At 37.3% G+C, this 69,233-nt stretch overlaps 1 protein-coding gene across 3 annotated transcripts; it reads left to right on the forward strand.

Annotated features, from left to right (window-relative positions):
- Positions 1-27,288: 27,288 nt before the first annotated feature.
- On the forward strand, positions 27,289-60,698 carry LOC140321505 (uncharacterized). Of its 3 annotated transcripts, none has more exons than XM_072398231.1 (14): positions 27,289-27,336; positions 32,000-32,058; positions 32,991-33,117; positions 34,661-34,833; positions 36,237-36,412; positions 37,092-38,649; positions 39,693-39,879; positions 48,086-48,156; positions 49,482-49,608; positions 49,698-49,873; positions 54,632-54,801; positions 55,441-55,609; positions 58,604-58,725; positions 59,375-60,698. In XM_072398231.1, exons 8-14 carry the CDS (start codon positions 48,108-48,110, stop codon positions 60,059-60,061), a joined length of 1,500 nt encoding a protein of 499 aa, XP_072254332.1. In that variant the 5' UTR covers positions 27,289-27,336; positions 32,000-32,058; positions 32,991-33,117; positions 34,661-34,833; positions 36,237-36,412; positions 37,092-38,649; positions 39,693-39,879; positions 48,086-48,107; the 3' UTR covers positions 60,062-60,698. The 3 variants fall into 3 exon arrangements, with proteins under 3 accessions (XP_072254332.1, XP_072254340.1, XP_072254337.1); XM_072398239.1 differs by having other exon boundaries at positions 49,701-49,873; XM_072398236.1 differs by lacking the exons at positions 27,289-27,336; positions 32,000-32,058; positions 32,991-33,117; ... (2 more) ...; positions 37,092-38,649; positions 39,693-39,879 and adding an exon at positions 46,119-46,796.
- The last annotated feature ends 8,535 nt before the right edge of the window (positions 60,699-69,233 follow it).

Consider the following 69,233-nt stretch of genomic DNA (forward strand, 5'->3'; position numbering starts at 1 on the left):
TAGTGTATCTTATCCAGTCTTGGAGAACTTTAATAAATCCAGCCCAATGTGTGCACAGTAATAAGATGAAGGTTCATGATGGTCTGCACTGCATGATGCAGAATGTCATTCAACCCAAAAGGCTAAGAACATCTTATGGCTTTTTTGTGTTTTATACCCTTGTGTGGGACAATAATAAAATACCCAGGAGTTGCAGCATTTATTCCAATGCCCTTAGCAAATTGTTCTTACCCAAAAATATGTATACATGTTTTGGCTGTGTGTTTAGACTAAAAAGGAATAAAATACACGTAGAAACTCAACAGGCAGCATTGCACTCCATGGGCCTGATTTATTAAAGCTCTCTAGGACTGGAGAGGATACACTTTCATCATTGAAGCTGGAATGAAAAATCATTTCCTATTTGCTAGCAAATGTTTTGAATTCTGGACCTGATCCATTCCAGGTTTGCTGGATCAACCAACTTCACTTCCTTTCCAGTCTTAGAAAGCTTTAATAAATCAGGCCCCATGACTCAAAAAAGTAGTTTTTCCAGCAGATAAATATTGCATGAGTCTATTAGGCAAATCTTCCAAAGAGCTAATATGCCGCTGGTAATGCACAAATTTTAATAAGAGTTCCTCTATTAGGGTTGCTTTGGATAAACAGTTCTTATTCTTTGCAATTGCTTGCAGGTTATGCTATGTGGCTAGTTGACATGCAAATAGTGCTTAGTGGTGTTATTCTGTCAATATACTCTGTGACTCTGGGAGGATTCGTGCATTGAATAATAAGACCGTCTATATAATGCAGCCAGTAATACCCAGGAATCTGGGATGAACAGACGCATACATTTGAAGTATGGTACATTACCTCTGCGCTGTGTGACTGAACCACTTCACAGTGCTTAACACGTACCTCGGGCCTCTCACACTGAAGTGCTTCTATTATAAACACCTTTGAGAACATCTAATTGATACGCCGGCTTCATTTAATTGAACTAAAATGGAGTGCCGTGGAGACTTGTCAGAAAATGGCTAATGTTCAGAGCCGCTGTATTCTGTCAGTCAATTCGGTTCCTGTAATCTGGTGTAGAATATCAAAACTTTAGGGACCCAGATAAATGATTGAGGTGTTATTCTGGCCAATAGGGATGAACAGACGGATTTAGGCAAAATAGACCTTACCACGGAAATTACCGATTTTGCTGTTTAGGAGAAGTTTGCGCAATAAAAGTTCAATGTTTCTGTTTATATATAGGGGTTTGGAGTGTATTTTGGGTAGTTTAATTCAGTGGTTGTTTTATTTTAATTTAACTGTGCAATTCATCAGCTTTACCATTCTGAAATACGATTGATTTGTGACAACTAATAGGAGAAACTTTTTTGATATTGAAACCCCTCTATGGTAAATCCTTCCTGAAATTGTTGAAAAATTATAAGCTAATATGGCAGCTTTTTTGGTTTCAGAAAAGTTGGGTAATCCTGCAAATAACACACTTCTTGTATTTGAGTAATCACACTCATTGATTGATTTACTAATGGAATATAGATTGTTCACTTAGAAAGTGAATTATCCCCTTTCAAGAGATATTTTACTTAGTTTAGTAAATGTGGGGAAAGTTTACTTTGCAAAGAATACCTGATCACACTGGAATTTGAAAAAAATGGATTTTCTTGCTTGCACGTGGTTTGATTTTTGTAATCAGTGGAGCTTTACCCTGTTCTCTAAGCCAACCATTCTCAACCAGGGTTCCATTGAATCTTAGGGTTTCTCCAGAGCAGCGGTCACGAGGACATTTTGGTGGTCCGCGGCTCTAGCCGGTGCGCACAGGCCAGAGCCACAGACCATGTCTCCCGTATGGATCACAGGCTGAGGGGGGTGGGCGGGTTGTGTCTCTGGAGGCTCAGACCTGTGGTGGGCGAGTGGGTGGGTTCTGGCATTATGACCTCACTATGGGGGAAGTTTCTTCCACTTTGAGTGACACACGGTTCCCCACGCATGCGCACACTGGAGCCCGTAAGTTTAGTGGTCCGTAGGTTCAAAAGGGTTGGTGACCACTGCTCCAGAAGTTGTCAGGGGTGCCTGGAGCAGTGGCAAACTGCTAAACTGAGCATTCATGTCATTGTGACAGACAGATCCACCTGCTTAGCACTCACTTTCAGCACCTTGGCCGTTTGAACCACTGTGATAACAGAAAGATAGAGGTGCCAATTCCTGAAGGATATGGGTGTCATGCTAAACTGACAGGTACCATGTTACTTTTTTTTCCCCACAGGAAGTTGTGTAGGTAGCCTAAAGTGGACCACCCACTTATGAATGATCGACTTATGTGGCTTTCCACCACTTCCTGTATACAAAAAGCTGCATGCTGCAAGATAAAAAAGAATTACATAAAACCCGAGTTTAAGAAGATTTCTCTTTCTGGAAGTTACAGAAAGCTTTTGTATTCATTCGGAAATGATCAAATGCATTTTTAATACTATCAGTGAACTTATGGACAATATTTAATTTTTTGTCTTCCTTTAAGTTTTGTATATGCTTTCAAAGAAGCGAAGCCAAGAATGTAAATCGCAACATTTACATCCAATTACCAGGAACTGTACAGGCTGCATTTAGAATAACAAAGGGTTGATCTACTAGGGTCCTTTGACATTAGCATTTGTATACTATATAGTGTATCTTATACTAAGACTTTTTGTTAAGGTTTGGATAGAGTAGGGAAAGGTTAAAACTCCTGCACCTATTTACCACCTATTGACCAAAAACTAGATCTGTTACTAATGCAACTAAGAACAACACTTGGGTGTTACATATATATATCATTTTTATTATTATTATTATTTTATAGCCTTATTATATACTACCAGAAAACAGAAAACTAGCCATTAAATGTAGTTACTTCTTTTTAGTCTTCTACAACTTTTAAATATTCCACCTCAATTAGATGTAAAACAATCAAAACAAGCAAAATATTGTAAAAACTGTATTCTGTTTTGCAATCCTTTCCTAATTATACTTTAAAAGTGCAGATCCAGCCAAGGGCTCGGTGTTTGCCTTTTTTTTAAATAACACATACATAGTCCTGTGCCTTGTACAAAGTCACCTGCGCACTAATCGTGTTTGCCTAAAGCAAAGTCAGCCATTCCTTTTGGATCACTTCAAAGATTGAAGACCTGATAAATAGATAGCTTGCAACCTTGAAAAATTGGTTGTTTAGTCTAGTTTACTAGGAGTGAAGAAACATAAAAGGCTTTGGCTATTTTGTGTGACATGAATGTGTATTAAACAGAGGTTGAGCACGATTTCAAACCTTTTGGGAGATAATGCAATGGATGTATGCATTGTACCTATGTATCTGTTCCTCTTCTTTTCTCCTCTCTTCACTTTCTCTTCTCTTTCTTTTCTCTTCTATTTCTCTCTTTCCTTCACTATCTCTCCTCTTCTCTTTTCTTTCCATTCTCTTCAATTTCTCTTCTCCTTTCTTCTCTTCTTTTCTTTTCTTTTAATTTCCTCTTCTTTTTTTCTTTCTCTTCTCCTCTCTTTATCTCCCTTCCTATTTCTCTTCTCTTGCTTTTCCTTTTTTCTCCTATCTTCTTCTTCCCTTTCTATTTCTCTTTCTCTTCTCATCTCTTCTCTTTCTTTTTCTTTTTCTTTCTCTTTCTCTTCTCTTCTCTTCTATTCTTTTCTCTTTCTCTTTCTCTTCTCTTCTATTCTTTTCTCTTTCTCTTTCTCTTTCTCTTTCTCTTCTCTTCTATTCTTTTCTCTTTTTCTTTCTCTTCTCTTCTCTTCTCTTCTATTCTTTTCTCTTTCTCTTTCTCTTCTCTTCTATTCTTTTCTCTTTCTCTTTCTCTTTCTCTTCTCATCTCTTCTCTTTCTATTCTTTTCTCTTTCTCTTTCTTTTCTCTTCTCTTTCACTCTATCTTTCTCTTTCTCTTTCTCTTTCTCTTCTCTTCTCTTCTCTTCTCTTCTCTTCTCTTCTCTTCTCTTTCTCTTTCTCTTTCTCTTTCTTTTCTCTTCTCTCTTTCTCTTTCTCTTCTCTTTCTCGTTCTTTTCTCTACTCCTTTCTTCACTTCATACAATTTAGAAAAGGCTTGATAACAAAATACATTTAGCTGATCTACTAGCTAAATAACATGCTATTTATGATCTAGTGCACTGCTAATCAATAATGTTTTACATTTATCCAAAAAGCAATTAAGTTTTGTGCCGAAAAGATGCATTTTGTTATAAAACTAAGAATACACACTTGTTGCATTAGGAAGTTTAAAGGGCATCTGCCACATTTAAGTCTTTTTTATAGACTTAACATGCTGTGATCAGTAAGGGTTCCTTGCAACATTGCTATTTCTATTTAAATCACTAACTTTGCATAAAATTTTACATTTCCTTATGTTTTTCCTCATTCTGGGACAATGGTATAAGCTGATTACCCTATTTAAGCATAAGTACCATATTGCCCCTTTCAGACCAGAGGGGGTCCTAAAAAAACCCTCCATGGCTTACCAGGGAACACGGCATACTGACTAAAGGTTCAGCATTTTCAAACTGAAATAAATACAAGTATTCGTCATTTTTTACTTGTGAAAAAGAGATGGTTAGCAATGATTAGACGTTATTTTCTCAACAGATAAATACAACAGCGGTGCATTCTAGAAGCAGGTGTTTGTACATTATAATTGTGCTAATAAATTATTTTGCAGCTGTGATTCTAATCCTTTGTTATTTAGCAGAATCCGACTAGAGAAAATATAAATCTTAAGCACCTGCTGAAATGATCCACATTGTTGGGAATACAGTTAGGGAAAGTAGAAAATTAAGAATTTTATCAGAGGAATTATATAGTTATAATAATGAAAAAATATTGTAATCATTTGCTTTAACTATTTTTTTTTAATTAAGAGGAAGAACTAGTTGCGAAAAAAGCTAGAAATAAATCTTTGCACTTTCTTTTCTCTTTTATTGTGAACCATTTGCATGCAGAATATTTAGATTTATATGTTGGTATTGTGAATATTTATTTAGTGTTCACATATAAAATTGTATACAAAAAAATCGCAATATTCATGGAAAATGTGATCAAGATTAACATTTTTTCTTATAAAAAAAACAATCTTGATCATTTTTTCAATTTCTTTCAACATTTTAAAATTAAAATATATTTATCATAAAAAATAATAATAATAATCACAAAGTATCAATCACGGAATTGCTGCTGAAAAAATAAAAACAGTATAGTAAAATAGTAAAACACATAGCAGTGTAATGTATAAAACATTAAATACAATTTAGTATGCTATTATTTAAATATTAATATTCATAAAATAAACATTTTTAAATGTAATATTCAAATTTATTTAGTAAATATAATATAAATTAAGCAATAAAAAGGACACCAAATGAATGGTATTTAAACTTTTTATTTTGGCTTCCTCTAATCCATGCATTGTACTCGTATAGTTAAAATGCCATCTGGTGGTTGTTTTATTATTTCCCAGTCCCACGGTTTTTTAGTATTTCCCACTTTTCTCTGCCTAACTTTATTTTTCATTTACTCTTTTTTTTTCTGCTTAATGACTAAACTAATACACAGTTTTATGATAAGATAAAGTTTTTTTTTTAATATGTGCTGGTAAGCTCTCTGCATTATTTAGGAACTTAAATCAGAAAACAATATGACACTTACCTTTATAGGTGGAAAGCCGTCGATCCCTCTGTGATCCTAGTCCAGTCGTCCCATGCCGTATCATCTTCCTTCTTAGTTCTGGATCGGACTTGACACCAGGGGCTGAAATCTTTTTCTTCTGGGTTCTTCTTTTTTTCGAATTCACCCAATATTGAACTGTGCAGAAACAAGATCAAGTGACATTTTGGAAAATGTGCCAAAAAAGTGCTGATCACATTGTGATGATAGGTCCACTTTACCCATTTATTATTAACTGATAACTGTTACTGACATTGCTCTCTGCCATTGTTATAATTTGGCCGCACTTCTGTAAATCTGCTTAACCTCCTGGGTGGTTCATTTCTGTCCGGATTTGACATGAAAATTTATTTTACATTGTAGGCAAAATCTGGTAAAACAGTGTGCATAAATAAATCAAAAATACTGAAACCTGTAATATAAATGTACAGTACCATATATAATATATATATATATATATATATATATATATATACATATATATGCATATATATATATATATATATATATATATATTGACTACTTTGTATTGAAAACAATACAGTTATTTTGTATTGAATCCAATACAAAATCATTTGAAGTTCCCGCCACGCTCCTGCACGCACCGATGCATGCACCAATGTCACTGGGAACTCCGGGGGGGAACGTCATAACATCAGCGCACTCGCAGGGGACAGATCAGAAAAAGAGGACACGGCCAGAGGATGTCAGGACACTGGAGGATGCCGATGGGACCAGGTAAATTTTTATTTTTTTAGCTTCTCTGAGTGTGGCTCGGGGTTACTGCTATCAGCTGTTTTTTTTACCCCGAGCCACACATAAGGTTACTGATCAGAAGGTTAATATATAAAACATTCATAAAGCAATGTACAATGAAAAATACAAACTAAAATAATAAATATTTCATGTATTACTAAGGAAAAGTCCAAGCTATGTATTCAGTGTGTGTTTGAAAACCAGGAGCATGTTTTAAACATCTTTTTTGAACAAAACAAGATAGCAGGTAATAGAAATTTTTGAATCAATAAAAACTATTTAAAATATCTCTTTATGAACATAAAAGATAGCAGGCTTTCAACACAATGTTGAGATCTCCAAGTCCCTTGTCTACTTGACCAATAAAGGTCTAGAAGCCCAGTGTGTACATTGTAAAACACAAACCACCCCAAACAACTTTGAAGAACTGAATCTGGACTGACACGTTTCGAGAGAGCACCCCCTCTTCCTCAGGGTCCCCTCCCTATCTGATGAAGAGAGAATACCTCCTTAAAATGTGTTAGCCTGAGTGCCAGGCTATTAGTTTGCGAAGGTTTCTACTTTCCAGACTATTTTTAATACACTGCAGACCTGGGGCTAGAGATTTCGTTAGGAGCTTTCTACCTTTTATTTATGTGAGTAGATTTATATTTTTTAGTAAAAACTAATTTTCAAATAAATACTTAAGTGCTGGGACAGTTTGCTTCTTTTTTCTTACTTATTTGTTTTGCAGTTTTATAACTTACTTTATTGGAAGATGCACAAAAATTCATAGTTGTATACAGCACAAGACGCCTACCAGTTTACTAATGTTGTTAATAACATTTTGAATTTAAATAATAAAAAAAATTATGTATTTATAATTTCTAACAAAGAAAATTTGTACAAGCTTTCTAAAAAATAATTAATATTTTAGTTAATAATAAATGTTAATAAATGCTTTCACTTGAAAACTTGGTATGATATTCAATATTTTACAATATACTGTATACCATAAACCATAAACAATGTATACCATAAACATGGTATGATATTCTAATATATATATATTTTTTTTCTTTTCTTTTTTCTTTGCTTATTTTTTTCTTCTTCTTTTTTACATCCCAGTATTGCACCATTGGGCATTGTGCTTCCCAAAAGAGAAAGAAAACCGATTTCTGTAACTAAAGTGAACAGTTGTTAATTGGATTACAATGCCTCAAAGTTGCCATGAACAAGTGAATGAAATGTCCCCCATAAGTAAAATAGCCATGACGAATCACTGAATGCGGCCAGCATTTATCAGGCAGCAGTCCATGAAATGCGCGGCACACAAGGCAGTTCCTAATAGGTGTTAAGAGATCTATTAAACCATATGGGCTTAGTTACATGTGGTCAGTCATTCTATTCCCTGCAAGCATGACTAATCCTATGTATGTGATTGTCTTTAAAAGCTTTATTCTATCACAATGCACATACATCCACCTAGATCACAGCTACAGCTCACCAACTGCCCACCAGGAGAAAAGGTGCTTTTCTTCCTGAAAACATATGGACTAGTGCATACAATAGTCAACACAAGATCGAATCCGCACAAAGGAGATCAGGGGATCAGGAAGTGTTGCTTTTTACTTCTTTTGTGAGAACACATTTTTGTCACTTACATTTTGGATTTCCTTTTTTTCCATTTAGCCTGTTTTGTTTCACATTGATAATTCCATAATGTTAATAGGAAAACTCCCTTGTGCAAAAATTGTTTCAAAAATTGTCATGAAATAGTGGTCTGAATTCACAAGTGTGTATTTATGCCGTATTTTTATAACTGTGCATTAATTAAAACCTAAACAATTTACAATTATGTCATGAAAGGTTTAAATTTATTGCATGCATGTTATATTATTATTGTTATAGGATTGTTATATTGATGTTAATACCATCGTTATGGTGTATTATTGATATTATATATATTGCACTGTTATTATATATATATATATATATATATATATATATATATATATATATATATATATATATAAATATAATAACAGTAATAACAACAATAATAACAACAATATTATCCTTTGTGACATTAATTTTGAAGGTCTATGAGAGGTCTTTTGAAGGAAGCAGAAAATGGATCCATTCATTAAATGACCCATTCAAGGCTTGCACTGATTAAATAACTATTGTATACAAGATAACACATCTGTACCTATAAAAGATGTATGTATATAAATTTAAATATTGTGCAATAAAAAATTAACCATCATGTAAAAAATCCATAGCACAGAGAGAGTTGTAAAGAATCCTTTTTTAAAAATAAAACAACATGATATCAGTAACCTAAAAACTAAAGAGATACTAAAGTACTTTTTTGCCTTTACAAGGGGCATAGCAGGGCCTGCTTTTGTTCATAATTATGCATTAGTAAAAGGAAAACTAAGCAGCATTGTTTTTCTGTTTTTAGTTCTGTGCTTTTTTTTACAGTTTACAAAGAAATTTCATTATATTTTTTTATATTGCTGCCATTGCGATATCTAATATTCTTATTTGTAAATGTAGTTTGCTTGTAAAGTTATGCATTTCTTTATATTACACTTTCAACGTGTTATTATTGTTGCATGTTACTTTTATTATGTTGTGTATTGCAAACATATAAACAATAAAAAAGAGAACATAAAAGAATATGCTTTATATATCTTTATCCATTTTGTACTGTTTTTAGTGACCGGGCAGCATTTTATCCAAGACCAGCACCCAGCTATATATGCCGGGCCTTCTTTGTACAAAGAATAGATGCTTCCTGGCCCTGTGATGGCCTAGTTTCTAAACTCTGTTCTTATCTTTATTCATTTTTTAAGAAGGGTAAGGGATGTGTATTGAGATTTATGCAGGGAAAAGGATACTAGTTTGAAAAGATTTATATTATTTTTTTAATTTTGTTTTCTTTTTTCTTAAGTAGACAGAAGAAAACATGAGAAAGGGAACCTAAAACTCCATCTGCAGGATGGAAAGAAGACTACAAAGAATGTACATAATAATTAGGTGAAATAAATACATAATATTAATCGGATTACATTTTTTACAATTTAGCATATCCCCCCAAAATAAATTTATACAAACCTACTATATAGTCCTTTTTAAGACACAAACACAAACAAAACTTCCTACTTTTAAATCAGAAGTAGAGTTTTACAATACAAAAAGTTTGGAGTTTAGGAAATACAATTATTGGCTAACGTTCATCGATAAAGATTAGGTTTCTTCATCAGAGATTATAACTGATAAACGTTTGCTTTTTTTTTTAACTAAAGCAGAGATACCAGGTTTTCAGGAAGTGAGAAGTTGAAGGAGTCTGATTTATTGCAATTGATTTTGAGTCCTCTGGAAAAAATTGTACTGTAATAGATGTATAAAAGGGAATGGTCAGCAAACAAGCCACATTTATGTTCTGTGGAACCACATTGTATACCTTTAACATCCTTGCCGGTTCAATTATGTCTGGATTTATAATCTAAAAGCAGTACATTTTTTGTCATTAAAATTATTTTACAGTATATTAGTATGAGTATAATAACGTTTGAAACACAAAATCATGTCAAAATAATAAATTAAATAAATAAAAAAAAAATAAATGTAATAATAAATTTAATAATAAACTTTGACATGACTTTGTGTTTCAAACTTTATTATACTCATATATGATACTGTAAAATACATTTTCATAAAAGTCAATGCACTGCTTTTAGACATATAAATTCAGTGTATTGCATTCAATACATTTATTTTGTTATTTTATGCAGTGACGGCTGTACACGCGGACGTCACCGGGAACTCCCAGGGAACATCAGTGCACTCGCCGGAGGAACGATTGAAGGAAAAGTATGCGGCCTGAGGATGGCGGCAACCTGGAGGAGTCAATGGGACCAGATAAGCCTTTATTTTTCTTTTTCTTTTTTTAACTACCCCGAGTGTGACTCAGGGTTACCGCTTTCAGCCTATTTTTTTTACCCCAGTAACACTCGAGGTTACGGCTGGGGCGGTTAATGTACTGGTTAATTTGTATGGCAATAGACAAGGGTTAAATAGCTAATGCGAATATTAAAACAGATAAGGGGCAACCAGGGTGGTAAGAAGCCTCTAAGGGAAGTTCTAGCTGTGGGTATGGAGTATAGGGAGACCATCAGCCGCATAAAGGCTGCACCAAAACCTTTTTGCTATAATAAAGATGATCAGAATCGGACTGACTCAAAATATGGACATAATATAGATAGAAAAAGCCCAGTTCAAAAATTACTAATAAGATTTAAATCTTAAATTTTTGAAAGAACAAATAGAGAGAGTGAAGAGACCTTCCAAGATGAATTAGGATCAGCCAACAAATGTATTAAGTTCTGTAAAACCATTGTATTATATTCCACCAAACTGCACCTTCTTGCAGGGTAAAGTCCAATGGTGGCTGGATGAATGGAGCTGGTCACTGAACCCAATGAAACAAAGGAAACTTAAAATACCATGCTTTAGGTTTTAATACATTATTGTTACAAATGTGACATGTTGACACAAATGCAGTAGGTAGAATAAAAAAAAGTGTTTGCCAATATTACAATAAGACCTGGTATGGCAGAATAGTCTCTCAGAGGTTAGCACTCTGGCCTTTGCAGATAGCGCTGGGTCCCAGGTTGGAATCTCGGCCAGGACACTATCTGCATGGAGTTTGCAGGTTCTCCCCGTGATTGCGTAGGTTTTCCATGCAGTTAGGTTAATTGGGTTAATTGGCTCTCCCCCAAAATTTATATTGGAATGTCCTAAATACATATGACTGAGTTAGCGACATTAGATTGTGAGCCCCTTTGAGGGACATGACTATGGACTTTGTACACCACTGCGTAATATGTTGGCGCTATATAAATGTAATAATAATGATAATAATAAAGACCTAGCAGGTAGCTTTAAACCCTAGACACTTCTTTTCTGCCACATGCCCCTTATCCTACTGGTTGTATAGTGGCATTTGTGAAGTGTCAGCACTTGATTCTTTCTATTACCTGGTTTTAATTAGCCTTGTGGGATCTCTTTGTGGGGTGATGATTTCAGCCCGTTTCTATGAATACAGCCCACCCCTGCTAATCATTTTTGGAGCATGCTCGGGCTGAATGAGCTCAGTGAGCTGGGAGTCGGTTCCCCCTTTAATCCTTGGTCTGGCAGCACAAACTAGGAACAATGACGAGCTTCTCTAGACTCCTTAAGCTTGATTCCATTTGACACCTCCAGCTTGCTTTTGTCTGCATTTGGAGACCAGGGCTCGTCAGCGCAATCAGCACAAGAATTTACCGCACAAGTGTCATTGAGATGAAGCTACCAGGATGCTAAGACATACAGCTTCAAGTCACAGACTCGGTGGCCAGTGACAGGTTTCTGAGGTCCCCTTTTGTGACACCTCCCCTGAAGAAACTCACTTCATTGTAAAGTGCTTGTTGCATCAAAGCCATTTCAAGTCTATGCTAATGTATCTTTACTGCCCTGGCTGATTGGCTTTGCATTACAAAGATGGTTGGATTAAACAGAAAGCAAAGGCTCCAACTGGCCTTGTTCTGGGCCTAAATCTCTCTGTCCCCCACTTCTGTAACAACTGTTCCTCTGTTATGTCTCATCATTAGATCCACATTTGTAAATCACCTATACTACTGTTAAAAGTGGGCTTTACATGTAACCTTTATATCACTGTATAACTTACTTTAAAACACAGGTATAAAGAAAAAATGTTGTTTGCATGAAATGAAGAAAGGGAGTAATTATATATATATATATATATATATATATATATATATATATATTTTTATATATATATATTTTCATTGAGGTTAAACAGTGGTAAACATAAATACATACAATTCTTCAGACAATAAGAAAGCAAAATACTGAAACATTTCTAATAACATTTGAGATACTCTACATTTACAACACAATCCCAGAGATGTGTCAAGATACTCCAGTACAATATACGTCATTTATACATTTTCAGTAATGAAAAAACTAGGCATAAACTCTCTTCATATATCAATAAGGGAGTCATTTGTTGGTACACTTTCAAGAAACCAAGTAGGGTGGCGAAAACAATTGTGTATATTATATTTAGTGTGTCAATAAAACTCTCCCATGTTTCAAAGAAATATTGAGTATTGGATTATGTGTGCAAGGCAGCTTCTATTCATTTCATTTTAATCTTTTTTGTAGTCTAGTCAGTAAGAGACGCATTGTTGGAGGAGTAGAATCAAACCAACAATGTAGAATGAGTAAAAGCATTTGCTGCTTCATTCCCCTGGCAAACCGGACACCTTGCATCTCCACCAAACCAAAAACTACTTTTTAAGTGTATGTACACCAGAGCACTGGCCCTCTTTACCTTGCTCCCCATTAGTCTGTTAAATATGCCATTGAAAGTGTTTTATAAAGGTTTGATACATACTATGCCCAAAGAGTGTTATTGGCAAGATCACCAGATAATATACAAAGAAAAAGAAGATTTCCACCTATACATATGTTATATATCACGTAGGCCACATCTCTTAATAAACCCAGAAAAAAAGAATATACGGTGAAGAATACCAATTTTTGTAGCGGGTATTTTTAGGCCAATATCAACAACATATATTATAAAAATAACATTTTTTATTAATATTTACATTACAAGGCTCATTTACAGTACATAAAGCCACATAAAAAACCATTATTAACCACAATAATCTCTCCTTTCAGAGAGTCCCTGTGAGGGATACATTTTGGGTAAATTCTCTACGCGTTTCGCAGATATATCAGCTTCCTTAGGAGAAAGGAGAGAGAATCTGATGCTTGTGTTCCTATCAACACTCTCTGTTAGGATCAGTAGTGGGGAACAGATCGGTAGTCATGGCAGTGAAGCTGGTATATGTTTTGCTCTGGTATCAATTTTAAATTACATCTAGTTGTTATTACAATTTTGATGTCCTTAAGTTTTAATGTATTTCTATTAGTCAGTTTTGGATGGAACTTGAAGCAAACAATAATACCGTACAGAAATCTCACAGCTGAGCCACACGTTTACACACCAGCTTCCTAACAGAGAGTGTTGCTAAGAACACAAGCATCAGATTCTCTCTCCTGAGGAAGCTGATATATCCGCAAAACGCGTAGAGAACTTACTCAGAATGTATCCCTCACAGAGACACTCTGAAAGGAGAGATTATTGTGGTTAATAATGGTTTTTATGTGGTTTTATGTACTGGAAATGAGTCTTGTAATGTAAATATTAATAAAAAAGTTTGTTATTTTTATAATATATTTTGTTGATATGGGCCCGCTACAAAAATTGGTGTTCTTCACCATATATTCTTTTTTTCAAGATCACCAGGTAAAAAAAAATGCAGAAAAATAGAAAATTATTGCAGACATTGGGCCTGATTTATCAACACTTTTCAACATTGGAAAAGATAAACTGTCAATAAAGAACCTGGGTGAGTCAGCAAACATGGAATGGATTTCTTAAAAAATCATTTGTTATTAGACGGCAAATGTTTTCAATCCTGGACCAGATCCATTTGAGGTTTGCAGGATCATCCATGATCTTAATTGATATATTTTATTCCTTTAGCTCTCACAGCTATATTTCCCAATGGTACAGTAAGGGTTAAAATAGAAATAAATAGAAACATATTTATTAAAAAGTTTTGAGCTTTTTTTTAATTTGCAAGCTTGATCTAAATGACATTATATGCAGATCACAAGTTTACACATGAATGATAATTAAGCAATTACCATATAACAAATGACTTATGTAACATATAAAAGAAGTGAAAGACAAAGTGAAAAAGGATTTGCAGTGTATGCCCAGTGTAGTTTGTTGGTGTTCTAGGGTGGACAATAGCTGCCCAAAGTCCACAATTGGAACAGCGCATCTCCAGTCAAACAATTTACCCTTCCCATACATGAACTTGTATTTCACAATAGTTCAGATAAAAATGTTTTAATTTCCCTGCTCTCTGCTCTGCCATTAGCAGAACTTGTGATCCATTCATTGGGTCCCTTTCCAAACTCCCATTTGTGGCAATCAGAGTGTAAGGGTACCTTATTTTTGTTTCTTGTAAGACCCCCAACTTCTAAGCCAGCAGCCATACCATGGGATAATTCTTGTAGGCAGCTTAGAATTTTGTCATTGCTTATGAGGGTGGCTGCAAGGGTGGTGGTAAGATAGCTAAAACACTACTTAGATTGTGAGCAGTGCATCTGCACGGATTTAATACCAGCACTATAATATTGCATTTACAATGCTGGTACATGAATAGTAATATTTTAATGATTTCTTTGATTTACAATAATACATTACTGGTTAGGCTACATTGGCATGCAGACCACTGCATATGAAACCCCCTGGTGACAGTGAGAATGTGATCATGGCACATCATGGTTGTACCGCAACCCGTTTTTTTCTGATCTACGTGCATCTGTTTGTATTTTACTGGGCCTTCAACTTCTCCCAGCTACAGATATGCATCAACATACCACTATCTATTTAAGACATTTCACTGGGGTTAAATCCTGCTGTTATTAGATATAAGTTTGCAGTTCTAGAATAACTGATATGCCGGAGCATTCGTCTGGTTACCCAAATTTAAAAAATAATAGGGTAGGTGCCATGCTCTTGGGTTTCTTAGTCTGTATCTATACTGAAAATGACCGCCTGATCTGGTTATCAGTATGCATGCAAAAGCAATGTAAATTGAAAATTTTAGCACATACTTTGTGTTACCCGGCACAAGCAGGAGGTGATTCTATTCTCTTTTAGAGTCAGTGGGCCTGATTTATTAAAGCTCTCCAAGGCTGGAGAGAATACACTATTGTGTGTAAATTCCACCACCCACTAGATTGTAAGCTCTTCGGGGCAGGGTCCTCTCCTCCTCCTGTATCACTGTCTGTATTAGTCTGTCATTTGCAACCCCTATTTAATGTACAGCGCTGCGTAATATGTTGGCACTATAAAAATCCTGTTTATTATTATTAATAATAATAATAATAATACACTTTCATCACTGAAGCTGAGAGATCCTGGAAGCAAACCTGGAATGGATTTCTTCAAAGTCATTTGCTTTTTGGTAGTAAATATTTTGAATCCTGAACCAGATTCATTCCAGGTTGGCTGGATCACCCAGCTTTACTGATGAAAGTGTATCCTCTCCAATCATGGGGAGCTTTATTAAATCAGGCCCAATAGAATTAAATCATATTAATAGTTTTATTTTGTTACATTTATATTGAATCAGCATTACAAAAGTACAAAAACACAAAATAAAAATGATATAAATATTATACAAAAAAACACAGAAAAGTTGTGAACAAAACTTAAATAACATAAACTTTAAAACAAATGAGGTAGCAGAATCGTTTGCTTACTATTACAACTGTTCCACAAAAACAAATAGATATAGTGAAATTAATGAAAACAGTAACTTTGCAATCTAGCTAAATAAGAAGTTTTTAGTTATCCACAGGTAATGGGAATTTAAATGAGTTGCAATTTTCTGCTGACTCCTCTCTTCTGCCAGCATCATCCCTGTCAGCACACAGGACATAAGGGGTTTAATATTAAGACAGAAACAGACAGACAGTAAAAATACATATCATGCTCAACGAAATATGCAATGCATTAACTACATACAACTTAAACAATTACCTTTTACTCTATAAACTATACAGTATATAAAATATATATTGTTTGGAACTGACTTATAATCCAGCAAAGGTTGTACAAAATACACATATGGGTTTGTAGTCTGCAGAAAGCTTTCTGGAGTATTGATATTTTCTAAATATTTATTGTATAATCTTTATATACTGTAATAATGACATATGACTATGGTAGGGACATTAGATTGTGAGCTGCTTTGAGGGACAGTTAGTGACATGACTATGGACTTTGTACAGCGCTGCATAATATGTTGGCGCTATATCAATATTGTTTACATATATATTTGTTTATATATGTATATGCTGTTTGTCTTTGCTTGTATTTTACTTCTGATTTGTGTAGAGGGAGAGGAGCTGCAAAGTACAAGTAAGCAATGTCCTATTCTTTCCTTATGCACTTCTGCCATCTAGTGAAAGAAATGTTAAATAGCTTTAAGCTGAATGAATATCTTCCAATGGAATCAGGACTTACCTGAATCATTTAAATATTGGGGAGTAGGAGGAAGACAGCACCTGGAAGTCTCTGGAAGCACTCTGTATTCTGCTTACACATTATTTACATTTTACTGTTAGTAGGGGAATTCAAGTTATAAGGAAGAAAAGGGTTCCAAAATCTATTAACCCCCCTAGCGGTCTAATTCCATACAAATTTCCATGCAAAAAGTGGTACAATTTTTTGCATGGAAATTTATTTTTCATTGTAGGCCTATATTTCTTAGGCATAACTCACTGATATTTATTAAATTTAATAACAAACTTTAAATAACAAAACACAAAAATCTGTTAAAAAAAAATTTAAAAAATATTTAAACATGTAATATAACTGTATAGTACCATATATAATATAGATATATTATATAAGAATATATATATATTATATCAATATCTCCTTGTATTGGAGTCAATACAGCTATTTTGTATTGAATCCAAAACAAAATTTTTTGAATTCCCCGCCGATCCTCCCACCCGCACTGACGCATGCACCGACGTCACCGGGAAACCCCAGAGATCGTCACTGCATTGTGTGGCTGGGGATCGGAGGAGCAGGACGTGTCCCCAGGACCTGCGAGGACCAGCAGGATGACGGGGGACACTGACAGAGCAAGGTAAGTGGGTTTTTTTGGTTACAAGCGACCCCGAGTGTGATTTGAGAATACCGATTTTTGCCTGGAAAATTCACCCCGAGTCACCCAGATTACCGCTAGGGGGGTTAAAAGCCTACAGATAGCTTACAACTATCCCCCATTTTTCCAAATCATCATGTCCTACTCTTTTTAATTGTCCCTATTTTTAGTCTAGCGTATATAAATATAAATATATATATATATAAATGTCTATAAAAATGTATTTCATATCAAAAGTGTTTTATTGCACCAAACATTTTATCCAACCCTGTCAGTGTTTCTGGACCTTATTGGCACAAAGGAACCCTTAAAAAAAAGTTCCAGTTTTCATGGATCCCCTACTATAATTTCTATATCCAATACATTAATATGGTGGTCAGTGGGAAGAATGTCACCCTTACAGATAGCCAAAAACGCAATTGGTGTCAGGGTTAAACTGAACAGAGAGGTCCAGATTGCTCCATTCTACTGAAAAGAGAAATGTGAAGCATGAGAAGTATAATCTGCTGCGGAAGCCTTACCAAGAGTCTGTTGCTTTGCACAGATTACGATAGTTCAGTTTATGTTTATGTTGGATATACTTATTTGGTGTGACTTCTTTGCCAAGAGTTAATCTACTGTCCAGATGGTTTCTGTAGATCATTGATAGTTTCTATTTCCCAGATGATGTACCCACAATGATCGCAGGATGGCATTCTTATCACACATTTGTATTAGCTTTCAAGGCTTGTTTGCTTGATTTACAATTTCTAGCATCAACATTCGGAATTCCTTTCTATTACTTAAAGAAGACCTAAGCTTACATTATCACTTTACATAAAAGGGTAAACAATCTGTAATATGTAAAGGAAAAACTTTAAATATTTTTAATTTTTTTAAGTTCAACATTATTTAAAAAAAAAAAAAGGTTGCAGCACCTTCTCTTTCAGTCTTGATCGCCAAGACCGAGGCTTTCCGGGATACTTACGTCACACATCCTGGGTGCTCCTTCCACGCATGCCCCAATCTTGGACACGTGCAGAAGGGACATTTTTTCTATTAGGGGAAAGAGTTGCCGATCTCACACAAATGCAGTGAGAACGGCTGTTTTGTTTTTCCCCCTTACAGTGGGTATGTCAACTGATCTCGCACCTGCGCAGTGCGAGATTAGGTGACGTGCCAAGAAGACAGAAGAGAAGACTGAAAATGGCGGTGCCCGGTGCTTACGCAGCCCCACGGCGAAGAGGAAATTAAGGAGGACCCAGGACCAGATAGTGGGAAGGACCAGCGTTTGCGTATATTCAAAAAAACATGCAGTTAGGGTTATTTGCTTTACCTCAAAAATTGACTTTAGACTGTGGTAATGACATATGATTATGGTAGGGACATTAGATTGTGAGCTCCTTTGAGGGACAGCTAGTGATATGACTGGACTTTGTACAGTGCTGTGTAATATGTTTGGGTTATATATATATCGTGTAATAATAATATAAAATGTAGCATGTCTTATCATGAGCAATGGGAAAGTGACCAGGGTGTAAAATACAATATAGAAAAGTCTGGTCACTAACATATCTGTGCTCTTTTATGTTTGTACAAATCTCTGGATTATTTAGTTGCTTGTCTGATGTACAGGTAGGTCCATAAATATTTGGCCAGAGACAACTTTTTTCTAATTTTGGTTTTGTACATTACCACAACTCATTTTCAATGAAACAACTCAGATGCAGTTGAACTGCAGACTTTCAGCTTTAATTCAGTGGGTTGGACATAAAGTTTGCATAAACTAACTGTATAACTTTATAAACTACATAAACTTTATAAACTTTATAACTACATAAACTAACTGTATAACTGTATAAACTAACTGTATAACTTTATACTTTTTTCTATACGCTATTGTGAAATGACACAATTCTTATTCTATTACTGTGGGAAATATTCCAATAGCAGATCCCCCTGTATACTGAATATGTAATTTGTGTAAAATTCCCTTTTTTTAAGTTGTATGCATATCAGGCTTTTAATGCATCTGACGAGATTTCACAATCACTGTATACCTTAGGTGACTGTTGTACTGTTTGTAGACAAAATGATAAAACAGTAGGATGTGGTTAGCATGTGCCAGCTACGCCAGTTTCAGAAATCCTGCTTACTATCTCTGAGGTCAGAAAAAACTAAGTTGTAAGCTTGTGTAATATTAGCAGTATGGTCTAACATTGTATATCATTTTGTTACATACATACTGTAAACCATTTTATGTCATTGTATTTCATATACAGATTTGTAAAAAGCTCTCTCTAGTGTTTATTTATATCACAGTGGGGGTGATTTACGAAAGGGACATAGGCATTTCCCACTGCAAGGTAGATTTTCCCTCAGCAAGGGATATTTACTTATAATTTTTATTTTTAATATGAAACAGTGTTAGAATAGCGCCAACATATTATGCAGCGACATTAAATTAAATAGGGGTTGCAAATGACAGATGGAGCTTACAATCTAAACAAATGAGATGAAACTCTGCTGACTTCAATCATCCAATCATGTGCAATAGAAAATTGTGTATTCTTGGATTTTCTTTTTATTACTATTATTATACAGTATTTATATAGCGCAGACATATTACGCAGCGCTGTACAAAGACCATAGTCATGTAACTAGCTGTCTCGCAAAGAGATTCACAATTCAATGTCCTTACCATAGTCATATGTCTTTATTACAGGCTAAGGTCAATTTTGGGGGGAAGCCAATTAACTGCATGATTGGGTATCCTCTGCAAAGGGAATTTACCATATGTACTAAGCTAAGGGCTTTATCCCTAGCAAGGAGTGTGAATGGTGTGAATGCTCTGCTTGGTGACTGTTGAGATAAGCTTCTGTAACAGAATGTTTTCAGCTAGTTCAGATATTAATAACATTAAAAACTGAAAAAAGGACCCTGTTTTCCCCAGGTGTGTAGAACTTAGCAAATCCGCTGCCAATTCTGCAGCCAACGCATCGGCATCTGGTGCACCAACCAAATAAAAATGATTGGATTCCATTTAGATTCTGATTGGATGATCAGGGCATACCACTTTATATTACATTCCGGCCTATTAGATCTCCCACCCTACTTTCATCCAACTGCCACCTAAAGTTATCATTAAAATTAAAAATTAAAAAATAACGCTTGCCTTTATTATTTACAGATCTGTCTATCCTTCCACAGCTGGTCTTGATTTGCTACCGTGCCATCCAGTATTCTTCTTTTGTCCTGGCACAGAGGAAGTGATGTGAGCCGCCATCTTCTTCCTCCTTCTGCCTACGTCACCCATCTTGCACTGTGCAGGAATAAGATCTGCTGACGTATACACCTGTAATTTAAACAGACTCTTCTTTGGATGCTCAGGATCAGGCATGCGCAAAATGAGCAGCACGAAACCTCATGGGATATGTGATGGAGATATTCCAGGAGTCTACCATTTAGTCTATACACCGCAGTCCCTTACTTTCTTCCATCTGTTTTGAATTTACATGCGATGTATCCATTTATTTATCTACCACTCTTCTTCTTTGTCCTGAGGAAGTAATGACTTTAAACTGAGAAACATGGAGAAGAAACATGGATTTTCAAGTTTTTCTCCATGACCTGCCAGAATCCATTATGGTTTCTATGTTTCTTTTGTGGAGTTCTCTCAAACATTAGTATGTTTATCACATGATTGTTTCTGTATTGCTGCCTTTTTATTTAATGGTTTATTCAACAGTGTACAGAACATAATTATATTTATAGCATTTATATACTGTGAGTATGGAACTTGTAGTTTAGTTCCAAAGGTCAAACTTAACCAGCTAATAAATCTAACTAAATAATAAAAGAAAAAGTAACAACATATTTATCATCTATAAGGTCATGCAGCATACATTGTGGTGTAATCAGTAATGGTGGGTATTACTAGGCATCCTCCCACATCATATCAGTTCTGCCTAGGATGAGCAATGTGTCAAGCCACCCACTAATGAATGTTCCACTCACCTCCAAGTATCACTGTTCTGATCATGAGTAATAAGTGGAGACAAGAAGCAAGATTTGTACAAGGGTTCCCCCATGAAAAGTTACTCTCTTTATATAGTTTTTATTTAATCTTGGTAATTTTTTATTATTAAATTTGTTATGTTTAGGTAACAGAAGAAGTTATGCCAGTAGAAGAATTTGTATTTGTTATACTAGAATAGTAAAAGTAACAATACAATAGTTAAATTGTATAGAAAATAAAAACATGAGATATTGCAGAATCAGTCCTTAGAAATGGTGGCTGCATTTTCCCCCTTTTATTTTCACCTTGTGATCCTGCAAATAGCGCACCTTCCGTCCCTTTATGTCCTTAAAATCTACAGAGGGAGCTATAGTTGTCACATAGGTTGGACTTCAACTATTTCTGCCACATACAATAGATAACCTCCTCCTTTCTGGTATTCCACTAACCTGACTCTTCCCACCACTCCTCTTCTGCTGCCTCTATTTGTAGTTCTCTTCATTGGCTTCATTTCAGCTGACAAATTTAAGCTCCTTTGCTTTGCCTTCAAATCCCTCCATGGTTCTTGTCACACTTACCTTTCTGACCTGATAGAAAAATACTCCCCCAGCCGCTCTCTCCGCTCCTCCAACGATCTACTTATGACTTCCTCACTGATAACTCCTCACATGCACGGCTCCAAGACCTTTCTAGAGCTGCCCCGACTTTCTTGAATGACCTTCCTCGTCCTATTCGGCTTGCTCCTACTTTCTGCTCATTTAAAATAGCTCTTAAATCTTTTTTCAAATTCACCTACCCATCTTCTTCTGTCTCCTAAACCCTCACTACTTCACACCATTCCATATTCCTCCTCCTATTGTGTTCTTCTTCCCCCGCCTCTTAGATTGTAAGCTATTCTGAGCAAGGCCATCTCCTCCTGTTTCATTTTTTTTTATCTGTCTGTCAATTGCAACTCCTATTTAATGAACAGCGCTGCGTATTATGTTGGCACTATATAAATATTAATAATATGTATATATATAAAAGGCAGAATGATGTGGATTCAGTAGAGAAAGATCAGGGGATGTATTTATGTATTCTCCTGGAATTCTTCTTTAAATAATAGTAGTTTCAGTAGAACCAATAACTTATTACCCCCACTGATACACGGGCAATTTATTACTTCTTCTGATATTAGGACATTTTTCACTCCTACTGGCATGTGGGTGCTTATTACTCCCTCTGATCACTGACCTAGCATTTTTATGCCCATTGTTGCAGAGCCATTTTTTTCCTCATTACATGGCAGCATTTATTACTTCCACTGACCACTTTATGTTGGAATTTTGCTTTTATCACATTGCTTTGGTCTTCATTATAATTTATAGCCCATATCTAAATTCGGCATATGGCCAATCTACAGTACATTTTTCTATCTGGTCAAAGTGAACCAATTGTAGGTTTTCTTGTAGGAAATAGTCATATGTCTATCCTGCATGAGCATGAAACTAATGAACAACTGCAGGATACCTTTGCAACCCAAGTTAAGCCTTTCCACACTGTGCTGATGTTGTGGCATATTGCCAGTTCAGTTCTGGCCCCGAGCTAAAAGCATTGGGCCTTCTATAGCTTACACCAGGGGTGTCCAAACTTTTTGCAAAGAGGTCCAGATTTGGTGAGGTGAAAATGTGTGGGGGCTGACCACTAACCAGGGTTAGTGTGGGCGTGGTCGGCGCAGGTCCTGCACAGCACACGCCCACCAGAGGTGAGGGATTCCCTGTGCCTGTCTCAGTGCAGGCTCTGTGCAGAGCACGTTCTTGGAATCAGAGTGGGCGTGGCCTGTGCGGGTCCCACACAGCACACACCTACTATAATGACGTAGGAGATTCCCTGTGCACACATGGGGAATCCCCTCCTGACGATTATGCCCGCCAAGTAGCGGGCTGATAATTGCAAGGCGGTTGATCAACTCGAACAGCTAGAAGAGTTGGGGTAAAGCAATCCTTGAGCTCTATTAAAGAACAAAATTAAGGCATGGTGGGACAAGTGGTTCTTTGCTTTAAAGCACTGGGTTCCAGGTTAGAACACCATGACCAGGGTAGCTCAGACCTTCTATCCCATCCTTTTACACCACCGGCAGAACCTCCGCCTCCCTCCTACCTCCCTTTAAAATACACAAACACCAATTTTGGACTTAGATTGGCTGGCAAGCAGCCGTTTATTAACCATAAATAAATAAATTAACCATTCAAGTAAAACACAAATAAATATCCAGTAAAAAATAAATGACAAAATAAATAACTTGATTTTACACTTTTATATGTAAGCATAAATTGACATAACATAACACCCTATTAAATATAACCCAATTAACTAACAACCTAATTCCCCCCTTTTATTAATACATAGCCATAAATAACAATATCCCTAAGACCAGTACTTTTTTTTTTTTACAACTACAGCAGGCTACGCCACCCAAACACCCAAACTGCCTGTGCAGTGTGACGTAGCCAAAGGACAGAAAAAGAAGGAAATAGATGGTGGGCCCAACATTTCCTCTGTGCCGGGATGATGCAAAGAACCAGGACAATGCAGTACTGTACGGAAGACAGCTCCAGAGAAACAGAGGGATCTGCAGAAGTAAAGGTAAGTGATTTTTTCTGCCTAAATTGGCTCCCCCAGAAACTGTCCTTCATATGTGTGGAAAATGAGCTGTAAAACTAAAGTAGATGGAAGTGAGATTTGCACCATGCTTGCTCACCTTGAATAAACTTTTAACTTTGTATGCAATTTAACTGAATATGTTATTGTGTAGTATCATAAGCCGGATATCACACACTGAAATCTAAAGAATATAGAAATATTACTGCGAATGCATTTCTCACCCTTTTGTCTGTGCCTACTAATCAACAAATAGCAAAAGCCACCAACTACTGATATTTCCAGTCATGGGTAAATGTCACATCTAACCACTACCCTGGAGGTGATACACAAACAAGGTTTGAAAGGGACACTTCCTGTTATTCCAGAATGACTGCATTTTTAGAATATTACGTGGTTGCATATTGGCTTGCAACATGAGCAACATGAATTGTCCCCTTGCAATTGATATTTAATTTATCTTAGTAAATGATATGGAGCTCTGCTGGCCAGCAAATCACGTGCAAGCCATTATTTTTTTGCATGTTAGTAGGTATTCTTTACAAAGTGAACTTTTACCACTTTCACTGAGTTCGCTGTGGTAAGTGAACAGCCCAAACTCCTTTAGCCCCAATATATACAGATTTGTATACATTTTAAATGAGATTTTTCGATTAGTAATTGGTCTTAAAAATTGAGGTTCCCCTTTCCCATCATTGGTCCTGATTTATGAAAGTTCTCCAAGGCTAAAGAGGATACAATTTCATCAGTGAAGCTGGGTGATCCAGCAAACCTTGACTGTATTTCTTCAAAGTCATTTGCTATTTGCTAGCAAATGTTTTGATTCCTGGACCCAATTCATTCCAGGTTTCACCAAGCTTCACTGGTGAAAGTGAATCAAGCCCATTAAGTCACAACAACCAAAAGACTTCTTAGCAGCCAATTTAGAGTATTTATTTAGTAAACACATAATTATGTTGCCCATTAACCTGTGTTACTTTAAGTCAGGCATGAAAAATGCACTTAGCATGTTAAAAAGCAAATAATCTTTTCTTCTAATGCAACATTTTTCAAAAGTGTCACCATGTATTGCAGAACGCTACAATACAGGTGTGTTGCTGGTTTAGATGGCCAGGTAATATCAGCCATCATCAGTTAAAAGTTAATGGGGCTGATTTACTAAAGTAATTTAAGCTGTTCACTTAGCAAAGTCAATTATCACCTTGCATGGGTAAAATTCACTTAGCTTAGTAAGTTTAGTTAAAAATCAATTTGCAGAGAATGGCCAGGGAGCATGGCGCCATGCATAGCTCCCAACATGAGATAATGTCAGCATGTTGGGGGTAGCATTAGGCTTGGTACACACGGCCAATGGTTCTCATCCGATAATCGCCTCAGGGCCGATATAAGACGAGAATCTGGCGTGTGTACAGCGCCTGTCATGCATTGTCCGAACGACCAACCTGGGGGATCTATGGACGATGGACAACGAACAATCCCAATGGAAGTGAAGGGGGAGAGTGCGCAGCGGGGTGCGGCTCCATCGTTCTCCCCCTCCCCTCTCCATGGAGAAGAACGGTGCTGTATGTACAGGGCTCGTTCATGCATCTTGCAGTCCTTAGTCGTTGGAAAGGATCGCGAAAGATCCTTTCCAACGACAATTATTGCGTGTGTGTATGTGGCTTTAGGCTACTCTTCTATTTTATCTATTTCTACCCGATCCCTTGGTATTTTTAAACAGGTACTTATGTCATCCGTAGCCAATGAGGATCAAGGATCGGTTCCAGTTCTTCTTATTGGACCTTCCGGCCAGTTTTCAGCATTTCTTTCACCCAGCAGTCTCTCATAAAAGGACAAATTCAGGAGAATGTAAATTTGAAATGACTTACCTACCTGAGATCCCCCACACGCAAGAACTCTTGCTTGTCATGGTCCTAAGTTAAGGAGTTTTTAAAATGTCTTCCTGAAAGGAGAGGATTTGTGCTCTGGAGTGTCATTTTTATTGGGCTTGAGTTGTGGGCCCACAAGAGTATTTATTTATTTATTTATTTATTGAAGTGTAGGCTTTAAAGTAATTTATTTATTAAAGAAACTTATTTTAAAAGGAAAACCATTAATAAAGGTTGTGGCCATATAATTCTAAAAGATGGTTTAGTGAGTTAGTTTATTGTTGTTATAAAGAAAAAATTGCTGGCTATAATCCCATATCCAATCACAAGAAAATCTTTAAAAACAGGCTTTTTCCTTGCACATGATTGGATGGTTGAGGTTAGCAAAGCTCTATCTCATTTACTAAGCTAAGTGATATATATAACTGGCAAGGGGATCATGTACTCTGCTATATAAACAGCTTACATTCTTTTAGTAAGTTAAACCCAATGTGTTCATTAAAAGGGAACTAAATCAGCAATATACACTCATTCTTGTTCCCTCGCAGGATGCCGCCATATTCTTCTTTCTTCTCTTCATGTATCTTCAGTCATCCTGATTGGCTAGGATGACATGCAGGTGCTCAGGTGAAGCCAGAACTGCCAGGTAACCAGGCCTTCCAAGCTGATGATAAGGGAGGAGCAATGAAAGATTCCTCTAGTTTCCTCTAGAAAATTAACCTCTAGTGCCAGGGATCGCACACTGAGCTGATCAATGAATGCAGCTGGGCTTCATTCATTGATCAGCACAGCCCGCAATCTTTTTTTTTTTTTTTTTTTTTAATTCAAGCTCGATCGGCAATTTTACACCAGCCATTCTCGCTTACAATTTTGGTAAGCGAGAACAGATGAATTCACAGCGAGGTCGAGTTTTAAAAACTAACTCGCTCATCCTTACTGATGATGCTCCTTTGGCAGATACCTGAGTGATCAGGCAGGTAGGAGAGAATATTATATCACCTGTCCTGTTCTGCAATAACGCGCTGCCTGATCATGGACTCTTAAAAGTGGAGCTACTGGTTTCTAAGTCAAAATTTTGTTTTTTATCCCTGGCTTAACTCTTCCTTTATTTCCTCTTATTTTACTCTTCTAATATTTTCAGAGGACCCCCATTGCTTTCATATCTCATCTGGAATCTGAATCATTGTTATGGTCAAAAGAAATGATTTCCTGTTATGTTGACTGTTGTTTTACATTTACTGGAAATACAACATTTTACTTACTTCAAGCTGTGCCTAGTCTATGAGGGAGGAGCTGAATTACAGACAGATTCACACAGAAAGCAGCTGCAGATCTCAAAAGAGCAGAATTCCTGCACAGGTAACCATAATACTGCCGTGTGTTTGTTTGTTTCCCAGGTGTCACACTCTGCTATACCCATATCTATATTCTCAGAACTTTCTGTTTTGTTAAACTAAATCTATAGTTGTATTAAGGGGAAATCCACCAAAACTGATAATTCTTGTTTGCACGTTCCATATTACAGAATCTCAATAAATAGAAAATCTGGCGGGAAGTCCTTCACAAAAGGTAGGTTGAGCTCACAACTCAAGTGAAACAGGCAGCTGGTAAGATCTGATTGTAAATATATCCTAAATATTGGTGAGCGGTATTATTCCATCCACCCTTTGCTGTAAATGCTTTCAATACTCCACTCTCGGTCACAGGAAGTCTCTGTTTTATTGGTGTTCAGTGTGGCCATATAAAACTGTTGTAATTAGGTTAAGGGTTCCTATAAAGTGGTGTCCTTGGGAAAAGGGTCCTAGGTATTTAGTAGTCGGTGGTTATTTACTAAAGCTAGTAGCTGATTCACTTTACTAACTTCCCAGGGACCCAGAACACTGGCAGGGTATGTTCATTCTCAGCCCTTTCCTGCAGGACCCCAATGCTACCACACAGCTTATCATTGAAAATTGCTCTACAGTACAGGATATTCTGGTTAGAGCTCCCTCCAAAATAGCTTCTTACATAGTAGAGAAGATAGAGCTTGATTTACTATAGGAATGTAGGTTGTTCATATTGCAAGGGGTCAATTACCTTAGGAAATGAGATGAAACTTTACTGACTTTAACCATCCAATCATATGCAAGAAAAATGAGTATGGGTATTCTTTGCAAAGTGAAGTGTCATTACATTTATTGAGCTACATGAATTATCTATTGCTCCGGTAAGTTAATTGTCTAAACTAAGCGCAACTAAACCCTAACTTTAAAAAGGTGTGATGAGGCTGGTTGTTAATTGCTGAAAGGGCAGGAGATGTCCCTTCTGCAATAAAATAACCGTACCTGCACAAATTTTTTTAATTACACTCACCTGTCCTGCTCTTTTTTGGGTGCCGCCATCTTCTTCTTCTCTTCTGCTGATCTTCTGCGTCGCGATCTTTGGCCATCTTGATTGGCTGGGTCATTTTTGGGTCATCTTTGGCCATCTTGATTGACTGGATCTTTTAGTCCCAGCAGCCCCAGGGGAAGCCAGGATATCTGGCATATCCCAGCATTCTGCACTGAGCTGCACATGTGTATTTGTGTAATACACATGTGTAATGTGTAATCATGTGTAACCATTGTTTTGGAAGATTTGCATCATTTCCTGTGTGGTCACATGGACAGAAAATTTAGAGGAAGTTTCCCTACAGTAATGAGAATCTGATAAAGAAAAGGAAGGGCTGGAACTTATCCAAAACACTAAAAGGCTGTGACTAGATTTTATTTTGAGCATGCATTTTTTTAACATTTTGCTACTACCTAGACAGGTCACTTTTGTTCCTCGTATTGCTGGGATGCATACCTTGGGTAATACAAGTATAATGGCAGTTATACAAACAATTACAATGGATAATTTGAGTTAAGAAATAAACAGTAAGGATAATCTTGACTTGATTTTTGCTTCACGGGTTTACCAAGGCTCATTCTTTTGGCAGCCATTCATAGCAATATGGCCCTCATCAAAAAAATTGTCATGCATGGACTTTTATCTCAAAATGCTGCTGGGATTGTTTCATACAAAGGCTTTGGGTGCCAAGCAGGGATGCAGAGTGAAGATGTGAGGCCGGACTGAAGGAATATTTATTTTCTATGCAAGTAAACTGAAGGAAGCTGCAAATGACAACTGGAAGTAAAAAAAAATGATCATTGTATGTAGGCAGTAAACATTTTTTTTTTGTCTTTTTTATATTTTCTGTTTTCCCATTCTCCAGCATTTTTTTAGTTTCTGGAGAACATAATAATGGATTTCTACTGAGCAACTAACATTAAATATACATATATAAGTAGTTAGATGTGTGTACCCTGAAGGTTTTATGATAAATTCTGCTTGCAGTATTTACAAAACTCTTTCTGTGTAACACAAAGGCTACATGTTGTGAACCATGCTGGCTGAAATCCATTGGTATTGTCATTTGTTATTCAGTTCTTTACCACAAGTCTTTGATGTTTGCAGAGTTTTTGGAAAATGAGTGGAACTAGGAAGAATCCAACTGCAAGTTGCAGCAAAATTGAAATACAGGCTAAACCAAAATGTCTATATATATTTTATATTATATTTGAAAGTCACTCTGCTGAAAGTTTAAGCTTCTAGAAGTGCCTAGATATATCTATAACAGCTCCCAATGAGCTTACTCTACCAAACCTGATAAAGCAAAGCTTTGGCACATGCCGGTAGCAACAAAGCATCCAACCTCTTCTTAGCTCCCATTCTAAATGATCGGTGGAAGAGCCTCGCTTAGTGATTTCCATTAGGAATGCTTAGGAGGAGGGGGACAAGTTCTAAAACCACCAGGAAGGGCAGAGCTATGGTAAAAAAAAAAGCTTCCGGAGGGTGCTCGAACCTTATACCACTTAGAAGCATTTTGTCTGTTTAAACAACCAACTAAACCCAAAATCAAACAAGGCAATTAATTTTCAGGTCAATTAAGTTGATTAGTGCAAATTATAGGTGTATAGGAGATTTATTGATAATTCCTTCTATATATAGAAGAACCAACCCCTACTATAGGTACAAAGAAAGAAAATAAACAATGGATAAACCTAAGTATGGTCTATTCAAAAAGAGGGGGCTTTTGGTTCAACAAATAGTATCTAAATATAGACAGTTGTATGTTTGTCTTATATACAAAAAGTGGCAATAGTTTCAATACACATGCTGCTATACATTGATTCAAGGAAAGTCCATACACAGGTTTTATTAGTGAGTGTACAATGGTTCATTGATTTCAAATAGGTGCTAGTAAATCCTCACATGTTTCACAACATTTGCTTTTTCAGGAGATGTAGAAAAAAATGTATTTGTTAACTCGATGGTTGAACAGAAGACAAGCATAGGTGAAGGTTGGTTAAATTGTATCAAACATACCTTTTCCATGAAGAAGCTATTAGAAACCAACTCCAATGAATGTAATTTATATGAAGCATGGGGAATTGTTTGATTGTCAAGTGTTGATCAAAATGAAGCCCAAGGTTTGTTGATTTGTAAGGCAGTGGTTGCCAACCAGTGGTCCATGAGAAAATTTTGGTGGCCCACAAAAAAATTTGGACATTATTTGCAATTTTTATGTTTTATTAATAATAAAACGAAAATAATATTCCAATAAATTCTATATTCTGAATGACAATTGTTACCTTTATATTGCACTAAACTCAAACTGTACTAGAGACAGAAAAACAAGGGAGGAGCAGCGTGACGTCAGTACGAGCCGTACGCTTCAGTATTGTTTCCATCATTACAACAGTCACCCCACTACTGCAATTCCAATTCTCATTCCATTGTTTTATTTTATTTGTTTATTTCTCAGATGCTTTTAGTATGACCTTAGCTGTGTATTTTCTTTAACTGTTATATTTAATGACATCAAATAGTTTGACTTTGATAACTATCATTTCTTGTTTGGTCTTAGATTGGAATGAAATAAATCCATAAAGAGTGAGAAAATGCAAACAAATATTTTGCATTTCTTTAGTAATACCAAAGATAATACAACTAATGATAATAGTAACAATAGTAATACTTCACTTAACCGTGAGCTTATCAATGAATCAGAACCTCCACTGTCCTTGTCAGGCACCACTAGGTAGATCATTATTTTATAAATGTATTTATCTTTTTAAAAAAAATCATATTAATGGTCCACAGGATTTATAATTAAGAATTTACTGATCCGTGAGGTCCAAAAGGTTGGCAACCACTGATGTAAGATATATATATATATATATATATATATATATATATATATATATATAAATATATATATATATATATATATATATATAAATGAGTCTTTACCTTCTTGGGTGAATCATCCAGAAGCTTTTCCTCCCTGGGTTTCACATACACACATGTGTAATTGTAAATATATTTAGATATGTGTGTATGTGATACCCAGGGATGAAAAGCCTCTGGAAGATTCACCCAAGAAGGTAAAGACTCTGGATGATTCCCAGACATTTTATGGGGTGAAGAATTTCGGACAGAAAGACTGCCATATATAATTTCTGTATGGCAGTTTAGCCATTGTTTGTTTCATGCTAATTACAAGTGCAAATTAAAAAAAGCTGTAGCTTAGCTGTAGCACTGCACCTATCCACACAATCCTGACCTGTTGTTCCTATTTTGATTACTGTTAACAGATTGAGGTCACACAATGCCCCTGATTCATCAATAAAATCCGCGCTCGCTGGAAGCGCGAAAATACGCGCGGTCAGCGATCGCGGTTTACCGCGGTCCGGACTCGAGTGTGCTCGTACACTCGCCTCCTCACTGCCAGCCGGATTCCTGCCTTCATAATAATGAGCAATAGGGAATCTGCCAATTAAGGCGATTAGATTTCAGCTGCGCGATTAAGGAGGATCTGTTAAGTTCAATGGTGCGATCATAGCAATTAATTAGCGCGCACCTGCTCTCTGTTCTGTGCTTATTTACAGTCCTTTACAGGTCAATTAGAATCTTTAATGCAGTCTGTCAAAATTGGCTGTTCGCTCAAACTTAAGCGCACAGGTTATGGAAATTCACTTGCAATTTACACTTGCGCAGTCTGTTAAAATTGGCTGTTTGTTTTTTTTACCTGACCTTGGATATGGAAACCATTGTCTGTGTCTTACTTTGTAATAAAATTTAACATGTTGTTATGGTATACCAATCTATAATACCAATATGTTGTAAAACTGTTTTGCTAGTATTTTTGTTTTATTATGTGTTGCAGTACAAGAGCGATGGCCCATCTACAAGTTCTGCTGCAGTTTTGTGTCCTTCCTTTATTAGGTATGTGTTTTACATTAAATAGTTTCTCTTTATTATTAAAGGTGAATTAAACTCACTTCTCCTTTCACTATCACCCATCAAGGCAACATTTTCACCCAGTCTTCTTATGGGTTGGGGTCTTGATTGGCATGACATAACTCCTGCACATGCCGGTGATGGTACTCCAAGATTATACGTTGAGCTGCTCAAGGGCAGCTCAGTGTACATTCAAATGAAGATTACAAACAGGCAGGTAAGGACATGTCCCTTCTGCAATAAAGAGCCGCACGATTGCAAGTTTTCTTCATTTTTAGTATATACCAAAAGAAGTTTCCTCTTTCAGAAATATAAAAGAATATTAATTTCTTTATTACTGTCAATAATGAGTATAGCGCTGATAATTCTTTATGAAGAAAAAAGATCTAAAAGCTATCTCAAAATACATGGACCATAAAGGTCTTTAACCATAGAATGTTAGATTCATTGCTTTTTAAATAGACCCCTAATTTAGGGAAAAGCTTTTTAATAAATAATATTATTATTAATATTACACGGTATTTATATAACACCGACATATTACACATTGCTGTCCATAGTCATGTCACTAGTTGTCCCTCAAAGGGGCTCACAGTCTAATGTCACTACCATAATCATATGATCATTAATACAGTCTAAGCACAATTTTTGAGGAAGACAATTAACCCAACTGCATGTTTTTGGGATGTGGAAGGAAACCGGAGTACCCGGAGGAAACCCACGCAAACACGGGGAGAACCTGCAAACTTCATGCTTCATTTGTTCATGCTTTCGTTAAGTTAGGAACATTTCAGGGCTAGGGAAAATGTCAGAGTTGCTCTGGAAATGAAAACCATTTTATGTTAAAAATAATATTTATTGATTTAATAAGTTTGCTATTTAAACAAATATATATTTTATCTATGCTTAATCTGCAGTGTCAACTGTCCTGCAGCCTCCAAGGAACCTACAATTGTCTTCTCAAAACTTTCAACATATCCTGACATGGGAGGACCCCAACAATGAATCAGAAATCGTCTACAACGTGCAATATTCTATAAACTAGTAGGTTTATAGGTTCTTTAATAATTGTTGCAGTTTGTCACTAAAAAACCTAGGGGTGTGCATTCCTATAGCAGCTTCCAAAGCCTTCTTGCAATGGTCAAATTTCAAAGCTCCAAAACTTTTGCTGCCTCCGACTCTACACATATTTCTATTGATCCTTCACACTGATTGGCTGCATCAGCAACCAACAATATTTTTCAGGAGGCAGCAAATGTTGTAAAATTGTCATCACTATTAGGAAATAAGTTTTGCCTGTCAGAATAGGATGGTTTTTGAGGCCACAGGTTTGTACAGGCATATCTCAGAAATCAGAATACATCATCATAAGTATTATACTACAACTAGCAATATCATTTTTCCTGTAAGCCTGCTTTCAGTGTTGATGAATGGGTGAAGCTTTTGCTGACTGCGTGATATTTGCAAAAACTACCTACCCCCTACACCTCAACTACAACCAAGACCCAGTGAAACCCTAGGGTTCCATCAGAGGTTGGGTTTTGGTTGGCTGTATTTTTCTATATACATATTTCCAGGTATAATATGACTTGGGAGAGCTACATGCATGACACTGATGACTTTTTGCTGTCTTTAAGGGTAGCATTCTGACCACCACTGTGGACTATCGATACAGGCTGACATTCAATAATCCGGATCCTTCAGTTTTCTGGCAAAGCTTTCGGAGCACATTTTCAAATTTACACTGTTTTCTGGAGGCGCTGTTTATGTTTTGATGGTGCTGTACCCCAGAATCCGATGTTAGGTCTTGCTTTTCCTCCATAAAATGAAGCTGTTCCTGTTGCAGAGGATGCTGTTACTGTCAGTCATAAAGATGATTATCCTGACAGCCTATCTGCTATTTAGCTTCTTTTCGAGGTTACAGAGGCTTTTTAGCTTCTCGTCAGGTTACAGAGGTGATTTGTGAATGTCAACCAGATTTGTGAATGTTAACCTGTATAAGGGGTATTTTTCAATGACCTCTGATAAATTTATTTAAGAAGGGGGATGTCCAATACTTGAAAGATTTTTCAAGGGTTCCCTTGGGTAATACCTTTAGGACAGGCTGGCCCCTACCCCCATACAATCTGGAAAGCAATAAACAAGTGATACAGCAAATATAATGTATATATTGTATATATACCACAGGTTGACATTCGAAAATCTGGCAACCTCTGGACCTGAGGAATGCCTGGATTTTTGAAAGGTATACTTACCTCCACAAACAGGCCAGCCTTCCTCTCGCAGCACCAGCAGACATCTGGCACAGTTCCAGGGAGCAGGCAGCACGGACGTCTCAACGGGTATTTAGTTTAGCAAGCAAGACCTAACAGCTGTTTTTGCAGAACAGCGCCATCAAAACATTAGTGGCCAAACCGTGTACTACAGATTCTGTATTGCGATCTGAAATTCATGCCAGAAAACTGAAGGATCCGGATTATCGATGGCTGGATTTTCGATTGTGAACTGTATTTCTATAACAGTTTGTAGCAACTTGTAATTTGTTCTGGAAGTACTAACTTCCTTTTTACTCTTTTTCTTGTAACAGCCGACCTCCAGTCCCCACCAGAGACTGCACCAATGTAAGCGTTCCTCGCTGTGACCTGACAAAAGATTTCTTAGACATCCGTGAAAATTATGGAGCACAAATCCAGATCTTAAGTCATAATGACTCATCAATCCCAACTTTCTCCCCAATCGTACTATTCCCCATATCTGACAGTAAGTATGAAAGCGGGATCTAGAATATTACTGGAGACATACATTGATGAGGGAAGCACATGCTTGATCAGTACCTGTACTACAGTAATACACATTTGTACAGGAATGACATGTCCCCATGAGGCTGGTTGAAGAGGTGTTTCCATGTTCTGTAAACAACAACTTCCAATCCATTTAACAAGGTATTTTTGGGGCGAGAAAGTGAGGGGTTGTTATTTTTTGCATTACATGTTCAATGAATACATAGAATACTGTGCACTGAGGATATGGAAACACCTCTACAGATCTAAAAAATAATAATTTTTTACTATACCAACTTTGACCATTCACAACTCTACTGAAGGACCTGGACTTTGCTATGCTGTTTTGCATAGTGTCTAAAAAGGAAAATACATTCTTTGGACTGGGGCATCACTCAGATTGCATTGCCCCATAGCGAAGTTTTGATGGGCGTACATCAGTAGCATGAATTCCTGTAATGTGTTTTGCTAACACCTCCTTTTGATTAAATCTGGACTGTCTGGGAGCCATTGCAATAAATTACATATAAGTTTTACCAAGGGTATGTGCAGGGACCACTTCACAGTCCCCAAGGCAAACTCATTCTCCACTTCATATGCTTCTGCTGTAGAAAGGGAGAGTTTGCTTCTTGGTTAACTAGTAGTTATGAGCGAGAATACCTCTGACAGTCTTACGAAAATTTCCCCAAACTTCCGATGGGTGCGCGAAATTTCGTTGAACCAATTTCGCAAATTCCATTGAAGTCCACGGTGCAGGTTCCCACGATCCCTGGGCTCATCTGAGTTCATCTGAGTTCAGATCCCATGGTCACTGGACTGTACTTATCATTAGGTACAGCCCAGTGACCGTGGGAACCTGCGGTCACAGCTGACTGGAGGCACGCGGGATAAGTACAGTCCAGTGACCATGGGAACTGAACTCAGATGAACTCTCAATGGGGAATCTCCATTGAGAGTGACCATGGGAACTGAACTCAGATGAACTCGCAATAGGGAATCTCCATTGAGAGTTCATCTGAGTTTGCCTGCAGTTACAGCTGAGTGGAGGCACCCGGGTGCCCAGGGACCGTGATAAGTACAGCCCAGTGACTGTGCAAATCTAGACCGTTCGTTCGGCGAGAACATGACCTCATGGCGAATCACAAGCCTGTGAAAGGCCTGATTCGACGCTAGATTAAAATTACAAGTTTCGCTCGCTCAACCCTATGACCAGTACTTATCATTCCGAGACAGCAATTTTGAAATCATTTTTCAAACATACCTTGATTTGCCCCCTGTAGTTTTATCATGTGATTGTTTGGCTGTAGTTAAATTGAATCGGGCAGTTAAATCACAAATATATTATTTATCACATTCTAACAAAAATACTTATCTGCCTTTCAGCCCTGCTTGGGCCTCCCATTGTGGATCTTCATTTACATGATGATGGAATCCAAGTTACTATTCGTCCTCCCATTTCTCATTTGTGGAGTGAAAAGGAGCAGCAGAATGTTACCATGCTGAGTAACAATGTCTATCCAGTGCTGTTTTACACAATTAACTTGGTGAACTCTACACAGGTAAGTAAAAAAAAATGACCAATTTGTTTGGAATACATTATGAGTTTAAGGTAAAGGTTAAACAAATCTGTATCACTTGGTCCTCTTGGATTGATTGTACTGACCATTATACTGTGCAAAAACCCTCACATTCCAAAAAGCCCATTTAAACAGCAAGAATGATTCTAACCTCCAACTTTGCACCATTTATGACACATATATCCTTTAACAATAGAAGCTCTTTCCCGGGCACCACCCAGGAAAGAGCTTTTTTTTCGCTCAGTCCCGGGCAACACCATCTTCACCCTGGATTTAGATATTGTGCCATCTTGATTGCCAATGCACACACGAGTTCATTTAATACATACCTGGTACCCTGCTTATCTCTGGAAGCGTATGCTGAGCTGCGCATTTGCCTTTTTAGAAGAAGTGAAAAGGCAGGTAAGTATGTTTTATTGCATAAGGGTCATTGCCTGTCCGTATCTGCAAAAAGGAGCTGCCTGTGTCGTAGTTACACTTTAAATATGCAAAAAGCACTTATTGGTAAAGAAAAAAAAAAAAGGAAAGTAGTACAATTTAAGAATAACCCAATACATATTGCCAATGTCTGCAGAATAAAGGCAAATGATTATGTTAGCAAAAATTCTTGATTTGACTAAAAGCTAAGAAACTAAGTAATTAGATCTTGTTATTTAAACAGGCTTTAGTATGGGAAACTGAGGTTTTTGAAGAAATCTATACCATAATATTAACAGATGTTCTAGGACAGACCAATTATTGTGTGTCTGTGAATGCATCATCTGTACTTAATAGACATTCTATTGCATCTCCAATGAAATGTATCTTCACTCATGCTCTACAAGTAAAAGGTAAGTGAAAAACATCCTTATTCATATTTTATCATTGAGAATTGTTACACTGACACTTTGTCATTTTAGAACACCATAAACATACTTCAATTCATTCCACAGCAATATATGCATTTCAATGAGGCATTGCAGGAATGGTCCTGCAATGGCAATGTTACCAGAAACAGAATTTATTTGCAGAAAAAGTGAATTTCCATCGGGATCTCTCAACAGATATTAGATCATCAGCACCATGTTTGTAAGCTCCCACAGATATGCAGGCAGTACCCTGGTTTCATAAGCGATTGGGACTGTAGGCTTGTTCTTAAGTTGAATTTGTATGTAAGTCGAAACAGGTACATTATTTTAATAAATGCAATTAAGACAGACAGACTCTTTGTCTAAACATATTATTAGGCAGCATTGTGTTAGTTACCGTATAAAATCCTCACTGTGAGTTAATCACAAACAAAGCAAAAAAAACAAAAGACATTCATTAACTTCTGGAGCAAGCTGTGCTTTGATATGCAAAAAGAAAACAACTGCAGAGTTTGTCTTGGTCAATAAAGAGTTACAAGAGGTTGCAGAAAAGCAAAAGATTTCTCCCCTCCCCACATCAAGCCTCTGTCCTGCACACGAACAAACAGGGAAGCCCCAATCGTATCTAGGAGTCGTCCGTATGTCGGATGTCCATAACTCGGGGACTACCTGTATTATTTTAAAAATGCAACACAGTCAAATGTGACAAACCCAGCCAATTGGTACTATTGTAAAACATCCAAACTTTTGCCGGAAAGTTAAATTATGTCCACATAGGATGAGTTATCATAAAATCATTCAACCAAATTCTCTATTACGCATTTTCAATATCTGGGAGGATTGTGAAAAGCTGTGGTTTGCGTGCCAGTATTGCACCAGTTTTGGGTAACCATGGACTTAATCAAGTGCCGTGATTAGGTACTTCATTAAAACATCAGAACAATTAAATCATTTTTGTATAAGCAAAAGATGTGTATCATCCTAACCGAGATGGGTGGAGATAATTGGTTCCTTCTATGTTCATCAGTCTGCACCTGTTTCTTAAAAGCATAATTCATTTTTCATATTATACAGGGTTATACCTCTGCAAGATTGTATTAATATAAAATAAGGTATCATGTTATCCTATTACCTCATATAAGCAATTGACATGCTCCTGTTGATGTTCAACCCCATGACCCTCTAGCAAGTGTTCTGTACCTGCCGCACATCCGTTACATTTTGCTTCTCCTTGCAGGTGATAGAAGAATTTATTTCATTGTATTCATAATTGTTGTTATTATTCTGTTGGTTGGGTTGGCACTTTTTACCAACATTATTCCCCAGGCTGGGAGTGCCTGCAGGAAACACATCCTCACTCCAAATGTTTTGGTAAGAGAAGAATTTTGATGTCAGTTTTCATTTCTTGCATATTCCAGCTGTGATCTGGACAGGGAAAGCTGGTGGAGAGTGTGGGAGGATGAATGTGGGGTATAAGGATACATTGGTGGATGAATGAGGAATGAGTGGATAAATGTATAAGAATATAGATTGTTTAATGAGGAGTGAGGGAATGGATAGGAAATGAGTAGATGGTGGATAGGAATACAAAAGGATGTATGAGAAGTGGAGTGATGGCTGGCAGGATGCAAAGGTAGTGGATGGGTGGATGTATCAATGAACATATGTCTAGTGGATGAACAAATGGACTGAAAATTGCAGGGTTGCAAAGCTATTTCTGTTTTTGTACTGTAGAAAGTGGCATTATATTGTGTCTTTGATATCTGTCCAGAGATCAACTTTAATAAACCATTGCACTATATATATATATATATATATATATATATATATATATATCAGAGGTAGTCCCCGGGTTATACATGACATAGGGACTGTAGGCTTGTTTTTATGTAGAATTTGTGTGTAAGTCGGAACAGGTACATTATTTTAATAAATGCAATTAGGACAAATGTTTGTCTCATATTATTAGGCACTGAGCTAATATTATTATTGTGAGCTAATCACAAACAAAGCAAAAAAAAAAAAAACTTTATGGAGTCTAAACATTCATTAACTTCTGGGACAAGTTGTCCTTTGATATGCAAAAAAAAAACTTCAGAGTTTGTCTTGGTCATTATGTTGCAGAACAGCTCAACTCTTAGGATCACCCACAATTTCAGCTGTTTAGTTAAAGATTTGTTTTGCAAGTCATGCAAAACCCCCCTCCAAGCCTCTGTCCTCCACACAAGGGAACAGGGAAGCCCCATTCGTATCTAGAGTCGTCTGTATGCCGGATGTCCTTAACTCAGGGACTACCTGTATATTCACCCAGTTATATATTTTAATTTCAGACAAATTAGAAATAGGCATGGAAAAACTTGTAACACGTATGACCTGTACTTCTTTCCTAACCTTTTCATTTTTCTTCCTAAAAGGAATCTTTCCCACGATTAAAAAGATTTTTGGATAACGAAAATGAATTCAGTCCCCTGGTCTATATACCTATGGAGGTCATTGGAACTGAGAGCGGAGAAGAAAAAACAACGGAGCAAGAAAAGGACGCCAATATTTCTTCAATCACTGCCAACAATGGAATTACAGTTTGATTAAACACCATATCGTGTAAGTTTTTAATCAAAAAGAATTGGAGGTGCAAGCATTACGCTGGCACTGGGGCTACATTGTGAAAAGGGCCCATATCCATCAAATTAAAGGGACTTCAGCCTGGAAAGCATTGTGCTACCTTATAACAAATTGCACAAATCTTCTAATATAAGATGTTCATTTCCATTACAATGGAAACACTACGTGCTAGAACAGGACACATTCTAGTGCATCATGGAAAGACAATTTGTTTTCTTGTTTCAGATTCATCCCGTCATTCTAAGAAGAAGTAAGATAAAGAAAAACAATATTGTATTTAGTTCAAGTTAATGTTAGGTTGATATATTTATATCCTTTTCTACTATTTATATAAAAAAAACTTTGTTTAGCAAATGAAAATTGAATACATGATATACCCATAACCCTGCCATGGTAAGACATTTGGGACTAAGAATACGCAGCTTCCTTTCATTCTCTCTCTCTATTTGAAAGCCAATGTGGGGTTGTACAGGGCAATCGAGGAGGGGACGTGTCTCTTCTCTGAATCCTTGTTAGAACTTAACCCGTGTTAGGCTAGGTACACACATGCAATGGTTCTCGTCCGATAATCGGCTCAGGGCTGATATCGGATGAGAATCTGGCGTGTGTACAGTGTTCGTCATCTATCGTCCAAATGACAGCTCCATTGACAATGGTTGATGAGCGATCGTAATGGAAGTGAAGGGGGGGGAGCACAGTGGGGTGCCGCTCAGTCGTTCTCTCGCTCCCCTCTGCATGGAGCGGAACAGTGCTGTATGTACAGCACTCGTTCATGCCCCGTGCAGTCGTTTGTCATTGGAAAGCATAATGAAGGATCGTGTGTACATAGCCTTACTCACCTGTCCCCATTGCAGGGCACCCCCATCTTCTTCATTTATCTCTGTGGTCTGTCTCTTCTGCAATAATGAATCTGCCTGACCACAATTTACATTGAAGAACCTAATAATCAGAAAACCACATTTGTTAAGCCATCCACCAGGCCACTAAACACCTAGTGGGAGGTGTGCCTAACATTTCCAAAGTAATTTTTATGAAGCATGTAGTTCTTACAAAACATATGCCTTTCATTAATAGAAAACAGCATGCTTTAAAAAAAATATGTGGGACATGTTCCCACTTGACTCCCCTTACCCCCTCCCCCAGCTATTTTGGTAATGAGGCCTTGCAATTAAATAAAAAAGTTGGCAACTGTAATTTTGGGGAAATACAAATCCCAATTTTTCCAATTCCCATTAAAAAAAAACCATCATGTCAAGATCACAAGCTGTTCTTTTGATGAAATCTGAATTAAAAAAAAAAAAGCTCACAATATTTAATGAATAGGTTTACATATATTTTAATATTAGTTAGTCTACATTTAAAAAAGAAGCCCAGAGACCTGCCTGCTGATCATTAACAGGTAAATAGAAAATATTTGTTACACACAGAAAAATATATATCATATATAAAACCCAGCTGAAGCCTTTATATTCATCATTTTCAAGCAGTCAAACTACATATATAGTAATAATTATAATACTGTGGTGGTGGTGGGGTGGGGGGTGAAATTATGCACTTCACTAATGGGTAAACATTCTGTGCTAGGAGCATTCTAGAGCAGGGGTGCCAAAGTCTGACCCGCGGGCCAAATCTGGCCCGGGACGTCCTTTTTTTTGGCCCCCAAAGGAATCCTAACTATGAACTGCAGCTGGCCCACCGCTGCATTGAAATAGCTCTGCTACTACAATTCGCAGCATCACTTGCCTCTATGGACCAGCCGGCTCATCAAGGTTTTATATCTAATGAGAAAGAAAAACTTCCTCAATTTTTTCATTGTTTCAAGGTTGGCCCTTGACTTTGTGTATGTTTTTAATTTTGGCCTACTGTGTATTTGAGTTTGACACCCTTGTTCTAGAGAGTCAGACTGCTACTTTTACATACACCCAACATGGGTTTCCAGTGGTTAATCCAACCCCTCTCCCATAGTCCCCCCTTGACCTGTAATTGTGGCCCTACCATCCACAGTGCTGCTCCAGGAGCTAGAGATCGTTGACATCAAACCAGGTACCCATGTACAACCTCTATGATCCACCCTTGCATTGGATTTTACATATTTTGAGTACATGCAGATACATTTTATTTTAGTATGCTTAACTTGTCCTCTTGCATCTTATCAGGGAATCAGTTGTACATTAAGACAACAAACAATATTGAAATTGACAGCCTAGACATTTCATTTAAGATAAGTTTGAATTATTTATCTTTAGATAAAAGAAATAAGTCATACCTGGGTGGGGAATTAATATTTCCAGAATATGTGCCAAACTTTAACCATTACATTTTTTTTGCTTCTCATTTTAAGGAATAAACCACTAAACTGTTTTTTCCATAATATTTCACCAAAAGATTTTGTAGGTAGGAGAGGTAAGGAATACAGAACTCCTCCAGAACTAAACTTGCAATACTCATTTGTCCCCATTCCATCAAAGGGTGCCGCCATCTTCTCCTTTCTTCTCTTCCTAGAGACGATCTTCAGTCATGTTGATTGGCTGGAAAGGAATGACATAACTCCTGTGCAGTCAATGCATAACCAACATGCTTAGTTGGGAATGCCTTGCTCTTTTCAGGAATATTGCAAGGAAAATTTCACTTTGCAAAGACTTCTTTGGTGGTCCACGGTTCTGGTCGGTCTGCCCCTCCCCGCGGGGTCAGAAGAAGGACCCTGCTGGGGGGGGGCGCACCAACCAGAGCCGGGGACCATGTCTCCCATATGGAATTGCAGGCTTAGGACGGTGGGTGGGTTGTCTCTCTGAACACAACCCGCCCACTCTCCCATCGCAGGCTAAGATTGTTTTATTAAATGAACACAAGCTGGTTATAAAGCAAAGTGAATTATCTAATTGCAAGGATTTTATCACTTAGCTTATTAAATGAGATAAAGCTCAGCTGACTTCAACCCAGGAAGCATTTCACCAGAAATTTCTTTACACATGATTAAGTATTCTTTAATAAGTGAATGTTCACCACATTCTCCAAGCTAAGCGAATTATCCCTTACAAGGTGATAATTCACCCTGGTAAGTGAACAACATAAAATCAACCTCATAGCTTCAACTGTAATAAAGGAATGCAGGAAAGTATAGCATTGTGTCTATTCTTATCCTTATTTTGAGTTGGACATCTGAGTGATCCTCAAGGAAAGAGCTGTATTGCACAAATGTGCAATTTTGTAGTGTACAAATACATTTGGCCCAGGAAAGATATATTTACCACTTTGCTTTGCTTTGCTATGCTTTATTTACCGATGAACCTAATTACTACCAGAATTTGCTTTGTTCTATTTTGTTGGGCTTTACATAATCAGTAGTCAAACAGATTTTATTAAGAGACAAAGCAAAGGACACTGTAACCTATATCATTAAATCAAATGTATTTCATTGACCTTACTAGTAAAATACAGTATCATGCTGATGGCAAATGGTCACTTTTCTTCTACACCATCATAAGCATCCCCTGCGTGTAACTGTGAAAACCACACTGCCAACATAGGAGAATTTGATGAATATTACTGAGAATCTGCTTGTGGAGGTCTCTGGTTATTCATACACTTCTGTGTTTTCTTAGTGATAACTGTGTAAAGTGAATACTCCTATAACACCACACATGAACCACAGATACGTCTGGTATCATCTAAAGGATTTCTGTCTCATTTGTAGCATACCACCCATCAAAACCTGAGAAAGTGGGACACCTTGAAAGGGAAAACACATGTAACATGTATGACAGTCCGAACAAATACAAAATCCAGTTACTATGTTTGATAAACCAGAACTTCCATGAATGGCCCAAATCCTTCTTCATTTGTATCATGATTTCCCTCCCCCAGACACTGCAGACCATAGCTCAACTTTAATGAACTCGGTTTTAAAAAGTTTTCATTGTAAAGTTACACAACTTTAGGTAAAAGTTTATTCACGCATTTTCTAATTTACCCTGTTGTCAAAATGTTTGATCAAAAACTGGGTGAATATTGGCAAAAAACATTTGTAAACAGGACCCATAAAAGGATAATTTTCAAAATCAGCAAAAGAATAAGCAATTTTTAAAATAGTATTTTAGACATCAAAGATGTGGAAAACGTTTGGCTGTGGCTCTTTATTGGGGTTTAAATGAAATCTGTTGCAACCACATTAACCAAGATAAAACCTGCAACCCATTTAGAAATCAACAGCAATGTGGTTTTTGATAAAACTCAAGTTAAACATAGAACCATAAACGTATTACCAGTCCTTCAATAAAACCAGTAAGCAGATTGTGATCTGGTAGTTCCAGACTTCTAAAACTTCTTCTAAAAAAATGACCTGCCCCTCATGCTTTCTCAGCATCAATAGCAAGATTAGACCTGAAAAAAGCCTGCAAAAAGCCCAATAATATGTTGCATAATAGGAAATATAATTTGGGTAACTACAAGGGTGCCAATTCTATGGGTCCACTTCTGTACATTTGTGGCCCAGACATTCTTCTAGGACTGACTTAGTATGAAGCTATTTGCATTATTTAAATGACATCACTGAATGGCATTAGACGCCCATGGATGCTGCAGAACCTGTCCCTTCTAGGTGATTGCAGGTCGCAGAGCAGATAACTTTATGATGCTTAGATGTTGTCATTGAACTCCAAGTAGGTTACTGAGTCCACCCACCCAAAACTCCCCTATACATACAGCAGATACCCCCCCCCCCCCCATGTCCAAGCCCCATCTACCCCTCATATCAATACCCAGCTAAAGAAACATTTTCACAGTGCCCGTAAAAGGTCTAAAAGGTCTTAAAGTACTTTCAGACATGACGTGTTCATAGCTTCAGCTTCCTGTTTATACAACGAGGTTCTCTTCCACATGCAAACCAGGCGACATTTTTGGTATGTACATATGTACATACGTAGGATTTTTGTCACTGGAAACTATTTTTCATGATGGTTTCCGGTGACAGACAGGGACCAGATTTGTACTTTTTTGTCCCCTAGGCCAGGCACCTTGTGCCCCCCCCACTGCCTTGGGGGAGCTACTACATGTACAATGTGGTACAAGTGCAAAGCAGATCGCTGGATCCCAAGGCATTTTTGAGGTGCGGAGAGAGAGAGGGAGAGGAAAAGAAAGAGAAAGGAAAAAAAGAGAGCAAAGGAGAAAGCGAGTTTGAGTTGTAAAGAGAGAAAAAGAGAGAGGGAAAGAAGGAGAACTAGAAAAAGACAGGTGATGTTGAGAACTCTCATTGATGCAGATGGTAAAAAGACATTATATATGAAAACAGATGATGTCCCAAGGATGGCATTATGTAACTAGAAGAGGGTGTTTCCACAACTTATACCTCCAACCCTGTTCTTGGATATTCACCATCTGCCTTTCCACATCCCATGGTGATTGGATTTTTGTGTCTTCCTTACCATGTGTAGATATACCGTCAATACTAGAGAATTTTTTTCTTGCACTCATCAGAACTGGAGAATTGCCTTGAATAAGCTACAATATGTCCCCAATATTACAAGAACAAGTACAATGACCATTAACTGCCATTGTTACACCTTAATCAGTCAGATTGATAACCCAACTGCTCATGCCAGCACAGATCTGTCTCAGAACTTTGAAAAACCAGAAGTATACACTGGTAACTTGAAAGATCCCCAGGTATTACAAAGTGAATAGGAATGTAGTGACAGAAACCACACCACAATTACTTTCATAAAGAAAATGCATGATTCATTTCAATTTATTTAAAACATTACAATAAACAAAAAAGTAGAGCCAAAAAAGGCTTAAAGCAGTCCTTCACCCATCCTATAGTGTGATACTTCCCCCGTATTCTAGATTGTAAGCTCTTTGGGGCAGGGTCCTCTCCTTCTCCTGCGTCACTCCATCTGTCTTTTGCAACCCCTATTTATTGTACAGCGCTGTGTAACATGTTGGTGCTATATAAATCCTGTTTATTAATAATAATAATAATAATAATACTGAATATGGCAGAAGCTCAACACCCACCAATGAGTTTAGTTTTGTTTAAGTGGGTTTACCTAATCGTTCTTCGTGTTCTGCATAATTGGGGGCAATGGAGGGGCATGTTCTCTACCTTTACATTCTATACTGCAAAGTGCTAAAGCAGAGTGGCTTGCTGTGTATTTTTTCTGGGTTAGTGACTGATTAGGTAATAAAAAATAGTTTGGAAGGAAGGGGATTATGACCCTACTGGACCTTTCATATTGCTATTCTGACCAGTTCTGTTATATGCAAGTATACCCAAAACTATTATTATTTTGCCCAGTTATAGATAGAATTGTTTAGGAATGATTAGAATCCCTATCATATTTTTATTACTGTCTATGCTCTCTTCGGAAGACTCATCCTATTTGTCCTGATGTCACCGGGACAGAAAATGGAAGGAAAAACTATGAGTTGCTGTTAAAAACAATAACTGCTACCAAACCACCTGTTGAACTTGAATCTTTCCAATACTATGTTATTTGTTATAAATTACTCCTGTTTTCCCACTCCCTATATTTTCTGAAAAATCAATAAAAACTTAGTGAAGACAAAAACAATAGCTGAAGGTAAATTTCCAACAGGGACACGTGTCATCACCAACTGCCTAAGATGGGGAATTTCTCTTAATTTTGGGAGATAAAAACCCTTCTTTACACCCGATCCTAATCTATTTAATTCTATACATATGATTTATGTGTTCAGGAAGCCACAAACTCCAAGTGTGGTAGAAAGTGACACTCCTAGTTGATGTTCACATCACTCATCGTCTTTTTAGTGGGGAGTGTTCTGAGATGGCAGAGGTGGAGCCGTATTGTGGGATTCATTTCTCTGTAAAGGAAGCAAAGTTGTCTGTACAGTGAGAGACGAGCACAAATTGTACATCGGTGAGTGTGTCAGTGTGTGTCAGTGTATATTGCAAGAACTGTGCCAGAAATCAGTTTTCATTAGTCATTTGGCTGTCATTTTGCTGCTTTTTAGATTTTTGTTTCACTAAACTTCTAAATTGGCTTGTCAGGATCCCTGGCACCCCCCAACTTACTACCACACCAAATACAAATATTATGTATGTATCTTTCACTAAAATGTTTTTTACATTTTGAATAATTGCTTTTATAACTTTTTTTAAATCTGCAGCATTTATTTCAATAACAACTGGCGATGCTACCATGATGGCTCTCTGACAGATACTTCCTGTAATGGAATGACAACCCAAATGGGCTCTGTTCCTGACTTTGCCAAGTCCATCAGGACTGATCCATGGATGGTCGGATGGCCGATGTACACACGTCAGAGTCTCGTCTGATACTAGCCCTGAAATGATAATCGGATGGGAATCATCTAATGTGTGTACATCAGATAGCCTTTAACATTTAAAAGTCCACCATTCATATCACCAACAATTTTCCCATAAGATCTTTAGGAAGTATTTGATGTATTTTAGATGATTTTCTGGGCTTTTACTTGCATTTTTCAAAAAAAATCAAAGGATCACTTTAAAATACAAAGCCAGTGTTATGCCAAGAAAAATGGGAACACCATTTATTATTATTACACAGTATTTATTTAACACCAACATATTACACAGCGCTGTACAAAGTCATGTCCCCAGCTATCCCTTAGAGGAGCTCACAATCTAATGTCCCTACCATAGTCACATGTCTTTATTAAAGTCTAAGATCAATTATAGAGAGAAGCCAATTAACCTAACTGAATATTTTGGAATGTGGGAGTACCGGAGTACCCAGAGGAAACCCACACAAACACAGAGAGAACCTGCAAACTCCATGCAGATTGTGCCCTGGCCAAAATTTGAACCCGGGACCCAGCGCTGCAAAGGCTGTGAACCATCGTACTGCCCTTTGTAAAATATCATGGAGATAGTCTCAATTACAGAAGGTTTCCAGCTTTCTGTTCACTTTAGTGTCTTCAGGTTGTTCCTGCAGATATCTTGTCTATTAGTGCTCAAGCTGCAAACCTCACAATGAGTTGTAAAGAAAGGCCGGGTCCCAAAATGCTCTATTGCTCCATTGTAAAATCTGGATTATAAAATGATTTGCTGGCCAGACAGTTTTGGTTGTGGATTATGTATTTCTTTATAACAGAAAACAAATCTTTACATATTTTCATCTTGTATTCATACATTTCTTATTATATTTCTTTGTTTGTTTCACAGATTTGTGCTACGGATTCCTAGGATGCTTGGACTACCAAAGCTTCTGCACCTGTGCTATCTACCATTGCTGGGTCAGTGTTTTCATGTTATATATATTATATAAAATGCTTTGCCTTCCAAAAACTTGTTTGATATCACTCTTTACAAAAAATTTAAAAAACCTCCATTTACCAAATAACATTGCTTTAAGAGTTTAGAGTATAGAGTTAAACCAGTTCCAATGCCCAACAAAGAATCGATGTTAGGCAGTTTTATTGTATTCTAGATTTATTGTATTCTATTTAGACAATTGGGCCGATTTACTTAAGGAATTTTGGCTGTTCACTTACCAAGGTGATTTATCACCTTGCCAGTGATAATTCACTTATATTAGTGATAGTCCACTTTGCAAAGAATACCCAATCTTGTTTTTTTTTACTTTCCTTTTATCTGATGGTTGAAGTCAGCAGATATTAGTTTCATTTCAATTTAAAATTCTCCTTTAGTACAGCTTTTCTCAACATTTCAACATACCATATATTATTTCATAATAACTTTCTAGTCTTTAAGGATTCCCTGGTATTACTATAACCACAGCTCACATTGCATTAGTATGGTGATCAGTGGGAAGAATGTCTCTTACATTGCTGGCCAGTGGGAAGAATGTCACCCTTACTGATAGCCAGAAAGATCATTTGTGTCACTTAAACTGACCTGAGGGGCACAAACTGCTCATTGCTCAAAAATCCCTTAGCAATCACTGGAGGAAACCTGAGGAAGAATGTAGAAGAGAATGGTCCTCAGAAAAGCTTAGAGGGTTTCATGGCCCAACAGATTACTTATGGTATCTGTGATCCAGTCTACTGTCTTTCTATACTCTGGAACTGATCCACCTACCACTATGGGTTTGTGATGAGTTGGCATCCCTGTCTTTTGTCAATGGTAACACAGAAACCCAAAGGGGGGATACCAGTGGGGTGATGGAGCAAAGGAGTTGAAGGCTAAGAGCCGGGAAATCCAGATATTGGAAGTAGCAATCCAGAACACTGACAACTTGTTTGAAAAGATTCAGTTACTGGCCTAGAACTGGAGTATGAACTTCTCCTTTATCAGTAACAGCAAATTGATGTTTCTGCTTACTTACCTTTGTTTGCATAAACAATTTACTTCTGATCATATAATTATTCTTTACCCACTTTGATAAGGGAACACTAACCAGAAGTTTTCATATCCCCCTATTTAATGTACAGCGCTGTGTAATATGTTGGCGCTATATAAATCCTAATTATTAATAATAATAATCACCTGATAATTGGATTCTACTCTCTCTTGCATCTGATCGCTCTCCATTTAGATTTGCTGCTGTCTGGGCAGATAAACACATCATAAAATGTTTTGTTTTTTTCCATATCGGCAGCTGAAGGAATTCTTCAACCACCAAGGAATCTCAGTTTTACTTCAGAAAATTTTAAGCATACTTTAACATGGGAAGAACCGAATACTGAATCTGCCATCTTCTATAATGTGGAATATCGAGAAAACAAGTATGTATGGTATTTAATTTGAAGAGATGGATGGAAAGATAGATACTCAGTACATAGGAAGTTATCTAATCCTCTGATTTCCCCTCTAGTAGTGGCACATTTCAGCCTGTTACCAGTTGTTCCAATATTACAAATCGCTATTGTGACCTGACCAAAGAGTTCAGTGAATTCTTTAAAAATTACGAGGCACATGTGGAGAGCTTCACATCTACGAACCGATCGGGTCCTTCACCTCCATCGCCCATCTTTACACCTATAGAACACAGTAAGTTTTCATGGAAAGTATTTTTACTTGTGTGAAAGAAGGCCCATATATCTGTTTTGGGTCTGATAAAAGAGTCAGTTTGTTTATGTTTTTACCGAAAAAGAAATGTACAAACATCAGAAAAGGTTTTTATTGAAAACTCCATATGTTAGCACAATGGAAATTCACTAGTTGTGTATGTTAGTTATCAAGAACTACAGTATGTTAAAAAAAGAGTATCATGGTTTTGGTTGATTTATTTTTTTCTGTTTAATATTACATTATTTCTTGTTATTCTATTTTCAACGCGTTTCACAATAAAGATTCCTCAGGGTATATAGGAGATTTGAATTTCAGACCACTTAAGATTTTAACAGAAGGAGTTACAGGTAGTCCCCGGGTTACATACAAGATAGGGACTGTAGGTTTGTTCTTAAGTTGAGTTTGTATGTAATTGGAACAGGTACATTATTTTAATAAATGCATTTAAGACAGATGTTTATCTCAACATATTATTAGGCAGCGTGGTATCGGTTACTTTATAAAATCCTCACTGTGAGTAAATCACAAACAAAGCAAAAAAAACAAACTTTATGGAGCCTAGACATTCATTACTTTCTGGAGCAAGCTGTGCTTTAATTTGCAGAGTTTGTCTTGGTAAATAAAGAGTTGCAATATGTTACAGATCAGCTCAGTCCTTAACATCACCCACAACCTCAGCTGTGTTTAGCAAAAAAATTGTTCTGCAAGTCATGCAAACATTCCCCTCACCTCCATCCAGCCTCCGTTCAGCACACCAACAAGCAGGTAATTCCCCATCCGTATCTAGGAGTTGTCCGTATGTCAAATGTCCTTAACTCAGGGACTACCTGTAGATGCTCTCAAAGATGTTGTTGGTTTTCCTTTTTTCGTAGGCAGCCATTCCAGTGGTCCCATGGGGAGGTTTAACCCCCCTGGCGGTAATCCCTAGTGTGATTTGGGGTGGAAAAATCTTGCACAAAGCAGTAACCCTGAGTCACACCTGAGGTAACTTTAGAAGTCCCCCTAATAAAAGTAACATAATAAAACACATAATAAAAGTATAAATACATATTGTAGTACACCAAGCATCAATGCCCAGTGCCCTGATTTACATTTTGCCCACTATTAGCCCTGACCTTGATCTGACTTTTTGATGGCTTATAAATCACTTCCTGAATGTATCATTTCATCACTTTGTCTTTGACCTTGATTGTTCCTGACTGATTGCTGGAGACCACATGGCATCCAAAAGGCATCTCGTCGGTGCAAGCGCTGTTTTGGAGGAATTTGAAAGCAGTGATAGTGATTTGGAGTTCCTTGTGGAATCGAGTGATAGTGATTCACCAGGAAATTTGTCATCAGACAGCGAACTGAGCAAAGATTCTGGACCTGAGGTCAGTGCTGTGCGTACATGGTGCAGCATTGACTTTGATGCGGACCAGGCAGCACCACCAAGATTTCCATTCACCGGTGCACCTAGGATAAAAATTGAGGCTGAATGTGACAACCCCCTGGCATACCTGAAGCTGTTTTTAACCGACAAAGGTATCAAAAAATTTGTTGAGGAGACAAACAGGTAAGCTGCTCTTGTGCTTGCTAACTTTTTGAAATTGTTTGCTAATTTTTTTCTTATGCAAATGTGTGTATGCTGCTCTGTGTCTGCTAACTTGTTAAAACTTTTTTAATTTTTTTTGCTAATTTTTCTTTTTTGCAAACGTGTGCTGCTTTGTGTTTGCTAACTTTTTACATTTTTTTTTTATGCCACCATTTATGCTGCTCTGTGTTTGCTAACATTTTACTTGCAACCTTCACACTATAAAAGAACATATCCTAAAATACCTTTTTTATTTTGTTTTATGCAGGTACGCCAGGCAACAACAAGGTACTCCACACCTGAGGTTTGCAAGAAGCAGAAAGTGGGAACCTGTGACCAAGGATGACATTTGGCTGTTTTGGGGCTTGGTGATCCTGCAGGGAGTTGTGAGCAAACCCGTGCAGAAGTGGTACTGGTCCAAGAACAAAATGATTGCCACTTCACTCTTTGGCGCTGTCATGCCAGAATACTTTTCCCTCATCATGAAGTACCTGTACTTCGCAAACAATGAAGAATTTGATGAGACTACCCATCCTGCACCAAAATGTCTCAGATGACACTACAAAATTTCCAGCACACATGTGCCAGAAAGAGATGTCAGCATTGACGAAAGTCTAATTTCTTACAAGGAGAGGCTCAGCTGGGTGCAGTACATTGCGTCAAAGAGGGCACGATTTTGCGTGAAAACGTATATGCTGTGCGAATCCTCATCTGGTTACATATGGAATATGGTACTGTACACTGTTCAACCCCAGATATGGATTGGCAACATCTTCAGTGCTAACCCTCATTGAGTCATTGCTAAGTCAGGGCTATTGTGTCACAACTGACAATTTCTACACCTCTCCTGAGCTTTATGAGTACCTTCTGCGACACAGAACAAATGCCTACGGAACTGTTAGGGCTAACCGGCGCAACCTGTCATCACTGTTTGCAAAAGGGAAGCTGAAGACAGGAGAAATTGTTGCCTGGCAGAAAGGAAAGATGATGGCCCTGAGATGGCGTGACAAGAAAGATGTGTGCCTGATCAGTACTGTCCATGATGCCTCCACCGTTCTGGTACACACAAAACGTGGGAAAGAAGTGATGAAGCCACAGGTGGAGATTGACTACAACAACACCATGGGAGGTGTGGACAGAGCTGTCCAAGCCATGACATTCTACCCAGCGATGAGGAAACAGCAAATGAAGTACTACAAAAAGATTTTCAGGCATCTTGTTGAGCATTGCCTATGGAATGCCTACGTTCTGTACAAAAAAAATAGTCAGAGGCCTGTGAATCATTCAGACTTCATTTTGCAAGTTTCCAAATCCATAGTCAAGAACCACCAAACACCATCAGTGGCTATGAATAGACCTGGACTCCGTGCTTCCACCGTTGTCAACCCAGAACGCCTGACCGGTTGTCACTTCACTGAATACATCCCACCAACCCTGAAAAACCTACAAGAATGTGCGTGGTTTGCTGCTCAAAGACCGATGACAGAGGAAGGAAGAAACACAAAGAAACCAGGTTCTACTGTCCTGACTGTGATGTTGGGCTTTGTGCAGCACCCTGCTTCAAAATCTACTACACCCGGGATGTCTACTAATTTATATTATTATTTATCAATAATATTGCACCCTTGTTTGGAAAATTTCAGTGAGAAATTTTTGATAAATTACATTGCTTTGGTCTATTATTTTATTATTTTTTATAATTATGATTTAAAAGTATGTATTATATTATAATCTATGATTATAATATAATAAATAAATATAATTATTATACCCGGGAGTTAATCCTAGGTTATACAGGCCCACAATATAAACAAAAAATTCTATGCAAATAAAATAGGATCACTTTTTGCTGACAGAAAAAACTGACAGAATTAGAACGCTAGGGGGGTTAAGGTCAAAAGGTAACCTGGATCCACAAAAATGGAATAGTGAGTCAGGTCTGTGAATGTCAATAGACAAAACATTGGGTAGGGGAAGATGTTACCAGGTTCCTCAATTGTATGCAGGGTATGCAGAGTATGTAGGCATTTTTACATGTGTAATTGGTAAGGGTGTAAATGGGTAAACTTGTACTTTGTATTTTATTATGCCAAGCTGATTTGAAAGGTAGCAATCTCAGTGTTGTAATAAGAAAGACTGCAATATCTGCATTACAGGTTAGAGAGCATTAGAGAGTAAAAACATGTTAACACTTTGAACATTGGAGAAATCATTTCTTTTTCAAGGCAGTAGCCACAGCAGCAGTTCCCATGCGTTTTTTTACATTCAGACATTTGAATTAAAACCACTTTCTACCAGTTTCGTCTTTACCACTTAAAAACGCTTGCAAAAGTAGCTAAAAGCACTTTTAATTCTATATAGAAAAAAGTGAAAACAGCTGGAAGGCACTCAAACAAGCACTTCATATACTAAGTAGGCCCAGGTACATATTTTTTTAATGCCTGGTCACCCCCCATGCAACCTTGAAAGATCATGGTAGCAGTTGTGTTTATTTTTGGTTTATATTATATAATTTCATACATGATACCAGTCTCACCAGTCCTGAGGAAGCTTTTGTTGCAAAACATTCTGTAAGATTGGATGTACAATTAATGTTGTGTTTATAGTAGAAATATATAATTCATTAAATAAAATCTGCTTTGTTTAAATAAAACTGTATGATTTACCTTATAACGTAAAGCCATTAAAGTCCTAGAAAGTGATTCATTGTGGTTTATGCTTATACTTGCGTTTTCAAACACCTGAAAAAGACTAGCGATTATTGTCTGTTTTTTACAACTAGTCTGCACATCCCCTAACCCCAAAAAATGAAAATTCTATTATGAATAATGCATGCAATTTGTTTTCATATTTGACCTTTTGGGGAAAGCAGCAACCCAATGACATTTTTAGAGGAACTCTATAGCCCTCTTTTGTTGCCATATTGCAGTAAAGTGAGTTTAAATTGTTTCAGTTTTGGAGATGAAGAGCACCTACAAACTGAAACAGAAATTTACAACAGGTTTGTGTCTGGTCATGTAAATTTGATGAAAGTGTATGTAATCCCATAGGACTCCTATAAAAGCTTAAAAAGACTTGAATTAATGTCGCTTGCAAACACTTTAATACAATCGTGTGGTTGCAAGCACTTTTGATTTCTATATGTCATTTCTTCTTTTATTCAGCTGTGGTGGGTCCTCCGATTGTAGACGTTGTGCCGGCAGAAAGCGGAATTAACGTCACTATTGGTCTACCTGTATCTTATTTATGGAACAAAAAGACACAGAGCTTCGACCCTATCCTGATGGCCTTTCCCAGCATAGATTATAACATTTACCTAGAACCCTCTGCAAAGGTAACAAGTTTATTATCTTTACTGTACAGATATGAAATGTCAATAGTTATTGATGGGCTCCCATATTTAAATTTAAATACAATCTTCTTTATTTAAAATTAGTTAAAAAAAAAACAGTACATCTCTTCAATACATGCATGCAATACAACATTTTCCATGTTTTCTTTTTCATGGACATTAAAGTATTTGAATAGTCCTAACAAGCAGTATAAGAAGCCCCAATTACCACTCTAGCTGTATGTATGATGAATGAATTCATTCTCAAACATGTAAACAAAAACTCTATAGGCTCCATTTATAAAAAAGGAAATTTGGCATTGGTGGGAATCAACTACTGCCCTTGAAACATGTGGACCTGGAGAATTCCCATGAGGGAATGTTTAAGGGAATGTCTGATCTAATCCCTGTTTTATAAATAGAGCCCTATCGGTCTGAGGTGTTGTGGTGCATTGCATCTCATGCCGTTGATAAGGTGTGTTGGGGTGCCATTAAGAATTAAGAGGGGTGAGTGTTGTAGCTTTGCATGTTCAGAATTATCTTCTGTCTAACTATATTTTAGTAATTTACTTTAGGTATGCAAGCTTTAGGATTTATGTCCAGATAAGCATTATTAACCATACATTATTCTAAATCACACAGGTCCCTATCTTTATAGAAGCTGTCCATCAGGAAAATATTACTATACCCATCCCATCATTATCTCCCAGTACAACCTATTGTGTAACTGTGATCATGGATTCAGAAAACATGGAACAATCCATTCCGTCTCCCAAAAAATGCACCATCACAAAAGGACCTCAGGAGAAAGGTAATGATGGCATTGTTTCACTTATGACAATGGGGTGATAGTAGTGATGTGCTATCTGGGAGGAGTTTCTGGAGTGCAAGATTGGATGAATGGTAGTTGTTCAAATGAAATGGTTCAACTTTGTCTTTAATCTCTGTTCTGCATTTCCATTTTTTTTTTAAAAATTATTAATCAATTATTTTTTTAAAAATAAACAGTTTTACAAAATATGCATTTACCATGAGATTGACAGTAGTAAGCAATCAAATGTTTTGAAATACCACAATTTCCTTCAGGGAGGGTTCCTGGAGGAATTATGGAAAGGTATCCATATTAAGCCGGAAATAGTTTGGTTGAAATATTTAAAAAGATGGACTTTAGTGATAACATTTAATGTTTCAATGAAACTCTCCCAAGTTTCAAAAAATGTGAGGGTTTTAGATTCTTTCGTTTAGGACCACGGGATTAGCGAATACCGTGTCCTCCTATCATACCAAATATAGCCCAGGAAGGTGTAAAAGGAAGGAAATTAACCAGGTGTCTTTGGATATATATCGAGCAACCTGTCTCCAAAAATGTTTAATTATGAGGGAAATCCCAGAGGTTATGAAAAAGATCAGCTTGGGGTGCACCACATTTAAGACAATTGTTTGGCTCTGTTAGACCCATATGTTACACTCAGGATGGAGAGATATATGCTCGGTGAAAAAATTTTAAATTTAAATTTAAAAAAACATTTCACGATATTGAACCGAAGGCACTGCTTTACAATACACTCGCAGCAGTTGTGACAAAGCCAATGCAAATCTGGGAAATGTTGCTGCCAACCCACAAGACTTGTTGTTTACATTTCATAATCAATAATTTCTGCAAGTAATTTGTAGAATTTAGATATTACTTTAGTAGGGGACGGGGCAGAAGCCTTGTATCCAGAGGGTTGTGCCAGTATGTGGCCAAGAGCGTGAGCAACTGTGGAACTATATTCATGTGACTGGAAGAGAGCAAACAAGTTACATCTAGTTCTAGGGAATTCCAATTGCAATTCATGAAGGGAATAGAGTTGACGTGTTTTAGGGTTTAAAAGGGATCTTACTGAGAATATGGCCGCAGCAGCTCATTCCCTTGACACCGGAGAAGTGAATCCGGGAGTAAAATCAGGATTCCCAGTCTAGGGGAGAAACAGGGAAGTATGGGCGTTAAGCAGTGTCCTACTACGAAGAGTATGCCAAAGACGCCATTGTGAAAAAAGCAGTGGGTTACATTCAACGTGATCTAGTATTACCTTCTTATGGAAGTGCAACAAAACAATGAAGTGAAGAGGGGAGCACAGGGTAAAATCAAAAGCAAAATTTGTATAAAAAGAGGTGCCTTGAAGCCAATCTTTGAGAAAATGTAGCATTCCTCATTGTGTAACTCAATGTTGGGCAAATTAAGGCCCCCATTTGATGTAGCCTGGTGTACTATGGTATTTTCCAGTGCTTACTACCCCAGATGAACTGCCGGAATAATCCATTAATATACTGAGTTTGTTTAAATGTAAGAAACATTGAGAGAGCCTGTAGCAGAAATAATAATTTAGGAAATGTCACCATTTTGATCAAAGATACACGGCCCATAAAAGAAAGGAGAAGGGATGACCATGATTTGAAAAAGGCCTGCATACCGGTTAAGGCAGGTGAAAAATTTAGGTCATAAAGAAGGAAATAAATTGAGGGAATCCGAACCCCTAGGTATCTGAAATTCATCTTAGCCAAAATTGAATGGGAACCGCTTATACCAGGTAGGTTTGTGTTTAGGGTACAAATATAGGGCCACTGATTTATTTAAATTAAATTAACTGAATATCCTGACAGAGGACAAAACTGGGACAAAGGGTTCATTATAAAGGGTAGAGAGGAAATTGGATTTGAAATAAAAAGGAGAACAACATTAGCAAAAGCTGTGAGTTTAACCTTGGTGTTACCAAAAGTGATTCCTTCAAATTGTGGATTGAAGATAAGAAGACGTATAAGAGGGTCAAGGGCAATATTAAAAAGGACTGGGGATAAGGGACGTTTGGATTTCCATTTTAGCTTGGATATGGCCTAGTACCTACAGGCAAATTATTAATAACAATCCAATCATTGATTTGATAAAATGATTGGATTAGATGTAATTTTTTAGGTAAGTGATGCAATGAGGGTCAGATATTGATCAGAAGTCCTGCCATGAACATGTCGTGAGATATCCAGTTAGTTGTAGTTGTTGTGACATGACATGACCCAACCCAATTCTTACCTCTGTAACTATACTTTTCATATCATCATATTGTCCAGGATAGATCCATTCCAGGTTTGCTGGATCGCCCAGCTTCCATGATGAAAGTGTATCTTCTCCAGCCTTGGAGAGCTTTAATAAATCAGGCCCAATGAGGAAAACAAACAAATCTTAGGAAGAGAAGTCTGTATTGGTCTCCATCATGATCAGTGATGAACCTAAGTCTCAATTTACGCAAGGAGTCTTAATTTTACCCATTTTGTACTAAGCTGAAAATAGCTGTAACTTAGAAAATAAAGATCCTTACACCATTATATTAGTATAATAGCAAGGCCAGTTTTTGGACACCAGAACCTTCAATTGAACTGTCCAATAAAAAACAGATATATAATAGTAGGTGATTGAAAGATGATAGATAGAGGGAGGTCCCATCACTCACCTAGACCAAATCTAGAAGTATGAACCCCTAAGGCACAAAAGGTTATCTACACCCCAGCCCACCATTGGTCATACAAGTTGCAATATATAACTTTTCATTCTGATATGGAGATTGTGTAGTATTATATTGTCTTTTAAAACTATAATGTGATTATGACAAATGGCAATGTTTTTGGTTAATATTTACAATAAAATAAAAACTTTTAACATATGATGTTGGCATCCATCCTAAAACTCCTATACAAAGTGCCTATTAAGAATAATACTTGTAATTTCTCATTTTGTGACATTATTAGATAAATGCTTTTTTTTTTTTTTTAGCTGATAAAATGTATTGGATCGGTGCTGCAGTAATTCTTTTAATTTTTTTGGTACTGCTTCTAATCCTCCTTGATCAAGCGGGATATATCAGCAGGAAAAAGATTTTCCCCCCGAGGGTTTTGGTAAGAGAACTTTGTATGAATATTTGTCAGAAATTGGAGAAAACTTCACTGCAAGTTAGAGAAATTCCTATATATATATATATATATATATATATATATATATATATATATATATAGTTATACAGGAACACTGAGGCTGCTATACCATAACTGGATCTGTTATACTTCTTGACTGTTGGTTTCACCACTTGGAAAGTCATTGACCTGTTGGTATGGTGGTGGTATTAGTGGTATGTCAGGATATCTAATCTGTCACATTCGCTCCAGGGCCAAAATTCAGTGGCTCCCTGAGTAGTGCAATGTGGCCCCGTAAACATGCCTCTGTCAAAACACGTCAGCAAAGCAAGTCAGCACAATAAATTAATAAAAAGGGTGCACCTGGGACACCCAGGTTTGTGAAAAATGGCTGGGTGATGCTGTATGTCTTCCAGCAATAAATGCAGGACCTGTCTGACTCTAGTTTCTTCAGGACAGGTTTCTAGGTTTGCTTGCCTTCTAAAAAGAAGGTCCAGCATTCTTTAACAAACCTGGATGTGCCTATATCGGTTATAGCCAATGTCTAACAAAACAAACAAAATAAATACAAGCATAATAATTATATACATAAACATATAAACATAAAAAATTACAAAACTATTTTCTCTTTAAGGAATCTCTTCCTCACTCAAGACGTCTTCTTCATGAACCTGATCATATACCTCCACCGATGATCACCAATCCTTTAATTATGTACCATTCTGATGAACAAATCAATGAGCATTCTTCAAGACAGATAGACAGTGCCCCATATATTGCACATCATCTAAATGCTATGAATGGGGACCATCAAGAAGCTATGAATCAAGAAAGAAGTTGGTCTAGCAATGGGGTGCCGATGGGGGAGCACTCAGTTGGTCCACTATTGGACCTTACAGGGGTGGTACAATCAGCTGGTCCAAATGTTCAAACCATGATGTCTATAGGCAACAATATTCCTACCACAGATTCTGCAGCCATCTCATTGTTAAAGGAAAGCATGGAAGTCCCAGGAGATGTTTTTAGTGCAGGGAACCTCCTTTCAAGTTTATGGAATGGTTTTGATGATTCCCCGAAAACAATTCATTTGAATTCTGTATCTCTGGTGGACTCTGATGATCTCTCCAAAAATGTCTCAATGGGCTCTAATGACTTGATCGGTCAACCCAATGGAGAAGCGGTAATTATAAGACAGTTCACGCTGCTCAGTAGTGTTCTCAGTGCAGAAGCCGCAGATATGGACAATCTTGACCATGATACCGAGGAAGTTGGAGATAAAGACAGTGATTTGAACTGCGCCTCTAATTATATCAAGAGATAAATCTAGCTTGATGCCAGTTATGTGGAGAATGACACATTTTCTTCCTTCTTCTTCATTTTGTTCTGTTACTGCTAAAGACTATTTTTCTGTCTTGTTTTTTTATCTTAGCTTTACCCTGCAGTTTTACTATTGTTCTGTTGTGAGGTCTTCAGTGGCATATAAATAAATATTTTAAGCACATGCCCTGATTCAAAAACCTGTAAAACACCTTAATATGCATTTTGAAGGTAACCTGACGTTTAAACCAATATTACTGTATGACATTTTAGAATGCTTCAAAGCATATATATGGCAGCACGGTGGCTCAGAGGTTAGCACTCCGGCCTTTTGCAGAGCTGGGTCCCAGGTTCAAATTTTGTCCAGGTTAATTGGCTTCCTCCTACAAATTGACCTTAGACTGTAATAAAGACATATTATGACTATGGCAAGGACATTAGACTGTAAGCTCCTTTGAGGGACAGCTAGTGACATGACTATAGATTTGTAAAGCGCTGTATATTATGTTGGTGCTATATAAATACTGTGTAATAATAATATCTCTGGGTAAAAATGTACAGTTGATTGGAGTTTGAAGCATGTCCTATGCTTTAATCAGGAAAGTATCTACAACCCTTTAGTAAAAGTTTTAACACCTTGGGGTTTGTTTTATGTTTATTTTTTATTTTAATTAACTAAGAAAAATCACATACAATCAGGCAATCCAACAATAGAACAACAAAGAAAATCACAAACAATTCACAAAATGCAGAGATCAATTTATTATTGAGCTAATACACCAGATATATGGCTTGGCCTATAAAGACTCATCACCCGCCTTCCTGTAGCTTTATCAAATCCAATAGTACAGACCCAAAATTAAATGACCAAGGCCGCAGATGAACATGGCTGTAAAAACATGGCTGCTAGGGCAATTCAAGAGAAATGTCACCCCTTAGAACCCCATAAAGTCCTAGTGCCTTGGTATTTATTATTAAAACTGAAATTCTTATTTCAAGGTGTTTTATCAGATTATCTGACCCTGGCAGATTTTCCTACATAAACCAGGGGATACCTAAAAACTTTTTTGTATCCTATCGCAAATTTGGGGATTAATAAGCCAATCACACAAGTAGGAAATACACCAACAATGTACAGAATGACTCCAGCTCTGCATACAGGGTTTAAATTGTTGATATTTTTATATAATAATAATGGTGGCTGATTGAAAGAGAATAGTAATTATAATAAGATTACATTACAAATCATTTTTGATAATAGTAAAATTTTTATCAGAAAAATCTGTCCTTTACAGGCACTATTGTTTGGCAGTTATTTTAAATATAAAACTTTAAAAAAGTAAAAATTTGTAATTCAGTGGGGCTTATGGTACCTGCAATTAGCATTCTAATTTGCCTGATTATTCCTTGCTACTAATAAAATTGTTGAGCTATACATTTGCCATCAGGCACATGCTGGCCTCCTCAATGGCTGCCGGGAATAATGATCTGAAGTTTCATCATCCTGGTCAATCCAGATGGCCAAAGATCAGAATGAGGAAGAGAAGAAGGAAGAAGATGGTGGTGCCCATGACAAAACAGAGGTAGATGGTAAAACCGGATTAGGTTCCGCTTTATACAGATGGAGCATACACAAACAAAACAAGTGAATAATACTCATTATCTAAATACAATGTCACCTGTCAAGGGGTGGGAGATATCACGAAGTAAGTAAACACTTAGTTGTTCGAGGTAATGTGTTGGAAACAGGAAAAATGAGCAAGCCTAAGGCTACGTACATACGTGTAATAATTGTCATTGGAAAGGGTCTTTGACAATCCTTTCCAACAACAAACTTCTGCACGATGCATGAACGAGTGCTGTATGTACTGCTCCATTCTGTCCTATGGAGAGGGGAGGGGGAGAACGAGGGAACACACCAACCCGCAGTGTTCTCTCCCCTTCACTTTCATTACAATCATTCCTCATCCATCGTCTGTGGATCCACCAGGATAGTCCTTTGGATGACAACAAGCGAGGTACACACTCAAGATTCTTGTCCGATATCCGTCCTAAGGTGGGCAGGAATAAACAACCTGTGTACCCTGCCTAAGGATCGGAATGACTCTGACAAGGACCAAATTGTAATGTGTGGACTTTTGGCTAATAGCATCCCCAAAATGATAAGTCTTGTGGGATGTTTCTTGTATGCAGTAGTTTGTTTCTATCAAGAGTACTTCAAGAAATGAAAACCAGGCAACTGGTGACAGGGTCCAGCTTACTGCTTAAAAAGTCCATGTATTGACAAGCCAAAGCTTTAACAGTGGGGGGACACAAAATAGTTTTTTTTACATTCTCAATAAATTAAGATACACTTACTTGATAAGGAGTATTGGGGTAGGGTCATTACATTTATACCCGCCAGCTCACAAAAGTATAACTGCCTATTCTGCTACGTTCTGCACTTGTACGTATATATTTCACCATATCAGCATCATTACCAGATAGTAGCTATCAAAAATGTGATTCCCTGGCACATAAAACTGTTCACCTATCTTCTTTGAACCCCACTTTCTGTGGGATAGGTAGATGTGGAGAACTCAAAATGTAGCTGCAAGAGGGGAACAATTGTGGCTACCCCCCCTAAAATTTCATTTCTATGGCATCTTTACAAGATATAAAAAACTCTTCATTTCAACACACTGTACCCTGTCACATCTAACTTTCCACTTCTCTTCCTTATACCCCAATTTCTCTAGAACAGGATATGTGGGTAAACAAAACTGTAAGTGTAGAATTCTTGTGACTACACCCCCCACCTCTTTTTCTTGTACAATGTCATCACTTTGTCCCTGTCACATACAACGATTTGCTTCCCTTCTTTGAACCCCATTTTTCTGGAACTGGGGGTTGTAAAAAACCCAAAAGTGTGGGGCACTTGTGGCTAATCCCCTCTGAAATATCATCCTTTACCATCATTATACGGTAAAAACCTAATCAAAATCTGCTATACTGTCACAGATAAGTGTCCGCTCCCCTTCTTTGAACCCCATATTTTCCCCTCCCAAATAGGGAGGTGTAGCAAACTGACCCCACCCAAATGCTCTTTGCCATGTAAGTGGCTCCTGGAGTTCCCAAATTCCATGTTCCATTTGGAGCTCTTGAAGAGAACTTGATTTTGAAATAGCCCCCCAAATTAAGAGAAGTCCGCTGTATTTCCACAAGCTTTTAAACATGTGACCCTAATATTTTAAAATTCTTTAAAGCCAGGGGGCTGAAATTTTAGGTGCTAAAGGCCTTGGGGTGCATTGTGAAACGTCATTGCAACCAACAATTTAGGAGATATAAGGCTTTGAACAAAGTGGGAAGAGGTGGTGGAATACAACAAGCAGCCTTAGGTTAAAACACCGGACATGAGCCATTTTTTTTGCAATGCACAGGGGGTCTCCCTTTTAAGACCCCCAACCCTATCTACAGACATTGGACTTGTGAGAGGATCTATCTCACAGCTGAACTAACAGCGGGGTGCAGGCAATTCAGCAGAGGACTTGTGACTTGGTGCTGCTCTATGATTCTCAAGCACACCCGCAAATAGGACGTTTGAATTGGTGGGAGGAGACAGTACAGTCAATTGTTTTTATGCATGCAAATTTCCCATTTGAGGTGTTTCTGTGTCAGTCAACAGGTGGGGTGGGCAGTGACTGGGGTGTTGAGGTTATTTTCCCCTTCAGGGTAAACTGGCCAGGGTACTGCTGCCTCCCAGGAGACACTACATGGTAGCATCTCCCTGTGGCAGCTCATAGGGAATTAATATGATGGATCAGATGCCATGTGTAGCTGTGCTTGAGTGTAGTGGTGCACCAATCCACGCCCAGGGCCCCTCTTGCCTTTTAGTTTCCAGATTGAGATCCTACAATTTCTGGCCACCTGTTTGTCCCTGCATATGATTTGGTATTCTTTGCAAAAGAAAATTTCAGCACGTTCACTAAGCTAAGTAAATTATCCAGTGCAAGGTGATAATATACCCTGGTAAGTGAACATCCTAAATTCCTTAGTAAATCAACCCCATGGTGTCAACTGTAATGCAGGATTCTGGAAAATGTAATTTGTAGCTTATTTTGACTGTCCTATGGTCATAACTAATCGACTCTCCACTCACCTCTAGGTGAGATTGATGATCAGTGGAAATAGCTGTAATACAATGTGCAAGCACATTTGGTCCAGGAAACAGATATTCATCACTTTGATTCTATACACTTATCAACCTATGTGCTAATAAAATTTTGAATGAATTGTTCTATTTTAGGTTTAGCTGGGCTTTAAATATGGACAAGTCAGACTAAGGTACATTGTAACCTGTAGCAATTAAATCAGATGTATAATACAGTATCTAGCAGTGCTAATTGGTCACTTTTCTTACACACCATCATGTGCATCCCCTGAACCTCAGTTGCGTGTGATGGTGAAAACCAAAATGCTAACATAGGAGAATTTGATGAATATTACTAAGAATCTACCTGTGGTGGTTATTCACACATTTCTATGTTTCCAAGTGAGAACTTTGTCAGAAGGGTTCAATTCTCAGTATTTTTACACTTGAACCACAAATACAGTTGGTATTATCTAAAGAATTTCTCAGGGCAGGGCAGTGGGTACGTTGTGTCTCTGGATACAACCTGCCCATTCTCCCATCTCAAGTTTGAGCAGGCGGGTTCTGGCATCATGACATCACTCAGGGGGAAGTGTCTCCCCTTTGAGTGACACCCAGCTCCCTGCGCATGCGCCATCCTGGAGGTTCCTTAAGCAATGATCAATTTGTGCATCAGGTCACTTTAGGTGACACCAATGATATTTTTGGCTATCGGTACGAGTGATATTCTTCCCAATAGCCAGCAATGCATAGAGAATTCTTCCTACTTGTAAATTATAGAAAGCGTTCCCTGACGACCTGAAAGTTATTTAAAGGCTTCCCCCGTGTTAAAATGTGGAGAAAAACCGCCTTAGCACTTGGGGTGCCATTAAACATAAATGGCACAGCAACACACATTGCTAAGTGATTTCACAACACAAAGGAGTGAATAGACCCTTCTACTTACCGTATTTTCTGGCGTTTAAGACGACTTTTTAACCCCGAAAAATCTGTGCCAAAGTCGTGGGTCGTCTTATACGCTGGGTACCGGTACTTACCTGCAGCTTGCTTCACGTCCGGCGTCCCCGCGGGTCGAGTTCCTGCGAGTCCTCCTGTGCGAGCCTGCACAGGAGGATGTGAGCCTGGATTGGCTCTCCACTAGAACACTCCCATTCTTTAAGATGGAACGCGCCCATTCATTCCTTAGAACTAGTACTGTACTGTTCCTTCTGCCTCTCAGTTCTCACACAATAGGGAGATCTGACAGGCAGAAGGAACAGTACAATACTGGGCATATAACACGACACCCAACTGATTGGTTAGAATGGGGGGTCCTCTTATACGCCCAGTCGTCTTATACGCCGGAAAATACGGTATCTGTCCCTGCACTATTGAAATCTTGGCATTGTTGAACTGCCTATTCTTTAAATATTTCCAGTTCCTCTCCTGCACACATTGTGTAATCTTGAGTGTGATATTAGCAACCCCAAAAGATTACACTCCCTGTTTGTCACTTGTACAAGATAACTGAAATAGTCTGAAATAGTAATAATCACAGGACAATTCCAGCTTTCTTGGAAATCCACTTCTTTACATGTTTCTGTAACATGTACATGTATCTTATATCTCATATATTCATCCTATATCTCATATATTCATCTATTATCTCATATATTTATCTTGCATTTATTTCATTTCTTGTTATTTTTTGCTGTTTGTTTGACAGGTTTGTGCTACAGATTCCTAAGATTTTCAGTCTAGTAAAGCTTCTGTAGCTGTGCTATCTACAATTGTGAGGTCAGTGCTATGTGGTCACTTATTTATAATCATACAATATTGTATATACTTCAAACAGATGTTTTATATCCATAGGTTTAACATCTTTATTTAACAAATAAACATTTTTTACTAATGAATATTAACAATGAGTTAGTGTTGCAACACCAGTAATAATGTCCAACAACACCCTGGCTTCACTTTTCAAAATACCCAATCATATGCAAGGAAATCTAGAAAAATAGGAATATTCCATGCTCATGATTGAATATATGAAGTCAGCAGAGCTCCATTTTATTTACTAAATTAGGTGAAATATCCCTTTCAAGAAGAGATTTCACTTTTCTTTATAAAGAGTAGATACTCCTTTAGTAAATAACTGAAATGAAAGTTTGTACCCAACATTTAAAGTCGATCTAAATGCAAAAATGTAAAAATGTCTGATTAGGCAGGTTTTTATTTGCAGAAAGGACAGGTGACGACTAACCTTACTGGCCTAATCCTGCCCCAGTTCTGTCATTTTCAATCCTCAGTTTAAATTAAGTCCAGGTGGCCACAGGGCAGCCAAGAGGTGCCAGGTATCCTGGCTTCTTAGGCTGAGAAACACATCGGTTTTTGACAGAAGAAAGCAATTTGGCAGGTAAGAATGCTTATTGCAGAGGGGACATTGCCTGTCAATTTCTGCATTAAAGCCTTACCTGATTTTGTAAGCAGAACTACACTTTAAAAAATGCTCATGGTATATGTTAATATGCAGTTTGTGGTATTGATTCAATATAGGAATGTTGCGGCCAAATAACCCTAATGTGTTTTAATCCTTGTTCATTAAGTTATAGCAGTTGCCTATATTATTAGTTTTAAATAACCCTTTGATGTAATAGCAAATATCATTTGTTAGCAAATAGCAAAGTACTATAAAAAGTCCAATCCAGGTCTGCTGTATCACCCAGCTTCACTGATGAAAGTGTATCCTCTCTAGCCTTGGAGAGCTTTAATGCATCAGGCCCTTTATGTCTTGGGGCAATAGCTTGGTATGCATTAGTGGTGATTAGAGATAAAACTTTTTTACTCCCCCAAAAGGGGATTTCTTTATATATATTCATAGATGAAGTTATGTTAAAAAGAATAACTATAAAGCTAAAAAAATATGGGATTTGTACTATTAATTAGGTTCCTAATCACATTTTTCTAATGCCTTGAGTTTTAATCAATGTTTTTTTGTAGTACCTGTGCCAATTGAAAACAAAGGACTCTGTTATTTTCGACAAGAGTGTATGCTGTTAGACTGGCTTGAGGTCCCCAGGTGAAAAATCCACTGTGCCAAAAATGTTAAGCCGACTAGGATAAGAAAATTTCTTTGTTCCTAAATATGTATGTGTAATTGCTACTAAAAACAAATTTGAGTATTGTGCACAAATACCTTTACCATTAGGTATATTATGTTTGTCATATATGGTATACATTATAATCAAGGTTTTCATTCTTTTTTAGAGTTATTTACTTGCTTTCATGTCCTCTTGAAAAAGCAGTAGGAGTAAAGCTGCGTACACACTTGCAATTTTTGTCGTTGGAAAGGATCTTTCACGATCCTTTCCAACGACAAAGGACCGCACGATGCATGAACGATGCTGTACATACAGCACCGTTCATGCTCTATGGAGAGGGGAGGGGGGGAGCGACGGAGCGGCACCCTGCTGCGCGCTCCCCCCCTTCCCTTTCATTAGGATCGGTCGTCGTCCATCCTCCGGCAGGTCGGTCGTTCGGACGATGGACGACACCGACTGTACACACGGCAGATTTTCGCCCGATATTTAGCCGATGCCGATTATCGGGCGATAAAAATGTGCCGAGTGTACGTAGCTTTACTGTAATATGTGTTGAGGTTGCCAAAATGAACAATAATCTATTCTGAAGTTCTGGGATGTACTTAAGATTTTCTTTTGGATGTTGGGCATGATTTTATATTGGGAAGCAATAATTGGGATCATAACAACATGATGTGATAATAGCATTGAAAAGTGTGTTTTGTGTGATATATGTATTTTTGGTAAATGAATAATACATTACAAAACAAAAGGCAAAGAGGGTTTTTTGGGAAACTAATTAATTCATATTTACTTCAGTTAGAAATACTATGAAAAACTACATACAGTTAAGCAATTTGTAAACATATGTGTGCATTATATTGTATTTTTTTTACATGAATATTTGAAAGGCCATAACTATATAATTTTAGTTTTAAATCCTTTACGCTGTCTAAAGGGGGCCGGAGGATACAAACTTCTGGCCTGGGGGAGGAAAAAGTATAAATCCGACCCTGATCATGTATTGCCCTCAAGACCAATATGAATGTGTGTGAAGTAGCTGTGCTGTAGCTTTACAGTTCAGAATAGTTTTCAGTCGTCACCATATTTTGATGAGTATTTATTCGAATAATATATTATATAATGTAAATATATGCATTTATAATTAATAGTTATCTCAATGCTTTTTAATGTAATATATAAGTTCATATTTAAAAAACACAACTCCAGGACGAAGGAGGATTTTAGGACGATACAGGATCCAATCTAGGAAACTTGAACGGATCTGCAAAAGTAAAGTTCAGAGTTCTTTTTTATCTAATTTATCTATCTTACTTCCACTTTATCTGTACTCAAATCTAAAATCAAAAATTAATGTCTTCGATAAATCCTGAATGCATTGCAACCTCAGTTCCAAACCACACAATAAAAGTTAACTATTGCCATACACATTTACTTTTTCATTGTAAAGCTTTAACCTGAATCCCAAAAAATGGTTGTCCAGGGCAATACGTGGCACATAAACAAGCCCACTACAGGTAAAGTTCATTTAAAAAATGTTGTACACAGGTCTATATAGAAATGTTCTACTTTTTGCCTTTTTGCTAAAACAATGTATCACTCTATCACCTCCAAACCAAACTACTTCAAAGAGAGACCCCCTATGATATGAAGTCAAAGAAATCCTGATGAACAATAATCCTTTCCCAATATCAAATGGGGGCTCATAATCTCAAGGATCAAGTCCTTGAGATTTTATTTATTTCCAAAAATATACAGGGTTTCCCAAAAGTCACCACACACTTTATTTTTTCTATTTTATTTCAGGTATCATTTGGAGAGACTTGAGGCCATTAGCATATGACAACTTAGGCTTTGCAGTTTTTGTAAGCGTATCATTCCCTTAACCACCTGAGCGTTACACTGAGGTCTAGATTTCTGTACCAAAAGTGATCCACTGTTTTTCATGAAATTTTTTTTTTAAATTG

This window comes from Pyxicephalus adspersus, chromosome 1 (genome assembly GCF_032062135.1).
Source record: "Pyxicephalus adspersus chromosome 1, UCB_Pads_2.0, whole genome shotgun sequence".
NCBI lineage: Eukaryota > Metazoa > Chordata > Amphibia > Anura > Pyxicephalidae > Pyxicephalus > Pyxicephalus adspersus.

What these genes read in the sequence shown, in the direction of transcription:
- LOC140321505 (XM_072398231.1), top strand. Translation starts at nt 48,108, where the DNA reads ATGCTTGGACTACCAAAGCTTCTGCACCTGTGCTATCTACCATTGCTG. An exon ending in GTGCTATCTACCATTGCTGG is followed by an intron (nt 48,157 to 49,481) that starts GTCAGTGTTTTC and finishes CCATATCGGCAG; the next exon opens with CTGAAGGAATTCTTCAACCA. An exon ending in AAAAGGACCTCAGGAGAAAG is followed by an intron (nt 55,610 to 58,603) that starts GTAATGATGGCA and finishes TTTTTTTTTTAG; the next exon opens with CTGATAAAATGTATTGGATC.